This window comes from Zingiber officinale, chromosome 1B (genome assembly GCF_018446385.1).
Source record: "Zingiber officinale cultivar Zhangliang chromosome 1B, Zo_v1.1, whole genome shotgun sequence".
NCBI lineage: Eukaryota > Viridiplantae > Streptophyta > Magnoliopsida > Zingiberales > Zingiberaceae > Zingiber > Zingiber officinale.
Genome location: NC_055986.1, coordinates 14,808,863 through 14,880,951, shown reverse-complemented (window position 1 = coordinate 14,880,951; position 72,089 = coordinate 14,808,863). Strand labels below are relative to the sequence as shown.

The 72,089-nt window shown below is 38.5% G+C and overlaps 4 protein-coding genes, 2 non-coding genes and 1 pseudogene across 9 annotated transcripts in view; 3 read left to right on the top strand and 4 right to left on the bottom strand.

Moving 5' to 3' along the window:
- The window catches only part of LOC122051401, a 10,441-nt gene extending 1,347 nt beyond the window's left edge, over positions 1–9,094 (bottom strand). The window contains exons 1-8 of the mRNA XM_042612538.1: positions 8,509–9,094; positions 7,894–7,979; positions 7,706–7,805; positions 6,986–7,075; positions 6,485–6,598; positions 2,210–2,392; positions 1,093–1,586; positions 1–78 (exon numbers count right to left, since the gene is read on the bottom strand). The exon at positions 1–78 is cut by the window's left edge and continues 22 nt beyond it. Of these exons, the coding sequence (XP_042468472.1) occupies positions 1–78; positions 1,093–1,586; positions 2,210–2,392; positions 6,485–6,598; positions 6,986–7,075; positions 7,706–7,805; positions 7,894–7,931 (1,097 nt within the window). The 5' untranslated portion in view covers positions 7,932–7,979; positions 8,509–9,094. The remainder of the gene's footprint in view (positions 79–1,092; positions 1,587–2,209; positions 2,393–6,484; positions 6,599–6,985; positions 7,076–7,705; positions 7,806–7,893; positions 7,980–8,508) is intronic.
- On the top strand, positions 9,077–11,657 carry LOC122051393 (pentatricopeptide repeat-containing protein At5g52850, chloroplastic-like). The gene has a single exon (XM_042612524.1). It carries the CDS (start codon positions 9,090–9,092, stop codon positions 11,520–11,522), a length of 2,433 nt encoding a protein of 810 aa, XP_042468458.1. The 5' UTR covers positions 9,077–9,089; the 3' UTR covers positions 11,523–11,657.
- Positions 11,658–19,949: 8,292 nt separating this feature from the next.
- Positions 19,950–32,555, bottom strand: LOC122051381 (serine/threonine-protein kinase STY13-like). 3 transcript variants are annotated; one of them, XM_042612504.1, is made up of 4 exons: positions 32,360–32,555; positions 32,181–32,210; positions 31,171–32,111; positions 19,950–20,622 (listed from the first exon to the last, which is right to left on the bottom strand). In XM_042612504.1, exons 3-4 carry the CDS (start codon positions 32,082–32,084, stop codon positions 20,289–20,291), a joined length of 1,248 nt encoding a protein of 415 aa, XP_042468438.1. In that variant the 5' UTR covers positions 32,085–32,111; positions 32,181–32,210; positions 32,360–32,555; the 3' UTR covers positions 19,950–20,288. The 3 variants fall into 3 exon arrangements, 1 of the variants encoding a protein (XP_042468438.1); XR_006131434.1 differs by adding an exon at positions 25,048–25,447 and having other exon boundaries at positions 20,487–20,622; positions 31,171–32,210; XR_006131433.1 differs by adding an exon at positions 27,098–30,412 and having other exon boundaries at positions 20,506–20,622; positions 31,171–32,210.
- LOC121993982 lies at positions 24,391–24,500 on the bottom strand. Its single transcript, XR_006115519.1, has one exon. It is a non-coding gene; the product is annotated as a small nucleolar RNA R71 (small nucleolar RNA).
- On the top strand, positions 29,864–29,973 carry LOC121994007. Its single transcript, XR_006115534.1, has one exon. It is a non-coding gene; the product is annotated as a small nucleolar RNA R71 (small nucleolar RNA).
- A 21,107-nt stretch (positions 32,556–53,662) lies between the features above and the next one.
- On the bottom strand, positions 53,663–55,753 carry LOC122042381 (transcription factor bHLH35-like). 2 transcript variants are annotated; one of them, XM_042602593.1, is made up of 5 exons: positions 55,551–55,748; positions 55,109–55,310; positions 54,781–55,011; positions 54,484–54,654; positions 53,663–53,972 (listed from the first exon to the last, which is right to left on the bottom strand). In XM_042602593.1, exons 1-5 carry the CDS (start codon positions 55,745–55,747, stop codon positions 53,874–53,876), a joined length of 900 nt encoding a protein of 299 aa, XP_042458527.1. In that variant the 5' UTR covers position 55,748; the 3' UTR covers positions 53,663–53,873. The 2 variants fall into 2 exon arrangements, with proteins under 2 accessions (XP_042458527.1, XP_042458449.1); XM_042602515.1 differs by having other exon boundaries at positions 54,484–55,011; positions 55,551–55,753.
- A 5,360-nt stretch (positions 55,754–61,113) lies between these two features.
- LOC121994731 lies at positions 61,114–61,274 on the top strand (annotated as a pseudogene).
- Positions 61,275–72,089: the final 10,815 nt, after the last annotated feature.

Genomic DNA, 72,089 nt, shown 5'->3' with positions numbered 1-72,089 from the left:
AAGTTTATCCAAAACGCCATTTTTTCATCACCGTTAAGATGGACTGGGTTTACTTCTGCTAGTTGCTCGATCAGTGTTCTGTCTAATTCAAGGATATTAGCATAACAAAGAAAAATCAAACAATTAATGGGTTGATAAAATTTCAACCCAACTCGATTAAATTGTTTAACGGGGCAGGTCAACCCGACGTACCCAACCTAAATTGACGGCTCTAATTGGAACCTTGGCCACCGGATACATAATAGCAAGTTAGTGGCTTTACCATTATTTATCACTTGTCTTCTAAACCACAAGAGGGTTATGAATATTACATAGTAAAATTGACTGTGTTTGAGATCTAGGAACAAAAATGAACTCCCATATTTGGTGAAGATTTATAAAATAAAAAAAATGTATTTGCTCTACAAAAAAAAAGTGTCAGTTTGCTCAAGAATATACAGTTCCGTTGTTGTACACTGATTATTATTAAATGAGATCTTCCAATACTATGAATTTTTGCGCACTTATTAACAATTTTGATGTGCTTTACCAAGAACTGTTAGAAATAGTTTGACTAGTACAAGATAAGGCCACAATCATAGTATGATAGTAAATCAACATTGTAAGACTACAACAGAAGCAAAGCTTCATTGCTTTCACCTAGCTCGAGATATTATTATAGTTATAATCTAAATAAAAAAATGATCTAATAAATGAAAGATATTAATTTTTTATTTTTAATATATTAAATGTACAAAACTTATAAGATATGAATTTCTTTTTTTATCTTATTGAATATAATTTTTTTTTAAAAAATAACAATTGTGTTTATTCATTAATTGTTTATGAATTTTATTCATGATTATTAACAAATTGAACTCACTAGTATTTGAGTTGTGTTATTTTATTTATTTTTTACATATTGATTATAAACGTGATCTTATTGAGTGGAGTATTGAACTTGTCCATGATCACCTATTCATTTACAGCCCTATGTGACTGAAAGGTAACAATTCACAAATGCAAAATTAAGATAAACACAGATTGGAAAGATATGTATATAAAAAAATCTAGGTATTTAAATTAAAAGAGAAAATATTGAACAGAAAGTACCTGAACCGTCTAAGTGCACCAGCAGCATATTCAAGTTGCCTTTTCTCCACTGACATCCAGGAGACTTCAGTCACCAAACTATAATTACCAATATCAGCCCAACACAGTTTTCCATGAACTCTGTATGGATCAAATGAGGTTCCAGTGGCTAAAATTTCATTATTATATTGCAGACCAATTCGAGGACTATCGGCCCATGATGAAATTGATGGTTCAGACATCGAGCAATGTGATGAATTTGAAAAATTCTCCGCCGGTGATGAAGGAATGTAAATAATGTCAGAGGATGACATTCGTGATGATACCGTAGAAACATCAGCTAACGAGATGAATATATTTTTCATACAACGAACTATTTCTTCAGATAGCTGATTGGGATGCTTCCACAGGCCTTTGATGGGGATCTGTTTTCTGAAACTGTCAGTTGGTACTTGGTGACAAATGTCTTCCTCTAATAACTTCTGTTCTTGATTAAGCACGCTGCCTACTGTATCCTGACAAAATCACAGCCCATTACAAATTTAGACCAGCACATAGACCTATGAAACACAACATAGCTTATATTCATAAGCTGTTGATTGTCACCTCCAGATTTTGGAGATCAATAGAACTGGGTGCAGTGTTACTTCTACCTTATTTTTTTCCTTATTTCAAATACAATTCCTATTAACTTGCATGACAATTTCCAGCTTATAGTTGACAAAATTTACAAGTACAATAATTTGTTTGTGAAGTACTAGAGGCTTGTTCATACTTCTTATGACAAGGTTGGACCAGCAAATACTGGTTGTATGTACTACTCCAATAGCGTGCAGTACTCTACAAGGCTTCAAACTCATCATATAATGCAGATAACGTATGTGCAACCATTTGATGAGTTTAAAGAATATTTCTGTTACTCCATTTGATGTGAATGGCATCGAGAATATATTTTTTAAATCTATGAAAGTAACAGAAAAGAAAAGGGAACATGCCATTTCAAAGGTCAATTCTAAGATTAGGTTAGAGATGCAACAATAGAAACATTCCATTGAAAAGTTACATACTGTTCTTTGCTTAGGATAAAATTAACTCATTTATATTTTTTTTTAAAAAATGAAAACGGGAAAAGGTTTACATTTTCTGCTTTTTTAGCAGGGCAGATTTTTGATGGCTGGGTAGGCAATTGTTTTAATTGATACTCCGCAAGTCTTCTTTCATTTCTTTCTTGAATAAGCTTAAAATGCAAAGAGATCATCTCTTCCTCTAATCTGGAAACAGTCATCTCTACTGATGCTATATTGGACAGCAATTCCTGTACCTGCAAACAACACCCAGGCATTTCTTTGCATTATAAAATGCTTTGAAATATGAAACTGGGAATAACTAACAAAATGGAATGCATTCCATATAACTATCCATTTGTAGTAAAACGCCATGTTTTTTTAAAGTACAACTCATTGGAACATTGCAATATATAGATGATAATCCAGAGAAAGATTGATTATATCTAAGGATCAAGGAAAGCTGCATCCAGATATTGTGTTGATGGTTTCATTTTTTTTTTTTTTTTTTTTTTGCAGAATTTTCAAAAATAGAAAGGTATTCCCAACAGGCTTTTAAAACATGGAGAAAAAAAAAGAGAGCTTGTAAGAGTTTGTCTAGCAACTTTGGTCCGATATTTAATTTTTTAAGGGAGTTGAGGACATTAAAATATAGATGTAATTGTTGGAATGTATACTAAAAGCCTAGCTTTTTATATAAACATTTACTTAGAAATAAGAATCATATTGGTCAAATATCTACATTTATAAGTTAAGTGTAGTTGTTCGATTAATTTATATTGTAGATAACATGGTGTGTGGTATAACACACAGAAGATCATGTTATCAATTCCTTATAAATTATAAACAGTAGCTCACGACTGAGATGGAAGGAGCAAACCATTGGAATAGTCATAGTGTAATTAGATATTAATTTATCTTAACTGATAAAGTACACTAGTACACTCTGAGTGTATTGAGTAGGACCATTTAAGGTAAGTTCTTTTTATACTGACTTAATAAAAGAACAAGACCTTAGTTATTATGGAAGTGTGTGCTTTTAATCCTAATATAATAACAAGCACATATATTTAGTATTTATTTCTTTGACTTATCAAAGGATGAGATTTAGCTCGATAAATCAATAGGCCCGATAAGTTGGGAAATGATATTACTTATAGTGTGTGTTGTTGATTATAGAAGGAAACTGTGTCCTAATAATCTAGGTTGATAATGTCCCCAAGAGGAGCTCATAAGAATTGTCATGTTAAACCCTGCAGGTGGACTTAGTCCGACACGATAATAAGGTTGAGTGGTACTACTCTTGGACTAAGATATTAATTAAAGTGAGTTGTCAGTAACTCAATTAATTAATAGGCATCCGACATCTTAAACACAGGGAGATTAACACACTCATGATAAGAAGGAGCCCAAAATGTAATTTGGAATTGGTGTGGTAGTTCAATAATAATTCTTTAGTGGAATGAATTATTATTGATGAAATTAAGTTGGGTGTTCGGGGAGAACACGGAAAGCTTAATTTCATCGGGAGACCAAAACCAATTCCTCCTCTCGATCTCTATCGTAGTCTCTTATTAATAAAGTATTATACCCACCTTTATACTCATCCTAAGATGGCTGGCCAAGCAAGTTTGGAACCCAAGCTTGGATCGACCAAGCAAATAGGATGAGCCAAGTTGTGTGGCCGGCCCTAGCTTGAATCCAAGTTTGGTGTGACCAACTACATTAAATTAAAAAGGATTTTATTTTTTAAATCTTTCTTATGTGGATACCATGGTTTTAAAAGAGAGTTTAAAATTTAAATCTTTCCTTTTATAGCTTTCTACAAAAGATTAAGTGAAAGGTTTGATATCTTTCCTTATTTGTAGTTAAAAGGAAGATTTTAATTTTTGATAAAACTTTCCTTTTATGAAATCATCCTCATGATTTTAAAAGAGAGTTTTAAAATTAAATCTTTCCTTTTATAGTTTCTACAAAAGATTAAAAAAGATTTGATATCTTTCCTTATCTGTAGATTGAAAGGAAGATTTTAATTTTTGATAAAATTTTCCTTTTATGAAACCATGTTCATGATTTTAAAAGAGTTTTAAAATTAAATTTTTCCTATTATAGTTTCTACAAAAGATTAAGCAAAGATTTGATATCTTTCCTTATTTGTAGATTGAGAGGAAGATTTTAATTTTAAAGATAACTTTCCTTTTTGGAAATCATCCACATGTTTTAATAGAGAGATTTTAATTTATAAAATTTCCTTTTATAACCAACCATGAAGGGAAAAATTAATAGAGAAATTTTTATTTTAAAAATTTCCGGGAACAAATTAGGAAGTTTTAATTCTTGTGATTAAAACTTTCCTTGCTTGGAGAATTAGAGGTGGCCGGCCACTTTAATAAAAGAAAAGGAAATTATTTTTTACAAATTAAATTTTCCTTTTCATGGCAAAGAAAAAAGGAAATTTTTATTAAAACTTTCCTTAGTTGCCAAGACCAAGGATTATAAAAAAGAGGGAGGGAGTGCCTTCACAATAAGAACTCTCTTCTATTCCTCTCCTCTCTTCCTTGGTGTGGTTGGCCCTCTTATTCTCCTTTTTCCTTTTTCTTTCTTCTCCTTGGCCGAACCTCATCATCTCTTGGAGCTTGGAAGGTGGCCGGATCTTGCTAGGAGAAGAAGGAGGAAAAGGAGGCATTGTTTCTAGCATCCCTTGGAGCTTGGTGGTCGAGACTTGCTATCTCTTGGAGAAATTTGCTTGACCGAAACTTGGAAGAAGGAAGAAGAAGGGCTTGGCTGGTTCTCGTCTTGGAAGATCGTCGCTCACACGACGTTCGAGATAAGAAGAGGAATACGGTAGAAGATCAAGAGGTTGTTGCATACAAACAAAGGTATAACTAGTAATTATTTTCCACATCATACTAGTTTTTTCTTTGTATGAATTCCAAACACAAGACGCTAGAGATTCAAGATGTTCGGATTTGTTTCGAATTTGTGTTTCTTTTATTTTTTCGATCTTGTGATTCGATTGTTCCTTTTGGTTAAACCTAGAGTTATATAAGGAAATTAAATATTGAATTTCGTTAAGAGGCTTTGTCGAGGCAGTGGTAGATGTTCCCATACCCAAGAAGGCCAAGTGTCTCGCCATGTTTGACCTGGGAGCCGATTTCTGAAATAAATATTTAATTGAATTTGTAACATAGGTGGATTTGGATCTATAATGTTAAGTATCGTTTGCGATCCAAGTCTAAACCTCTAAGAACAGATAAGTTAAATTTGGAATCAATAATGTTAAGTTTCGTTTGCGATTCCGAATTTAATTTCTAAAGAACACAATAGGTTGTTAGGAAAGGTTCAGGACTTGTACAAAATTTTTGTACAATATTCCTAGGACCAACCAACAGTAATAAAATTATGTCTTGGAAAAAATATGCAGTGGAGGCACCATATATGCTGCAGTTGCAGAAGCATGCTAAAAAACATGTGCAATGCACATGAGTAATGCAAATGCACTGCATTGCATGACTACACAAATGAGTGCGATAAATGAAATTTACGAGGAACACATGAAGTGTGCATGTGAGACACTTCAAAATGCCTGGACCAGACACTTCAAAATGCCCATTGTGCCCATGTCATGACTGGACTTGGCACAACCTGTTAACATATCTCAGCAAACTTCACTTGAATACATAGGAAACAGGAAGTTACTCTCAAGTTTCTGTAGCAACATTCCTCCCTATAGACAAAACTCTAGTTATTAGATTTGCGCACTATAATTGGCCAATTGCAGCAACTTTGTTTCCAGGTTAAGTGAATCTCAAACTCTTCCGCACTAATGTTGCATAAAGTTAGTCCATCTTGTTATATATCCTAGAGAAAATTTGAACTCGATTTGATAATACCATTGTTGAGGATGAATTGATCCATAAGAAAAGCACTTACAAACTTTGAGGTTGACAATTGTTACTAGTGGACAAACTATCATTCTAACTTTCTGGCAACAATCTCCCAACATCTCCTATCCTCATCTCACAAACTGAAAAGTATCAAATAGATGCACAAAGAATTTGATATGAAATTTGTGGTGTTGATGCACACGATGTGAGAATAAAAAGGGAACTCAGTTGATATAGTTTTGTGTTGATTGCAAATATATACCTATTTTATTCAATTCACTACTCTCAAGTGTATGTCATGGGCATAAAACAATGCAGAAGTGGATCTGAACAGTAGTCTGGCGATAGAAATGATAACTATCCAGAACTTATCTATCTTACAAGACATTAAGAAACATAATGTTTGGTTTGGCAGCGTTAGTTTATATGTTAAATGGATCTCTATGGGATCGAAGAGGATACCTCATTTGGAAGGCATGTCAAATCAGATAGGGTCACAGCAGCATGCTCTAAAGCATTTTCAAGAACGACATGCAATTCCATTTCATCCTGCAACACTTGTTGGAGCCTATGAACCTGAAACATAATATCAGGTAACACTAATCTAGTAATAGAGAGAGAGAGAGCTAATATTTCATGAAGCTGAAAAAAAAGACACTTCATATCAATAGTCAATGTAGATTTTAACCAAAACATTTCTCTATCAAGTACTTATTGAAATCTGAATATCCTAATATTTTTGGTGACAAACAAATTGAATCACCAGATTCACCCAATCGAGAACATTATATCACAAGTTGGCAATCATTCTACAAAATCACAATGCAAACTAGGGCAATAGCGATTGACGATGAGCTCCAAGAGGCAGGTAGCAGAAACATGATACCACATATTACCTATGACATACTATAACCATTATCAAAAAATTAATTACAATAGAAGAGAAGAATAAAGTACACTTACATCCTGCTCCAGTTGAAACCTAGAAGAACGTTTGGAGAAGTTTCTTTTATACAACATCATGCTTCCAGCTTCTCCAACTTGATTATTTTCCTAAAATATTACTACAAGCTTAGAAATTTGGTAAGAATACAACGCTTTTGCACGCTTTTTCAAACTAAAAGTTGGATTACTTAGTAAAGCTTTAAGGCCTACCAGTAACAACTATGTATAATCAAGGAATCCTTGTTTTGTGTTTTTTGTTTGCAGGAAAAAAAATACAATAAGGAAGTAGGAGTTCTGAAAACATGGAATATATATTCATTGAGAAGGATTAATAGGAAAAGATATACAAAATACACCAATTTTACTATAATACATAAAACATTATCTGCCTCTGGTCAGACAGTAGCCAGTTGAGAGCCAAACATCATGAGGAAAACTAATGATACCATCTGAAAAGGGATTGAGAGCATAGAAGTCACCAGAGTGATTGCTGTTGTTGATGCTAAAGAACTAAGAAATAGAAATTGCATTTTTCTTTTTAAAATTTCTAAGTTTGTTCAAAAGGTAATCTGACTGCAAAATCAAATATAGATCATCATATACTGATTATCAGGAATAAAATAAAAAATGGTACTGGAAGTGGAAATTAGCAATTTAGCTGGTGAGTAGAGTTTGGCGGTGTGATTCTCTTTATTTGGAAGCAATGCGGAGTGGCATGCCTTGAAAGTTGAAACCAACCTGTGAGCGCCTATCTACCCGGAAATCATCTTGGTTACCCATCTTAACTCTCGCGTCATGATTTTGTTTTGGTTTCGGACAGTTAGGAATCGAATCTTTTCTGATTAAGAAGAGAGAAAAACAAAAGGGCTTAGTATAAGCACTGCTTCAAAAAAAACACAGAAAAAGCAGCGCCATCATGTGATTACATGTTCGTTTTGCATTTCAGAGCAGGCCGGTCACACATTCTACAAATTCGGAGCTTTATTAAATCACTAATGTATGCTGCTTTTGCCTGCCCAACAGTGGTAACAAGGAAACATATTAGTGAAGCGTATATTCCCAGTACGACAGTTCATAGAAAATGAAAAAAAAATGTTCGACATAATGTACTCAAGCATTGTTTCCTATTTCTTCGGTTCGTAGAAATTAAAACAGAACAGAGCCTTCGTAAGTCCTAATGTTCTTCCCTCTCATGTTCTTCCCTCTAGTTTCAAATGGCAAAGACCAAGAAAAGGCCTCCTTTTGCTCCGGTTTTAACCTCGCCCTTTGTGATCACGCAAGCAACGGATAAAGGGATAAATTTTGATTCACCAACCGGTCCAAAAACGTAGTTGTTATTCGAATCATCTCATACAGAAAATAAATCAAAACCCCCACAAACCAAACCATTATCGATGCAAAAGATTGGACAAGAAAGCGTGAGAAATAGACAGAATCATTCGATCTCCTTGCTTGCGGCTCAATCAATGAGGCTAAGCGAGCAGAGGACAGGGGTGAATGGAGGAGCGTTCTTGCAAGGAGAAAGAAGATCAAAATGTTACCTGGAGAAGAGTCGATTTGAGTCTCTGAGTGCAGAGAGATTCCAGCAAGATAGCAACTGGACATCGACTGGTATATATCTGTGTACCGACAAAGAGATCAAGAGTTCATCACAGATTTCAAATTTCAAACACGGACTTGGTTACTCCTAATATATTATTGAGCTGTTCTTATCATCCGTCTGTCGGAATGCTCCCGGTCCCAAATTCTCTCGTACCCACAAAATCTCCTCTCACACAGTCTGACGTGGCGTCCGATAGAGGAGATAATGAACTTTGGGAATCTCCGTTGCCCCTAGGGATGCTTTTCAGATTGGATGTCTTTGGCAAGGCAGGATACTCCATATTCACAGCAAAGGACTTCCAGGATCAACGTTCAGCGTGGTAGAAGAATACGAAACATGTTTCTTTGAAGACATTTGATCCTGATTCCTCGTTACAGTTGGGTCCCACGGCCATCATCTTTATTTTCCAGTCATAAATTAGAATTTGAGCGGATCGATCTTGGGCCACCCTGCTGGGCCTGGTTGACAACCTATTTGACTGTAACCCAGACGGCTCTTTTATGAGAGGAGAATAATCGCATGAGGTTGAGACGGTGTTGGAGCAAAGGCTTCTTCCCCGCCACCTCGCTTCCTCCCTCTAGAACCGATTCTGTCACCTCTCCTCGGCAGAGGTTGTCCCAAATATTTCGCAACCTGCCTTCCAAATCTTACCCTCCGCATCCACTCCAACGCGTCTGTCAGCCGCCTTCCCGTATCACCGAGGATTTCTGCTGCAGTCTTCTCGCTTCCTGCTCCATTTCTAGATCCTCGAGGCATGGATTATGCGTCCACAGCTTCATCATCAAGCTTGGTTTCCGTGACCAGCTCCCGCTGAGCAACCACCTCCTCGGTTTCTATTCCAAATGTTGTGGACTCGACATTGCACGCAAGTTGTTCGACGAATTGACCAACAGAGACGTTGTGACCTGGACGAGCATCATCGCGGCCTGCACGCAAACCCAGAAGCACCAGGAGGCGCTGGAGTTGTTCAAATGTATGCTAGTTAGTGATCCCTCTGTTGTTCCTAACGAGTTCACGTTCTCAAGCGCCGCCCGCTGCGCCGCCTCGCTCAGGTCACTTGACCTCGGAGTGCAGATCCATGCGCAGGTTCAACTGCACGGCCTTGCGGCCGATTCAGTGGTTGGAAGTGCTCTCTTGGACTGCTATGCAAAATGTGGGAGGCTGGAGGAAGCATTGACGATTTTCTCGTCCACGGAGAACAAGGATGTCGTCTCCTTGACCGCCATGATCTCAGCTCTCGTCGAAGCTGAGGATTGGACCAAGGCAATCCAGTTGTACTCGTTCATGATCGAGAGTGGCATTACGCCAACAGCATTCACCATCGCCAAGCTTCTCACGTCCTGCGGGCGCTTCTTTGGCCTCCGCGGCGGAAGGATGCTCCATGCTCACGTGATCCGTTTGGGGGTCGAGCTCAATCTGGTGCTGAAGACGGCGCTGGTTGACATGTATTGGAAATGTCAGTGGCCGCGCTATGCCATAAAAGTTTTCCGGCAGACACCGGACTCTGATGTCATGCTCTGGACGGCGATGATCACCGGATACTCCCAAGCAGGATACTACCAAGAGGCCATCACGATGTTCCAAAAGATGAAGAAGGGAGGGGCGGAGCCGAATGCCTTCACCTATGCCGCAGTCATCAGCACCTGTTCCTCTGTCCCTTCGCCAGATTTAGGGAAGCAGATACACTGCCAGGCGGTGAAGGCTGGATTGGTACCCGATGTATCGGTCGGCAATTCACTGGTTGACTTGTACGCCAAACACTCCACGGATCGGGATGAACCTATGCGTGCCTTCAGAGCAATCGCCACTCCTAACGTCGTCTCTTGGACTGCTCTTATAGCGGGGCTTGCTCGACTCGGAGCTGAACACCTGGCTTGCGCAGCTTTATTGGAGATGCAACTCGCGGGAATCGAACCCAATTCTTATACTTTGTCTACTATGCTCCGCAGTTTCAATTCTCCAGAAGCTCTGTCTCACGCACGGAAGCTCCACGCTTACATCATCAAAACCATGGTGAACTCATCGGATTTGGTCACCGGGAATGCTCTAGTCGACTTCTACGCGAGATGTGGGAGGGTGAACGAGGCATGGACCGTAGCGCACAGGATGATGCCTCGCAGAGACGTGCTAACGTATACCAGCTTGGCAAAGGGGATCAACCAGACGGGCCACTACCGGAGGGCGCTCTACCTGATCGCGCCCATGCACGAGCAGGACGTGAAGATCGATGGTTTCATCCTTGCTTGCTTCCTATCATCTGTTGCAGGGTTGTCAGCGAGGCAATTCGGCGAGCAGCTTCACGGCTTCTCACTTAAGTCCGGACTGCTGAGCGTAGTTTCGGTCTCCAATGGCCTTATCGACGTGTATGGTAAATGCGGGGCCGTAGACGAAGCGCGCAGGGTCTTCACAACGATGAAGGAGCCAAATGTAGTATCGTGGAACGGATTAATTTCCGGCCTAGCGTCGAACGGCCAGTTCGCCGCAGCTCTGTCAGCGTTTGAGGACATGCGGTTGGTGAGTGCGCGTCCTGACGAGGTCACCTTCTTGCTGGTCTTGCAAGCATGCAGCCACAGTGGGCTGGTCGACTCAGGCGTCGACTTTTTCAACTCCATGCACGAGCACGACGTAGTGCCGCGGCGAGAGCACTACGTTTGCTTGGTGGACATGCTGGGGCGAGCGGGGAGGCTTGAGGCTGCGGCATGTACCATAGAAACGATGCCATTGAAACCGGATGTCTCAATCTACAAGACTTTGTTGGCTTCCTGCAGGCGTCATCGGAACCTGGTTCTTGGAGAGTGCACGGCGAGGAAGGCGATGGAGATCGATCAGTCAGATCCGACTATCTACGCGCTGCTCGCGGGATTGTATGACGACGCAGGGAAAGTGGAATGGGGTGAGCAGATTCGGAGGATGATGAGGGAGATCATACCAAAGAGGGAGGCTCGAATCTGATCGAACTGGTAGCCCACAATTGATGCTGCATATGAGAGCACCATGCAGGAACAGCTAGGAAGTTTTGTTTTAATGAGTCAATCGACATGTATTATGTCGAAAAATAAAAATCTCTTGTTTTCCCCCTCTGCAATAGTTAGATCGCAAAAATTGTCAACCTACTTGCATCTGCAGAGTATTGAATCAACGTCCATATGTATTATCTTGGAGGCCGGATCCTCTGCCCCTATAATTGTCTGACCTAGTGTCCCATTTATTAAACGTCAAAAACTTAAACAGTGTTAAAAACGTGACTCTACTTTACCTCTCCCAAAATCCAACCCGTGTTTTTATTATTTTGTGCCCTAAAAAACCTGCGGCGTCGGCGACTTCCAGCAACCATCTCCAATGTGCACTGGCGGAGACAGAGGGGCATGAGGGGGCACCCCTTGCTTCTGACAAAAAACATAAAAATTAAATATATAATCATGATTAAAAATAAAAGGAATAATTATAATTTCTTAAATTTATTGGATTTTTTCAAAAAATGTCAAAAAAAACATCAATTCCTTTTCTTTCTCATTGCCAAATCGTTTCCAAGCAATTTCATTTTGTTTCTTTCTCGTTCCCCGATCTTTTTTTCTCTCTAATAAGTTAACCCTTTCTTCTTCAAACTAAAAACCCTAATCGCACTAAGAGATCTTATTATTTCCCCCTCTCTAGTCTCCTCAAATCATTGTACTCATCTTTGTCGCCTCTTCACTTCGTCGACGTCTCACGCCAGTGACGCCGCCTTTGAGCACCCCTCTAAATATTTGTCTGGATTCGCCACTGCCAATGTGGTCCTCCATCATCTCCATCCACTCCGCCATCTTCGACGTGGTCCATCGCCGACTGAATCATCGTAGCTCCGTCCCCTCCCTTCGTCGACTCCAGCACCTCTGTCTTCCCTTCCCTTCGTCGACTCCAGCAGGTCCGTATCTCCATCGTGGTCCTCCACCGTTGTCGCAGCTCCACCGTGTTTCAAACAAGACATTTGGTGCTGATTGTTCTTCTATTTTCCTTTTTACCTTCAGTTCAGATTTTATAGTTTATATCTTTCTTTCAAGTGAAATTGTATTTTACCTGAATGAATATGCATGAAATGTTGACCCAGCATTTCAGTGGAGATAGGATTTAATTTATTACAATAGGCACTTAAAATACTTGTCTAGGTTGTGATTGTGCCCTAATTTCTTTCTTCAACAACCAGTAGGTATGAGATTATTTTAGGATAGATTTTTAGGCTACGTTTTGTAGGGTGTAATCTGTCTTGTAATGTAATCAGGATTACATTATAAGGTTGATTATTTTGTTTGTTTTAACTTTAAACCTGTAATGTAATGTAATCTCGATTACAAAAGGTAGTGAAGTTTTGAATATGGATTACAAAGTAAATATTATGTAATCCGATTACATTACGAGGTCACTGTTTAATCAAAATTTGAATGCCGAATATACTCCTAGTCAGTCGTCGCCCGCCGACCGCCCGCCGCGGCCGCCCGTCACTGGTCGGCCGCTGCCGGTCGTCGGTCGTCGCCGGTCGTCGGCAGCCGTGGCCGCCGCCCTCACCAGTCGCCGATCGTCAGTCGCCGGTCGCCGCCAACCGTCACCATTGGTCGTCAGCCACCACCGTCGCCGATCACCGACGGCTGCAAGCTCCGACAAAGGTGCAGCGGTCGTCGGTAGAAGTCGTAGGATATTTTTATCATTTTATAATAATATAAATTACATTTCTTATAAAAAATAATGAATACCAAACAAAAGAATGTAATCACCCTTGTAATCACCCTTGTAATCAAATATTACATATATTATATTACCAAAGATAGTAATGTAATCAAGATTATATTACATTACAAATTTGATTACATTACAAGCTCGATTACATTACACCCAACCAAACGTAGCTTTAGAGCTTATTTTGAGATCTACATTTAATGAACTCCTCAATGATCTAAAGCATGTTTTCTTTGAGTCGAACATCTATAGTTAATGAGAGAAATTCTAGTCTATTATATATATGGTCTTACTTTGAGAACTCCTTGCTTTAGTGGTTCCAATTTATTTTCTTAATAAAGCATAAGTTCTTTTTGCACCTAATATTATGAATATATATTTCTTTGTTATTTTTTTCAGACCTAATTATAATTATAATTGAGTTATCGTTGGTTGAATCTACCAGTTGTCGTAGGTTGACTTTTGATGCAAACAAAGACTATCGGGATGATGAGTTTGATGTTATTGATGAGAGTATGGACTCTACCATGTTATTGATGAGTTCTAACCCATCTATCACAGAAGAATTGATACCAAAAATGGGTATGAAATTTAAGACAAAAGAGGAAGCTTATGAATTTTATTTGAAATATGCTAGACAAGTTGGATTTGGCATAAGAAGGAGCAAAAACCACAATGATAAATCGGGTAAATTAGTTGACAGAATTTTTTTTGTAGTGCGCAAGGTAAAAGCGGAAAAGACAAACGAGATGTTTATGTGAAATCAAGTTGTCCTGAAACAAGGTTTGGTTGTAAGGCTAAAATGAAGATTAGTTGTTGAAAAATGACAACTTGATTGTGGAGCAATTTGTTAAAGAGCATAATCATTATCTTCCAAGTCCAAATAAAACTCACCTCTACAGATGTCATAGAAATATATATCTTCTTCTACGGCGATACAGATTGAGATGACAAGTGATGTGGGAATCCTCCCAAAAATATCTCATGATCTTATGGTGAGACAAGTAGGTGGGAGAGAGAATTTAGGTTTTATTCCTGAAGATTACAAAAACAACTTGCGATCCAAAAGAACAAGAAATATGAGAGTTGGTGATACAGGAGGTGTATTGGAATTTTTACAGAAAATGTAGTTTGATGATTCCAACTTTTGTTATGCTATTCAAGTTGATGAAGATGATTTGATAACTAATATTTTTTGGTGTGATGCTAAGATGAGAGCTGATTATGGAAATTTGGGAGATGTTGTTTGATTTGACACAACCTACAGGAAGAATAATGAAGGTCGTCTAATTGTATTGTTTGTAGGTGTTAATCATCATAAGCAATCTATAATTTTTGGTGCAGCTTTATTATATGATGAAACATCTTTGATGTTTGAGTGGTTGTTTGATACATTTACCAAATCTGTGTGAGAAAAAAATCAATAACTATTCTTACAGATCAAGATGCAGCAATGGCAAAGGCTTTAGCTTCCAGATGACCTAAAACACATCATCGTACATCATCATTTGTGTATTTGGTACATTTATCAAAATATCGCAATACATTTGAGTGCAGTTTTTTCTGATTTCAAAGAGTTTACTAAAGATTTTTCTTCATGTATATATGAATTTGATGAAGAGGAAGATTTTATTTCAACTTGGAAAATGATGTTGACCGAGTATGCACTTGAAGACATTGATTGGTTGATACGTCTATTTCGTATAAAGGAAAAATGAGTTTTAGTATATGGACGACAAATGTTTTGTGCGGATATGACTACAACCCAAAGAAGTGAGAGCATGAGTAGTATTTTGTAAAGGTATGTCACTTATCAACACAAATTTTTAGACTTTTTCAATCACTTTCAAAGACTGCTTGATGATCGTCGATATGAGGAGTTAAAAACATATTTTAGATCAAATACAAGTGTTCCATGTTTAGTGTATCCAATTGAAATTTTAAAGTATGCAAGTTGTATTTATACTCCTGAGGCATACAAGTGTTTTGAACAAGAGTGGTACAAATCTCATGATTCTAGTGTAGAAATTTGTGAGGATGTTGAATCACATACAAAATACAAGATTACTTCTCACAAAAAGAGTTACCATCATATAATTACACTTGATTCATCGGGTCAAAAAATTGAGTGTAGCTATAGAAAATTTGATTTTGCTGGGATTTTGTGTTTTCATATTTTGAAAATATTTACAATGAAAAATATCATGAAGATCCCAAGTGAATATATATTGAAAAGGTGGACACAAAAAGCGAAAGATGGATACTTTGGAGTTATTGATTTAATTGCGAACAAAGCTAGTTTGGATCCAAAAGCTTGCACCAATTTGCGATATAAAGAATTAAGTGGGTTGTATGTTCAATTGGTTACCAAGGCAGTAGAGAGGGAAGACACTTACAAAGTTGTTAAAGATGGTTTGTTGAGTATGTTTAAGATGGTGGACGAGAAATTACAAGTTAATGAACCAATTGTCCAACACTCAATTGAAACAGAGTTCGAAATTGGTGAAGGAAATTCTCTTGGAGTCAAAGGAATTAAAACAAAGAAAAAATGGTTTCAAGTAAGAGGTTGAAAGGTAGCTTAGATAAGATTTCAAAGAAAAGAAAAGCAGCAAGAAAAATCAACCAAACTTCAACAATTGTTAAGGTTTCTCCCCATTCTTACTAAAGTGTTGTTTATTTCTTATCGTTACATTTGAGAAATTATATAGAATTAAATCATTCTATTTTTTTGTATAGCAGGATGTAGAAGGGCGTTATGAAAGTATATCCAGCATGCCCAATGTAGAATGCCAACGGATAATCAATCAAGTTAAGGATTGTTTTAGTATGTTAAACTAAAATAATTATGTTATCACTATCTAATACTATATTTTATTGTTTTAGCCTAGTTTGAGTACTGCCGAAACTTAATTTCCACCACTTTTGTCAACACAATTGTCTCAATTTCACTCTGATAATGGTTATTTTCAAACAAGTAATCAAGAAGGATGGTAAGAAATTAACCAGGTTTACACCTTTGTTGTCTTTTTAACCATTTCTTATAAGATCAGATTTGTTGTATCAATATACTTGTTAACACCTTGAAAGTATTTTTATATGCACAAACTTCATGATGATCCTATATTTCTTCTAATTAATGACTCAGTTACTCATACTTTCTATTACCATAGAACTAACAAAGTCAAGAATATTTTGGCAAACAGAATTAATGATCAGATGATCAATAAAGAAAACTTTATTTTAGTAGGCTTAAACAAAGTTCTAGGCATGCAATCTGAGAGCACAGTTTGTTTTTAAGATCAATGAACTACTTGTTCAAATGGAGACAAATATGTCTAGGCAAGCATGACTTGTGTCTCCTTCATGTAAAAGGTGATCATAAACTTGGCAGACATGTATTTCAACTATTGTTCAGGATTTGCTAGTCTTTAATTAGTTCATTGAAAACTCTTTTTTGATCTTAAGGTAGCTTAGGAAAGAGGTCCAAAGTCTAATGTGGCAACACAAACACAATGATGTTTTTTCCTCGTGTAGTATAGCAATTGGAATGATGTAGTTTGCTTTGGACGGAATAAAGTACACATTCTCTCATTGACCATGATTTTTATGCATAAGCAAAATATGTTAAAGATTACAAATTTTATTGAGAAAAGTTATGTTATGGTCATGTTCAAATTTCATGTGTGTGTATGGGCTAAATTAAGACAAATAAGTGATGTTCTGGCTTTTATTTTGTGATGTTCTTGATAGCTAAGTTTTGGCAGGAGAAACGATCATAGATATATTGGAGCATTGATATATATCGGATAAACAATATTTTTAATTTGTAGTTAATCTGTTGTTATGCTCTGACTGCATAGATATATTGGAGCATCTGTCATTTTTAGTAGCATCTGCCATTTATAGTAGACTTACATGGGTTTCCTTGTTTTATTTTTTCTCCAGGTACATCAATTAGGTGGATGTTGCTACAATGAAGTGCACATCAACTAAAGGACACCACTAAGAGTGATTAATGTCAGTCAATATAGGTGTCGTTGGCATCAAGTTACAATGAAATGCAGACAAATATGTAACGAAACAAGCTCCTCAAAACTCAAATAAGCATGCTTCATTTACGGCTAAGCCAAGAACTGTGATGCTTACTTTGAGAACTTTTGTGGTTACCATATTTTGTGCTGCTTATTTTTTATGCAGCTTTTGTTTCGTCTAATTATTTTTATGTGAACTTTTGTGGTTATCATATTTTGTGTTGCATATTTTGTGTTGCTTATTTTTTTTATGCAACTTCTATGAAACTTGTACAAGCTCCATATTTTGTATGGTAGTTATTCCTATCATATATTTCTGATCATGTAATGGCAATCGGATATTACAGTAACAGATAGCTTGGTAGAAATTGTAGTTTTGAATTCTATTGGTTTACTTTTTAACCTTTCTACTTTGTGTTGTAAATAAATAGCTTGGTCGTGAACTACATATAATTTAGATAGAATTTATTTATATTTATTTGATAATTAAATTTATATTAAATAAACAAGCTCAAATGATAAAGACTATAGTTTGCTAATGTTGATGAATTAGGTGTGAATAATTCATGTAAAAATAATATTAAAGGAACAACACGTGTTAAAATTAATCTCAATTATTCTTGATTTGTTTAAGATCCAGCATTTCCTAAAACAAGTAATAGAGACCGTTACAAATACATATACAAAACAAATCTCATCATTAAAAAATGTTGACATCATTTACTGATACACAAAGCTAACTGAAATAATAATACAGAATTAATATTCATCCATAAACAAAATAAAACAAATGTCGACATCATTCATAATTATATTTCTTTATCATATTACAATACTAGCACTACTTAACCAGACCAACTAACAAACAAAACAAATATACAGCCAAAAGAATTAAGTTTACTATCACTAATATCCAGACCATATGCGGTGCATTCCAATTTTCCATATTATATCCAGGATAAGCAATGTATTCACTTCCTACCCTTGACTCCACTCTTGGCAACATCCTACAATGTATATCACTGGTATCTTCATTTAGTCCAGTATCGGACTTCACCTACTTTAACCATCCATGCTGCTTACATCTATAATATAGTTTTCCTGGATTCTTGATTGATCTAGAGACTAGCACCAATGCTCTTAGTCCACAGTCCCTGCATCGTACAATTTCAAATTTGGTATGGTCGATGCTGCTGTTACTTGATGATGTTATTCAATAGCAACCTAATATTAAAAAAAAAGTAAGATTCAATAAAATTAAGCTAAATAATGACAGTTTGTAAAAGTAATGAAAAATCACACATGTTTATGAAAAATTTGACAAACTTCACTCAAAGCAGCAACAATTTACATGAAATACCTAAATTCTATAAAACTATATAATTGATCCATATAATGGTGCATATGCACTTAATACTTTTCAAACAAAAAAAAAGCTAAATAATGTATAGTATTGTGTGTCAAAAATTTGATTTACCATCTATTTAATAAATCAAATTGATCAACCTTTGAAAGTGATATTGACATAATTTTCACCTATCACCAAATGATTAAATCAAGCATTCATAACATATAAATTTTACTTATGAATCTAAGCAATACATATAATAAAAACTACATTACATATAAGAAACCATGATAACCAACCAACAACAATCACTAGAAAAATCAACAGCAAACCGTAGAAAAATCTATAACATGAGCTGACCTATATATACAAAGAGCATGCTACTTGTTTTGGTTAAATCATATCAATATTATCTCGAACATGACTAAACAAACTGGAGATTGGTTTAGCCTGCATAATCCTTAAGTTACCATTTTTAGATGCAATACAATCTCTTCATAATCCTATGCTACATCAGTGGCATCTGAGGTATATATTTATAAATAACACAAGTCTCGTTGAAGAAGGAAATTAGGGCAAGGAGACTTGAACTGAAGGTAAAGAGGAAAATAGAAGGACAATCAACACCAAATGTCTTGTTTGAAATACGGTGGAGCTGCGACAACAGTGGAGGACCACGATGGAGATACAGACCTGTTGGAGTCGACGAAGGGAGGGGAAGCCAGAGCTGCTGGAGTCGATGAAGGGAGGGGATAGAGCTGCGGTGATTCAGTCAACGGCGGACCACGTCGAAGATGGCGGAGTGGACGGAGATGATGGAGGACCACATTAGAGATGGTGGAGATGGCTGCTGGGAGTCGCCGACACCAATGCAAAGATGGTTGTTGGTAGTCGCCGACGCTGCAGGTATTTTAAGGCATGAGACAGTAAAAGCACTAGTTGGATTTTGGGAGGATAAAGTAGAGTCACGTTTTTGACACTGTTTAACTTTTTGGCATTTAGTAAGTGGGACACTGGACAGACAATTCTCGAGACAGAGGATCCACCCTCATTATCTTGGGATCTTCAGAATTTTATATTGGTCTAGGACGGATTGACAGGTCGTTGGGACGAGTGCAGTAACTTTTTGTCAAATCTTCATTGAGCCACCTGAGAATCAATGATTATATGCGTCATGTCTTACAACTACACTTTTGAGACATCAACAGCTATACAAACCTGTAAGAAATATGACAAACGTTGTAAATGTTAAACCATATGCATTCTATCAGGAAATCAATCATCCCATACGGATTCAACCATTGTGGTAGCATTCTAATAGCTCACAAAGAAGTCACTGTTCATAAGAATAGATAATACACAATCATAAGAATAATCTGTCATACCAGAGCTAACACCATTTGTGAAGTCATAACACGTAATCAAGTCGGCATCCATTAGTTTGTAGCTATACAACAGAGACCGAACCACTATTCAGACAAGATAACAAACTATTAACCATGGGGTTATTTGGAACAATAGACTCCGTAAAAGGCATTTTAACCAAAATCCTCATTTCAATAAGTTTTCTCTAATTTTATATGCAGTCCAAAAATCTTCATTGCACGAAACACTTGTTATCTTCACTCACTAAATCATCATTGGTTGTATGCAACAACGGAAGCGGGCTCTACGAACACTATTCACAATCTCTTCTTGTGTGCTTTCTAGCATCCCAACAATGTCAGAGAAAGAAGGCCGCACATCAGGATCAGGATCCCAGCAGCGGGTCATGATCTGGCTAAGTGCTGGGAGGCAATCTTGCGGTATAATTGGACGCACACCCCTATTCACAACAGCAAATGCAGCCTGGACAGCTGTCATATTCTGGAAAGGGAGCATTCCAGTTATGAGCTCCCAGAGAACAATGCCAAAGCTGTACACATCAACTTTCTGATTGTATGGCCTATGTTGTATCATTTCTCTGGGAACAAAGTTGCAGTCAACCAACAAATTTAGCAGCAATCCATAATGTATGAACACAAAGAAATAACATGCAGTTAAAAGCAAAGAACAATAAGTCAACATAAAAGGTGTTTTGAACTTTTCCGCGTTTTCAGTTGGAATTTTCCTTATCACATAGCTATGCATAAAACATATCTCTCATCTCTAGCTGAATAATAGTTTGAATATCAGTAAATATCTAATATCTGGCTATAAAAGTGGAACATTATGTCCATCACGTTTGATTCCAAAGAAAAAAAAAAGAGAGAATAAAATTTATGCCCATGATAGCAAATTGTCAGTACTATCATCTAATACAATTGCCACAGGTCTAATACAAATTGTAACAATGCTATTTTAATCAACTTAAAATTCACCATTCCCAACCTAACAAGAAAATCCAATTTTACATCTAGTCAAAGTAGAAAGCCTGTCCGATCATTATTTTTTAAGGTGAATTGGTTGATCTTTGAATGTATAGAGAATTACCTCCAAAGGCTTTTATTTGTTACTATTACACATTTAAGGCATATGTGAACCACTAAGATATTTTGTTTCTCTATGAATAGCTGAGCTCCAGGAAGTAACCTTGCAGCAAATGTAATTTGCTAAGGCGTTGGCTTCCAATCCAATTGAGGTCATTCTCAATTGAAAAAAAAAAAAAATCTTAGTACACACATAGAAGGTCTCTTACTAAGGAGCAGTAAAGAAAGATGAGCTACATTATATTAATGATAATGGTACATAAACCACATAGTCAGTATGAAGCACAGATAAAACTTCATAAAAATTAAATAACCTAGAAAGCACATGTATTTGCTGTTGCAAATTTTCTTCTCTGCAATCCTTTTGTTCAATTGAATTAGCCTTCTCCTATGAGGTTAGAATTGAAACCAATCTCTGCAACTTGCAATCTCTCAAATATTTATCTAGTTAATTGATTGCTGCTATTTCCCCTTGGTTATCTTTTTGAGATTGAACTGGCTTCCTGTCCTACTTGTGGTCCATGACAATCTTGTAAGCTTTGTGATGAAGGCATAATGTAATTTCTTCAACAAAAGAAGTTAGAAGGCAAAAAAACCTCCCTCACATTACAAAAGCAAAGTTCCAATCCACTAAGGGCGCATATTGTAGTATCCATTGAACGGTTATTATCTAACAATGCCTGAAATCATTATTATGCCTTACTGCTTGAAATCAACTTAGGACGACAATTATCATAGGCAGCCAACAGGGGTTTGTTTACATACAGGGATGAAGAAAATGGAGGAATGAGTTATCTTGGGTAAATGGATAAATAAGTGGATGACTAAATAAATTTTTCCTTCCGTTTCCACTTGTTTATTCTAGTTGAGGAAAAAGAGGATCAAAAAAAAAAAAAAAATGAAGATAGCACTTGTAACTTGGCCTCCTTAACTAATCCTAGATCCTCAGTCCATCCAACCTGCTTGGGTCTTTCAACTCTCTTAGCCCATCTAGCCTAACCAATATGTTTAAACCACCTGGCATGCATGGCTCATGCTTACTAGCTAACTGATGCGCGTAGATTATATATGCTTTTAGACATTGATTAACGTACATTCACTTGCATTTCTTGATTATAATTTACGTCATCGCACTCTATTTTATCAGCATGATTACTCATTTTGTTCGAAAATATGCTTTTGCCTTATTTTCATTGACAAGATATGATATGGAATGAAAATGGATAAAGAATGCATGATGCAGCCTCCTTCAGAAAGCAGCATTGGCAGGTTGTACCCTTAGGCACGGTCATGCCTCTCCCCACAGTGTTGCACACAGACAGGTCGTGCCTCTCCCCACAGTGTTGCACATGGGCAGGTCGTGCCTCTCCCAGCTCCACATGGACTTGTCATGCCCAAAGGCATGGCCATGTCCCTTTAAGGCAGAGCCACACGAATCGGTCGTGCCTCAAGGAATGGCCGTGCGCAAGGCATATCCATGCCGCATTTTTGACCCGCTGCATGCCACGGCCGTGTGCGCGGATAGGCAGGGGGTCGTGCCCCTACTTATAAAAGGGGTCCTCCTCCCCTTTTCTTGGGGAGGAAGTTTTCATTTTGGAGAAGACGAACTTGGGTCATTCCACTCCATCTTCGGGCATCTTCTCGATGATCCATCACGATCTCCATCATCTGCCCACCTCTAAAGTGAAGGATTGATTCTCAAAGACATCGTTTTCATCTCGACTAAGTTTTCTTCTCTTTTCATTATGTTTTTAGTTGTTGCTTGCCTCTATTCATGTCTTTGAGCCCAATTTCTTTGCGCATGGAGTAGATTCTTCTTGTTCTAGAACATAGGGAGTAATTATAATGTGAATTTGATGTAAATTCTATGGATATGTCTATTTCTTATTTCTATGACATGTTTATGCATTGTTCTTGTTCGATTGAATGTGTGTGTGTGAACTTTATGTGCTTATATGTGTTGTTTGCTTGAACAGATATATAGTCAGTCACCACATAGAGGGAACACTCAATATTATATGACCAGGGGGCCCTTAGTGACAGAGGGTATCCCTTTAATTGAACGACTCGAGCATTCTCTTGAAATGGAGGTCAAATCTCTACAAAGAATGTCCTAATTAACACTGATGGGTTTTCCCCAATTCTGTATTAGGTAGTCACTTGTATAATTTAGATTTTATGACCGGGGGACCCTTGGTAACAGAGGGTATCTCTTTAACCGGACTTTCTATATTACCTTATTTACTTAATAGCACTGAGTGCCAAAGGGGTAAACACTCTGATATGATCATCGTAGGATAACTCAATACTTAATTAGACTTCCTACGAAGCATGAACATAGAAGATAGGAGATTGGCTATTCATATTACATCAATGAGTATTACAATGAAATAGAAATCGTAGAACAACCTTCCCAAGTTATACTTCCTCACAAAACTTTCCTCTCTCTCGCTCCTAATTCATGACACCAACCAACCCTTCGACCGTCTAGATAATTCACTTTGCGAAGTCTCTAGTGGTTGCTTACCAGTCCTTGTGGATCGATATCTTTTTATTACTTGATGACTTTTCCACGCACTTGAGGAATCGACAATAAATTTTTGACGTCGTTGTCGGGGACTGATTGTAGAGCAACATTAGTTGATTAACATTTGGGTTTAATCTAGACACCTCTGCTTTTTGTGAATATTTCATATCTTGCAACTTCTCTCTTTTAATTCTGTACTTTAAATTTCAGCATTTTGTTCTTGAAAACGAAAACTGATTTCACTTTTGCTCTTTTATGCGAAAATTGATAATTGTAGGGAATTTATTGCCTATTGATCCTAAGATTGATAGGACAATAAGAAGAAGAAGAAAGACAAGTAGAAGAAGAGCAAGCAGAAGCTCAGAGGACCATGGCAAACAAGCCCTTAAAAAACTATGCCGCACCTTATGCAAGAGGTCTCAGGTCTAGCATCACCAGACTAATCTGTTAAGGCCAATAATTTTAAAATCAAGACGACATTCATTTCTATGGTTCAACAGTACCAATATGGGGGTGGACCCAAAAAAGACCCAAACCAACACTTGGAGACGTTTGAAATCTATAGCACCATGAAGATGAACGGTGTCCCATATGAAGTTGTCAGACTACTCTTATATGGATTTTCTTTGAGAGACAAGGTAAAGGCCTGGCTTAATTCTTTGCCCATAAATAGAATTTCCTCTTGGGAGAGTGCGAACAAATCTTCTTGGAGAAATTCTTACCTCTAAGCAAGACGACCCACATAAGGAATCTAATAAAAAGCTTCAGATAGAACGATAGTGAATCCCTATACGAAGTTTGGGATAGATTCAAGGGAATGCTCAGATTATGCCCGCATCACGGATTAGAGAAATAGCTAGTGATCCACATATTCTACAATGGAATCAACTATCAAAACAAAATCTCCTTAGACTCCAGTGGAGAATTGTTGAACAACGTGTGGCAATACATCATCACTAATGGGCATCTGAACTAAGTGGCAACCCCGTTAAAGCCCTTGGGAAGTATGATGTTGATGCCTTAAGCTTAATTTCTACAAAGATCTATGCCTTAACAAAGAAATTCGAGTCAATGAACACAAGTCCGACAAATGTTATTGTCTCAACATGTGAAGAGTGTGGAGGAGTGGAACATGCAAAAGAAGCTTGCCCGAGCCATTACAGCAAAGTTGGCTCAGCTTGAACATGTGGATGCTATAGGCAACTTCAACATAAGACAGGATAATTCGTACTCCAACACATATAATCCTGGATGGAAGAATCATTCGAACTTCTCATATCGAAACAACCAAAACCAAGGGCAGTCATCCGGATATCAACAGAATCATCAACCCTCAAGAACGGATAAACTTCTTGAAGGAATTAAAGCCAACCAAGTTGAGATGAAGAATGACCTCAATCAATTTAATGCAAGGATGGACAGCACGATGAGAAGCACCAATGCTTGGCAGTCAAGTAGCACAAATGGTTAGCTCTTCTTCAAGAACACAAGGGTCCTTTCCAAGGAAAGTCGAAGCCCAATCATGTAGAGCATTGCAATCTTATTGAGTTAGAAGAACTTGGAAAAACCCCAAGAGACTTCTCAAAAAGGAATTGAAGAAATTGAAGTCTTCTCCACCCTCCTCTAACATTGATTTTGCTCAAGAGGAGGTGGAGATTGAATAGCCTGCACCACGAAGAAATGTTTTACCATTCTCTTTCCCTCAACGAATTGCAAAAGCTAAGGATGAAGAATTCGAAAAAATTCTTGAGTAGGTCAAGGAACTCTGCATTGAAATTCCTCTCATCGATGCACTGCAACAAATGCCTAAGTTAACAACATAAGTAAAGAACAAGTGTGCTAGAATTTCTACTTGGGAACACGTCAGCAAATGTGATCAATAATGAGCTCAACATGCCACAAAATGAAACTAAACTACACTGGAAAACAAGATGGATCAAAATCTAACTAATTGAAACAAAATGCAAACAAGTTGAAATAAACTAAGACTGAATTGAAACAAGAAACAAGTATGTACATATGTACAACTCCCCCAGACTTGAATATTTCATTGTCATAATGAAATCAATAAAGTGGAGGGGATGGCTTAGGTGGTGAAACGGTGGAGGGTATGGCACAAGGGCCAATCAGCAGGATTTGGAGAGCGTGACCTAGGAGGAAATCTAGGTACTCCTGGTATGTTGCCAATTTATTCGTGATACTGAAAAAGTGTAGCAACTTGCCGCCTAGTAACGTTCATGGAATCCTTAAAATCCTGCATTCTATACTGCTTATCATAACAATCATTAACAAATTTAGAAATATGTCCCCGAAAATTTCTCATCTCTTGAAAATGATCGCAAACTTTTTAGAATTGTTCATGAGTCAATGTACATGCCCCTCCAACAAGAGTTGGGTGGTCATGTGCCCCTCATGAAGAATGTCCAAAGAAGTACAAAAGTCAGAAAAATTGAATCTAGAGTATCCCATATCACCATAGGCAAATGAATGTCTTGCCGGCTAGGAGTGCCCGACCAGCTCTGGGTATCTAGCGGACGAAGGCTGATGGTGCTCCTCGAGGGTTGGGGCATGCTCGGGCGCTAAGTCCCTAATGACCCAATTGGTCGGATTTCGAATTAAGATTCGGTCAGGGTAAGCTAGGAGTAGAGGAAATGAATTCCTCCTCAAGAAACCATACTCATTTTCGTCATGACATATCATTTTCATTGTCATACAAGTTTCTAGGTCTATCTTATTGTTACCATGTACGACATCTAGACCATATAGATCATATCCTAAGTGTAAGGCAATATTGGTTATCAACCCGCCAAAAATAATCACCCCCGAGGAGGCTTTTTCCGCTCTCACAAAAGTTTGGAGAAAATAGAACCCCGAATCGAAATTGACTTTATTTAACATCGCCCAAAGACAATAAAGCTCTATCTTCCTAACCACCCCGTCACTCTCACCAAAATGATTTTACTCATGACTCATGGAGGTAACAAAAAATAGGATTTTAAAGTGAGAAGCCTTTGGAGCGAGATGGGTCATGGGGGCCATCAAGATCAGTCCAAAATGAGTTGTTATTAAATGGGAAATCAAATTTATGGGAACCCCCGAAGACAAACTAAAACAATTATTAAAGTCGTAAAGAGACCATTGATAATCATAATTCATTATTCAAAAGATAATATTACCATCTTGATCATCTTTCGAAGCAAAATTAGTTTCTAACGAACTTAAAAATTCCAAGACAAGATGGGGAAAAGTATGATCGTGTGTATACATCAAATCGTTCCAATCAAGGTTGCAAATCAACCAATCGACATCATCCTTAATCCCTAAAATTTCCATCATATAAGGATCAAGATATCTAGTGCAAACTAGTTTTCGGGTAACAAGAACATCAAATCTAGATTTTTGCTCTTTATTTCTAAAAAAAATGCCCAAAGAATTCTCGTTACCTTCATTGCATGCTTGTCTTTTTCCATTGTCGGATGCCTTGGCCTTCCCTTTGTCAAAGGCCTTTCCTTTTCCCTTATCCTTATCGAGGTCCTCGCCTCCTCCGCTTGATCCGTCACTCCTTTGGAGCCTCTTTAAGATATTAGACATGATATGTCGAATCTAGAGGGGAAAGTTGCTCTTGGAGGAAGAGAGATCTTTGAAAAGGAAAAAGAAGAAGGAAGATTGCTTCTTGTGGCGAATTGAGGTGGGAAGAAGAGAGGGGATATGTGGATCTTAGGATAGGGAAGGAAGAAAACTTAGATTTAACCTTGGAAGGAGTAAATATTGGTTTTAGAAGGTGGATCTTGCTCAATCAGGAAGAAGGGAGGGCTTTGGGAGGAGAATTAGAGAGGAAGATGAAGGAGACGGGGGGAGGTGGAGCTCACATAGCTATGTCCTAAGGTGGCATGACCGTGTTCGCGGCTAAATACCCCTGAGTCTTTGAATCGGCACGACCATGCTTGGACACACAGCCGTGTCGAAAGACACGGCCATGTCGAAAGACACGGCCATGTCGTGCATCTCTCTAAGTACACGGCCATTTTTTTTTCAAATGTCGGCATGGCACGGTCATGTCGTGTCGCACGACCTTACCATGTGTCCTCCTGTGCATAGGGGCATGGTGGTGCCGCATGGCACGACCTCGGCATGTGTCTCGCTGAGTTGAGGGGCACAACCGAGCCGTGGATTTCATTTGCTTCTGTCGATGCTCCCACATCGCCATGCCCTTAGGCACGGCTGAGTCATGCAGGCTACTGCCCTGCTCCTATCCGACACTGGTTTTCTTCATTTTGCTTCTCCTGAGTGCCTCCATACTCATGGATGAGTTCATGGCCAGCTCATGGAGGTCGACAATCTTGAAAAATGAAAATTGAACACAAATTACATTCCAAAAATAAACATAATAAAGAAGGCAAATTAAGGGAACCCTTGGGTTGCCTCCCAATAAGCGCTCGTTTAAGGTCACGAGTTCGATCCTTGGCTCAACTTGGAGCATTTTCCTTGAAGGGGAGATGCTCCCCTCCAACGTGGTAAGTTATTTGTGGCCCCTCCATCAGGGCATGTGCCGAGATGATATATCTATTGTTATGGGTTCGGGGTTGTCTTTCCTTATCCGCCGGACTCAGTGCTTTATCTAGCGGTCTTTCTTAGGGGTGGTGGTGTTCTTCTTTTTGTTGGATCTCATCCAACCTGTAGCAACAACTCTTAACAACAGACAATGGATTAGATGACTTGGATAAATCAAATTCAAGCTTTTTCTCTCTAACTACCAAAGATAATCTATGGTTTTTCACGTCGATCACAGCTCCTGCTATGGCAAGGAAAGGTCTTCCAAGAATAATAGGGATTTTTGGATCTTCATCTATGTTCAAGACCACAAAATCCGTAGGGACTATGAAGCTCCCTATCTCCACCAGTACGTCCTCTATGATACTCATATGGTATCTTCAAGAATGGTCTACTAGTTACAGTACCATGGTGGTCGGCTTCAAATCATTAAAACTAAGCTTTTTACAAATTGAATAAGGTATACGACTTACACTTACACCCAAATCACAGAAGGCCTTATCAAATTCAGTGGGACCAATCTTGCATGGTATGGAAAAGCTCCCTAGATCTTTGAGCTTAAGAGAGAGGCAGCATGTTCAGAAGCAACGTGCTACACTCCTCGATTAATGTGATAGTCTCATAATTGTCCTTCTTGCACTTGTTGAAGATGATGCCCTTTATGAACTTGGAAAACTTAGGCATTTGTTACAGTGCATTGATGAGAGGAATTTCAATGCAGAGTTCCTTGAGCTTCTCAAGAAATTTCTCGAATTCTTCATCCTTCTTGGCTTTTGCAATTCGTTGAGGGAAAGGGATTGGTAAAACATTTCTTTATGGTGGAGGCTCTTCAATCTCCACCTCTTCTTGAGCAGAATCAATGCTAGAGGAGGGTGGCTCTCTAGTTCCTTTCTGAGCAGTCTCTTGGGGTTTCCCAAGGTCCGTCTGTTTCTTAACTCAACAAGATTGCAATGCTCTACACGATTGGGCTCCAACTTTCCTTAGAAAAGAGCTAACTATTTGTGTCACTTAACTATCAAACATCTTCATATGCTTCTTAGCATTGTTCATCCTTGCATTAAATTGCTTCAGGTCATTCTTCATCTCAACTTGGCTGGCTAGAATTTCTTCAAGAAGTTTATCCATTCTTGAGGGTCGATGATTCTGCTGATATTCGGATGACTGCCCTTGGTCTTGGTTATTTCGATATGAGAAGTTCAAATGATTCTTCCATTTGGGATTGTATGTGTTGAAGTACGGATTATTCTGTCTTGTGTTGTAGTTGCCTATAGCATCCACTTGTTCAAGCTGAGCCAATTGTGTTGTAATGGCTCCAAGAGGGCAAGCTTCTTTTGCATGTTCCACTCCTTCACAAACTTCACAAGTTGAGACAACAGCATTTACCTGACTCGTGGTTATTGACTCGAACTTCTTTGAAAGCGTCCATCTTTGCATAAATTAAGCTTAAAGCATCAACATCATACTTCCCAGGGGTTTTAATGGAGATGTCACTCCATTCGGATGCCCACTAGTGATGATTCATTGTCACATTTTCAATGATTTCTTCAGCTTCATCCAGTCACTTGTTTATCAATGCTCCACCAGCCGTGGAGTCTAAGAAGACTTTGGTTTGATAGTTGATTTCATTATAGAATATGTGGATAACTAGTCATTTCTCTAATCCATGATGCGGGCATAATCTGAGCATTCCCTTGAATCTGTCACAGGCATTGTATAGGGATTCACTATCGTTCTATCTGAAGCTTGCTATTAGATTCCTCATGTGGGTTGCCTTGCTTGGAGAAAAGAATTTCTCCAAGAAGATTTGTTCGCACTGCTCCTTAGAGGAAATGCCATTTGCGGGAATCAAATAAGAGTAGTTTGATAGCTTTAGATGGGACACCATTTATCTTCATGATGCTACAGATTTCATAAAACGTCTTCAAGTATTGGTTTGAGTCTTTTGTGGGACCACCCTAAATTGGTGTTGCTGAACCATAGAAATGAATGCCAGCTTGATTTCAAAATTATTAGCCTCAACAAATGGTCTAGCGATGCTAGACCTGAGACCTCTTACATAAGGTGCGACATTGGTTTTTAAGGGTTTGTTTGCCATGTCCCTTAATGCTAGTGCTTGCTCTTCTTCTACGTGTCTCTGTAAGTTTCTTTTCCTTCTGAATGCCCTATCGATCTTAGGATCAATTGGTAATAAATTCCCAATTATCAATCTTCGCATAAAAGAGAAAAATTGAAATTAGTTTTCATTTTCCAGAACAAAATGCAGAATTAAAATGTAGAAATTTAAAGTGCATAATTAAAAGAGAGAAGTTGCAAGATATGAAATATTCACAAAAAGTAGAGGTGTCTAGATTAACCCAAATGTTAATTAACTAATATTGCTCTACAATCAGTCCCCAACGACAGCGCCAAAAACTTGTTGATTCCGCAAGTTTACGGAAAAGTCATCAAGTAATAAAAAGATATCAATCCACAGGGACCGGTGAGCAACCACTAGAGGCTTCGCAAAGCGAATTATCTAGACGGTCAAAGTGTTGGTTGGTGTCATGAGCTAGGAGTGAGAGAGAGCTAGAGAGAGAAGAGCTAGAGAGTGAGAAAAGTTGGGTGAAGAAGTCTAACTTGGGAATGTTATTTTAGGATTTCGATTTCATTATAATACTCATTGATATAATATGAATAGTTAATCTCCTATCCTCTATGTTCATGCTTCATAGGAAGGCTAACTAAGTACCAGAGTTATCCTACGACGATCACACCGGAGTGTTTACCCCTTTGGCACTCAGTGCTATTTAGCAGTGCAAAACTCTAGAATACACCTAAACTGAAAATATCTGATCAAGTGGGAAAAAACGCATAGAATAAAATAAATTCAAGGAATGATGAGTATAAACTTGTGTCCTGTTGTCCTGTAATAAGAACTTCAATAATGTTAAAATTGTTAAACTTATGAAAGGCCAAGTTCACATACGGAGCCATCCATCGATAAGTTCCAGTTTCAGGTGTCATTCCTTCAGTCTTAACCTCAATACGAGCAACCCCAAAGTCAGCAATCTTAATTGATTTGTCTGAAAATATAAGTAGATTGTCGGACTTAAGATCCCTGTGTATGAGTCCCAAGCCATGAACATATTCCATCCCTTTAGCAATGTCTATTGCTTGCTTAATGGCCAGTTTTAGCGGCACTGATCTGTTCTGCCTCTTCATGAGAAATTGCCTCACTGAACCACCCTTTGCATACTCTGTCACAATGCACCAGACCATCGGCTTCCTGCAAGCCCCAATAAACCTGACAATATTTGGATGCTTAAGATTTGCAAGCATCATAACCTCCTGTCTGAACTGCTGCTCCATCACCAATGCCCTTTCAGGATCATTCTCAGGCTTCTCCAACAGCTTAATAGCAACATCTTCCCCATCATAAATACCCCTGTAGAGCTTCCCAAAAGCACCCTGAGCAAAGGCCACCCCCATATTCAGTTTCCTTAGGTCCAGAGTCCATTCATCATAGTTCTCAAGAGACTCTGTAGGATATCGTGGGTCCATCAGGGTCTGAGCTAAAGCATCTTCGTTCATAGCATGAGAGACCCTTCCAGGTCTCAGCACGCTATGCCCCAGAGAGAAATTGGAGCCCGGGAATAGACGGAGTCCAGTATGGTGCAGTATTCCAGTCCTCGAGTTGTTCGATCCGACACTGCTATTTTCCACGGACATGGCAGCCGAGCCACCATCAATGCTCGTCTGAAGACTTCCAACGCTATCTATCGACATATTAGAGCCCTCATCTAGCTTTTGGTAAAATCCCACATCATAAAGCCCGTTTCCGACGACATTTCCTCCAGCCACGCCAACAAGAAAACCAGCTATTTTTGATCCTTCCGCCATTTGTCAATAAACCAAAATCGCTACCTTCTGCAAATGCTTCTATAAGCCACACAATTTTTCATACATTTCAAGAATCAAAGAGCTACCTAAACCTACCAGCATCGATCCCCCGCACGCCGGCGAAACCTGTTATACCAAATTGAATAAAGATATCGGTCAAATATTCCATGGAAACACCCAAAGATAACACCTTTAAAGACTTCGAGTAATAATCAACAAGAACAAAACAGCAAAACCCGATCGAAGCGTATGAAGCACCGATTAAGTGTGCTTACCTCGACCTCGAGGAGACCGGTCGGGACGAGGGACTTTCTTGCGGCCAAGGAATAGGGCACAGGAAGAGGGTCGACTGGGGAAGGTAAGGGAGTGATGGTGGGTGGAGGAAGACGAGTAGACGACGATCAGTGTGGATAGGAGAGCAATCCTTGATTGCTTTTGCGTATGCTTTCCCTTTTCTCTACTCTCCTTATTTCTACTAAATCATTTGCTGATTTCATCCTTTTCTTTTTGTCCATTCCCCAGTTGTCGTGTTACAAAATGACCGTTACCGAAGCCGAAGGGCCGTTATGTGCAGATAAAACGCTCCATCAAAGTACCATTTCCATTCCATTATCTCACCAACCAATTGATTAAAGCATCGTGGACAAACTAATTAATTATTAAAATTAAAAATTATTGTTAATTTAGAATGTTTAACATTCTACCCAGGCTGCTTTTAACATTAAAAATATGTCCCCGGACTATAGTATTGTAGTAAGTTATTCAAATTATCATTTAAATATACGTGATTTAATTTTCAATTATATTGTATTTATAGAATTGTTTTATTTAAATAGAACGCATAATTAAAGGATGTTGATTTCTAGATTACTCACTGTGTGCACTTCTCGATTTATCTGATAACGAGCTACCGAGCCCTCTCCGACTTCCCATGTGCCAAGCTTCCATACTTGGACTTCTCCGTGCCAAGTCTCCATACTTGGACTTTTCCCGTGCCAAGCTCCCTGCTTGGACTTTTCACCATGCCAAACTCCCTGCTTGGACTTTTCCCATGCCAAGCTCCCTGCTTGGACTTTTCCCGTGCCAAGCTCCCTGCTTGGACTTTTCCGTGCCAAGCTCCCTGCTTGGACTTTTCCGAGTCAGGTCAACTCACCTCGGGTCAACCAGGTCAACCTTGACCACGGGTTGCACCCACAATCTCCCAAGCTTGTATCCTTGTAAAACATCAAGATACAACTTTTCTGTTCACGTCAAACATTGTCAAACATAACTCGTCAAACATCAAAACACAACTCGAGTCAAATCAACTCGAGTCTGGTCAACCAGGTCAACCTTGACCTAAGGTTGCACCAACAATCTCCCCCTTTTTGATGTTTGACAAAACCCATAATCAAACCCATAATCAAGTTAGGTTAACCCGATAACCTAACTTAGGTTTTCCAATGTTCTTCCCTGAACATTCTCTATTCTCCTCAAACCTACACTCTCCCCCTTTTTGACACACATCAAAAAGAGTGAATCAAGGTTAAGAGTTTTTTCTAATGAAGGTCTCATACCTTTCATTGAAACTCTTAATTTCCCCCTTGATACTAAGGTCAACAATTAACTTAGTGATAATCCCATATCACTCAAGTCTTTAGGAGTAAAAACTCCCCCTAAAAGTCAACTCCCCCTTGACTAATAGGTAAAACTCCCCCTTGACCATTGCACCAACAATGTCTTGGGGAGTTTCAAACCTTTAGAACTCTAAAACATCACTTCCATAGCTGCAATTTCAGACAAACAGTCGAAATTCAGCAGGTTGGCACGCCCTGATCGGTCACCAGACCAGACCGATCCAGGCTCCCCTGGACCGATCAGAAACCCTTCTGATCGGTCCACAAACCTGATAAAGGTCTGATAAGTTCTGATTTCTCTCCACGAAATTCAGAAACCTCTAGAAAATTACAGAAAATTCGAAAAATTGTGAAATTTTGAGGATACATTCCTCATAACATATACTATAATGGAAAATAGTTTTCTATGAAAATAAGTTCCATTTTCTAATCTTGATACAAAGTTCAAAAGTCTTTGAAATAGCTCAAAGTTAACTCATCTTTGTATCACTTTGCTCAATGATGAATGTTATCACTAGAAAAGCTTCATCAAGGTTTTTCAAATCAATTTTGAAATGATTTTAAACCATTTAATTTAGGACCACAATCTTTGGGCTAAATGTACATGACTTGTACATAAGCTTTCCCTATGATCCCCAATTTTGAATTAGGCTCGTTTAGGTACAAGAACTATGCACCTTGTTCCTAACTCATCATCCTAATATCTCACACACATCTAAGGTGTATCAAACACATCCAAGTCAATTTTGATGTGAGATATGAGTTTAGGTTATCTTAGGCTAAGGTTTCATGCATTTTCTAAACATCAATTTGATCTCCATATCAAATTGTGTTTTTAACCTTAAATCAATTTCATTGATTATAAATGCAAGAAATGATGACATGGCATAAAGTGATATCATACATAATAACATGTGCCAATGTCGTGATGTCATGGCATAAAGTATGAAACTTAAATAAAGCATGCATATAAATAACCTAAGCATTATCATGATATTTCAAATGATCATAGATTAAATATGATGTCATGACATGACATATGGCAAACAATATATGGCAAATAACATGTAAAGGTATAGAAAATACCTAATTCTAGCCTTAGTTACCATTTTTGATAATTTCGATCATTTTGCCATAAATTCTATATTCCTAAGTGTAATAGACCTAGCATCTTATACCAAAGATTTTTAGATCACTATGTGCCAATTAGATTGACTCTAGACAACTCCTCAAATTTGATTGGCACATTCTAATCACCTTAGGAATAATTCTTAATTTCATTTTCAAGGCTTGATTATACCTTGAAAAATCCTAAAGTGCCACCTTTTGCCATGATTAGGTTAACTACCTATTCAAGTAAGGTTGACACACCCTAACTAATCTAGCGTGATGAAATCACGCTCCTAAGAACCCAATACCTATTGGAGCTCATTGGGTTCACTAAATATTCACTAGGGATGACTTCCCTAGCAACCCTTCTAATGACCATCCTAGGCTTTGAAGCCTTGGTCATTTGGGACTCATCCAGATCAACTCTAGGGGTAACTCCCCTTGTGACTTTGGTGTTGTTCTTCCTAGCCCTAGGTTTTGTTCCATAATCGAATGGAACATTGTGATAATTGGGCTTGACTACTTGAAACTTAGGTTTGTGACACAAACCTTTCTTGTCCTTGGACTTGGGTTTTTGACCCCTAGACCCTAGAGTCAAATCCTTAAGAGCCTTTTCTAGAGAGTCAAGTCTTGACCTCAAGACTTGATTTTCCTTCTTTAATACCTCAAGACTTGATTTGTCATTTTTCTTTGAGGCATTCCTAGGCATGTGTCTAGTTGATTTGGGATTTCTACCTATGTTGTCCTTAACCTTAGATGAGTTGATCCTAGGATTGACTTTCCTAGTGTTATCCTTATCTAGGCTCACATGTTTGGCACCTAAGCATGTGTATCGATTTCTATAATTATCATGCTTATCATTATTGTCAATTGCAATCAAACTACTAGCATGCATCTTACTAGTATTGTAATAATGTGCCTTAGAGATTACCTTAGGGTTTGCCTTAGCTCCCTCTATCGATGTGCTCGGTCTCTTGTCCTTGTGAGATTGCCTCCCCCTCGGACATTGGCTCCGATAATGTCCCCTTCGCTTGCATTGGAAGCACACCACGTGCTCCTTACCCTTGCGTGTTGGGACTCCGGCTTCCTTGACCTTTGGCGCCGGTGGAGTCTTTCCAACCCTCTTTGGACATTTACTCTTGTAATGTCCAAATTCCCTACACTCAAAGCACATTATGTGTAATTTATTTGAAATTGAAATGCTTGAGTTACCTAGGGTTGAGGATGGATGAAGCCTTTCTTCTTCATCCCTTCCGGAGGTAGAAGCTTCTTCCTCTTGCTCCATTCTTGAAGAAGAACTCTCCTCCTCTTCTTCCTTAGATGTTGAGTAGCCCTCAACTTCTAATTCCTCTCCTCCATGATGTGAGCTACTTAGCTCACTTGACTCCTCTTCATGGCTTGAAGTGGAGTTCCCCTCATGGAACTTAGCCAAGTTGTTCCACAACTCCTTGGCATTGTTGTATCCACCTATCTTACATAGAATGTCATTAGGTAATGAGAATTCAAATACTTTCATTACCTCATCGTTGATTGTGGAATGGTGGATTTGTTCCCTTGTCCACTTCTTCTTCTCGAGTGGTTTTCCTTCCTTATCCATTGGAGGCTTGAAACCTAATTGAACACAACTCCAATTTTCAAGGTTAGTCATAAGAAAATACCTCATTCTTACCTTCCAATACGCGAAGTCGTCGCGGTCATAGAAAGGTGGAATGGTGATGTCTTCTCCGAGTTGATCCATCTCTAGCTTGTGCTCCCTCGGGTGTTAATCCGGCGAAGAGCGACCTCGCTCTGATACCACTTGTTAGGATCGATGATCGCGGCTAGAGAGGGGGGGGTGTGAATAGCCGCCCCAAATTGCTCGTTTCTTTCTACAAATCAAGTTAGCGCAGCGGAAATAAAACGAATAGAAACGAAAGCGGAGAATAGCAAACCTCAAACTCGATGGATGTAACGAGGTTCGGAGATGAAACTCCTACTCCTCGGCGTGTCCGTAAGGTGGACGAATCCGATCAATCCGTCGGTGGATGAGACCCCGGAGAACCGGCTAATGTAACACTCCTTCTGGGTGGAGAAACCTCGCCACAATGTTTTACAAAAGCAATACAGGAGTAGAAAGCAGCAAGAAGCAAAATACAATACAAATGTATGAAACACCTTCGCTTACTTGCCTTCTCTTCGACTGGATGAAGCAGCAGCTTCTCGGATCCAACCATAACAGCAACAGCAACTGATCAGTTGGTCCCAGCCGAGTGGAAGCTCACAAAAAGCTTCAGGAACAAAGAGCTCAGCAAAGCTCGCAGAAGAACTTTAGCAGTCAGTAGGAAGAAGAGGAAGTTAGAGTATCCACTGTAGAAGCCCTTAGCCCTTTTATACCTGCATCCACCTGCAAAGAAGAAGCCAGAAGACAGCAGAAGACAGAAGACCGTTGTGAGCCAACGGATAGTTTTGGACCGATCAGGCTGAAGCCTGATCGATCCAGGGCACCTCTGATCGGTCCAGGGACCGATCAACATGCATGTCCCTTCCTTTTCTCCCGAACTTCTTGCCTTCTGATCGTTGTTTCCTGATCGGTCTGCAGACCGATCAGATAACACTCAGTAGGATACTGTTTGGTTACTGATCGGTCACCAGACCGATCCAGATACCCAGTGTATCACTGGATCGATCCACTGATCGATCCAGAGCTTGGTTTTTGCCCAAACCAAGTCTCAAACCTTCCAAACCAACATCCGGTCAACCTTGACCTGTTGGTACATCATGCTTAGCATCCGGTCACTCCCTTGACCTGCTAAGACTCCCCACCAAGTGTCCGGTCAATCCCTTTGACCCACTTGGACTTTTCTCTTCGTGTCAAGTATCCGGTCACTCCCTTGACCTACTTGACCTTCTCAACACCAGATGTCCGATCACCCTTGATCCATCTGGATTTTCCCTTGCCCGGCTTCACTCACTAGGACTTTCACCTAGCTTCACTCACTAGGGTTTTCACCTGGCTTCACTCACCAGGATTTCCAATCTGCCCGGTTTCACTCACCAGGACTTTCCAACTGCCTGGCTTCACTCACCAGGACTTTCACCTAGCTTCACTCACTAGGGTTTTCACAACTGCCTGGCTTCACTCACCAGGACTTTCCCACTACCTGGCTTCACTCACCAGGACTTTCCCACTGCCTGGCTTCACTCACCAGGACTTATCCGTCTGCCTGGCTTCACTCACCAGGACTTTCCACATCCGGTCCAGAGAACGAGCTACCGAGCCCTCTCTGACCACAGTTCGGAGAACGAGCTACCGAGCCCTCTCCGACTTCCCATGTGCCAAGCTTCCATACTTGGACTTCTCCGTGCCAAGTCTCCATACTTGAACTTTTCCCGTGCCAAGCTCCCTGCTTGGACTTTTCACCATGCCAAACTCCCTGCTTGGACTTTTCCCATGCCAAGCTCCCTGCTTGGACTTTTCCCGTGCCAAGCTCCCTGCTTGGACTTTTCCGTGCCAAGCTCCCTGCTTGGACTTTTCCGAGTCAGGTATCCTTGTAAAACATCAAGATACAACTTTTCTGTTCACGTCAAACATTGTCAAACATAACTCGTCAAACATCAAAACACAACTCGAGTCTGGTCAACCAGGTCAACCTTGACCTAAGGTTGCACCAACAATCTTTTCATTACTCTTAATGATAAGTATGTCATCTATATATATATACAAGATAATATAGTCATTTCTATGGCTTTCATGTAGACATATATATCAAATTCATTAATTTTAAATTTATATTCCTTCATGGCATTATCAAACTTATCATGTTATTCTTTTGGAGCTTGTTTCAAACCGTATAATGACTTCACCAATCTACAACCTTTGTTTTTTTGCTCTGGCACACAAAACCCTTTAGGTTGCTCCATATATATTTCTTCTTTTAAATCTCATTTACAAAAGTTGTCTTTACATCCATTTAAGGTATTTTCAAATTTTATAGAGTAGCAATAGCCAACAACACTCTAATAAAAGTTATTCTCGACACTGGAGAATACGTATCAAAGTAATCAAGACCTTCACATTGTCAGTAATATTTAATTATCAATCTTATCTTGTACTTATCAATTGTGTCATCTGATTTTTTTTTTATTTTTGAAAATTCACTTGCAACATGAGTGGTTTTACTTCCTAGAAGAAGATTCACAAGTTCCAAAGTATGGTTTTTCAAAATAGAGTTAATCTCATATATAATTCTCTCTTTTAGTGAGGTCCATCAAAAGAGCTTATAGCTTTTGAGTAATTTTGCGGATCATTTTCCAACATGAAAATGATAAAGTCCATTATGAAGGATTTTTCCATCAGATCTCTTATACTTCGTCTGAGCTCAACTTCAATTAGTTCATCCTCTTCTTCTTCTTCTTCTTCTTCTTCCTATGTTAAATATGTCTATTTTGAGGAACTTGTTTCCTCTTAAGTCTTATAAAAAATACATGCTCAAAGAATGAGACATTTCCAATTCAATTATCAAGTTCTTATATATCTCAGGTATTTGAGACTCATACATAAGATGTTGGATTGTAACACACGTGAGAGGAGGGTGAATCATATGATTTTAGAAAACTTATCTTTTTTTGATTTTATAAAATGAGTATGAAACGGAAAAGATAGAAACAGAAACAAAAAATAAGAACTCGATCGGTTACTTGGTTCAGAGCCTTCGGTGACTCCTACTCTAAGATCCATAATCTCATGGACCGTATGATGGGAAATTCACTATAATTCTCTTCCAGAATTGCTATAAGAGGGAAACAAGTAGATGATTTGACTTTATGTTTATTGTTAGGATGATCATACCATAGTATAGGATATCGAGCATTTTGCTAAACCTTTGTTTTTTATGTCATACTATAGTGTAGGATATTGAGTATCCTAATAGACCCTTATTGTTATTTAGGTCAATAACTTCTGTTCATGAAGTTATGTTATAGTATGGTTATATACTTAGGCTCGTGCCTGTAGGTCACTAATATTATAGGTAGTATAGTTGTATACTAGTGCGAGGGCATATATGTTAGTGAGATTATAGTGACATATACTTGATGGAAATCACTCCCTAGCAGAAGGGTACTATATTCCACTAGGCTTTCCCCTTTGAATCAACCCCTAAGATTACTTGATATTGATCCCGTTGTTTATTGTATCTGCTATGATTCCATGGAATTAGTCGAGATATTAATGTTAGGTGGCTAGTAACTTGGGGACATGATTAACTATTTTCTGCCCATATATTAGTAGAATTATATCGTAATATAAGGTATCGAGTATCTTAGTAGACCCTTACTTGTTATATAAGCTCATGCCTATACATTAGTAGAATTATACCATAGTGTAGGATTTCGAGGATCCTACTAGACCCTTGGTTGCTATACCTTGTCAACCATTGTCTCCCATTCGTGGTTGAGAGAGTTGTTGGCAACCGTTGGTATATCCTATCGACCATTGTCTCTCATTCATGGTTGAGAGAGTTATCAACAACCGTTGGTATATCCTGTCGACCATTGTCTCCTATTCATGGTTAAGAGAGTCGTCAATGACCGTTAGTGTATCCTATCTCCCATGAGTGGGTGAGAAAGTCATTAGTGACCATTAGTATATATCTTGTCTACCCACGAGACCATCCGTGGTAGAGCGTTCTCCTACAGACAGTGACTAGTTATTTACCATATCCACCCACGGGACCATCTGTAGTAGAGTGTTCTCCCGCGGACAGTGACTAGCCATTTACCCTGACTGCCCATGAGACTATCTGTGGTAGAGCGTTCTCCTGCAGTTAGTATTGGTTATATACTTACTATATGTCGGTCATGTATTTATTTGTACAACTTTGGATGTATTGTATGTACTCCCAATTTGTTGATTATTCTTGGTTGAACAGGTTAGTGAAGTGCTATATTATTGATTATACTTTTGGTTAGCTAGTGATTATGTCGGGACACCTACGTTGGTTAGTAAGCATTTTACCTGAGACTGCATCTTTTGATCTCCTGTCAGTATATTATTCATGTACTATCTTCTTCTACCCACTGAGTGGTTGTATTCACTACCCTTTACTTTTCCCTTAACTTTCAGGTTAGCAGATAGAGGAGGTGTTGTGTTGCTCAGAGGTCCTGGCTACCAGTCCCGCTCGAGGTCCTTGACACGAGGAATTACTTCGTTCGGAGCCTGTGACAACTCCTACTCGAAGGCCCGCAATCTTTGATCGCTTTCCGTTGGCAACAACTATAAGCTCGATGAAATGTACAGAATATGAATTACAAATGAGTACGATAATTAAAATTATACCGAACGACAGAATCTAGAGTAATGGCGCTCCGGGTCGTCGGGATCTTGAAACCTCACGTCGAGGTCGTTACGTAAGCAGCTTGTAGCAGAAGGATCACTTAGAGTCAGTTGTTAAGAGCTGTTGGTCGAGACCCTCTTATAAAGGGTGTTCAAGGCGCCTCCATCAGGCTCCAAGGCGCCTTGAATCCCTAAGTTTTATCCCGGAAATGACTCTGCGATGAAGCTTTGACCGCTGCCTTTTATCCATCTTAAGGCGCCTTCATCACTGTCTAAGGCGCCTTAAACCACTTGTTCAAGGCGCCTTTAGCTTCCTTCAAGGCGCCTCCAACCCTTCTAGACAGCTGGCTTCGGCTCGCACCCGAGGCGCTTCCAAGCTCCATGGAGGCGCCTCGGTACTGTTCATCCGAGGCTATTCTTTGCACTTTAGTCCCTACAAGATACATTAATCCCAAATATACCCTGCAGCACAAAGTTAGCACATAAAACATAATAATATAAGTGAACGACAATCATCGGACTGTCCGAGTCTGACTTCGGGTTTCCGACCGAAAACCCTAGGTCGACCCGACGCTTATTGTTCCCTCTACGGGGAACGCGTCCTCACCTACTCCACTCAGGATATTTACCTGATGCTAGTGCGATCCTCCAGACCGACTGGACTTTTGCTCGGTGCTCGATACTTCTGAACTTTCTGCTGGACGTCCGCTTCCCGGCTGGTCCAGTCTTTCACCTAGTTCGCGACACCAGGACTTTCCACCTAGGGTTACCCCCCTAGGACTTTTTCCTGAAGCACTCGACCCACCAAGACTTTCCGCATAGGGTTATCACCCCCTATGACCTAGGGTTACCACCCCCTAGGGTTTTCACCTTGCCTAACCACAGTTAGAGCTTTTGCCTAAGTACACTTAGGACTTTCCTGCAATCTCATTCAGACTGTTAGATCACTACACACCTTAACTTTGAATCCTTTGCCATCATCAAAACTCAGGTTCGATCGTCGGATGCTTCCCGCACCAACACAAACGAATCAAGGAGGGCTAAGAGAGATCTTTTGTTTGGGCAACTTCAAACCTTCACCATGAAGACCAATGAGACTGTAAGTCAAATGCACGGTAGATTCAAGGAGATAGTCAATGGGCTTCATGTAATAGGTGAGAAAATTGATAATCGGGATCTAGTAAGGTATGTTCTTCAATTCTTTCTTAGAACCACCTTATGAGCATCAATGGTTGATGCATATAAGGTTTCTAGAGATCTCTCTTTAGTTAAGCTTGATGAATTATTTTGCGAATTTGAACTTCATGAACAAGTTAATGTGTCTTCAAAAGAGAAGGGTATAGCTCTCATTGTAGAAAGGAAGGAGAAGAAAAAGAAGAAAGAAAAGAAAGTGGAATCCTCATCATCCAAATCCGAGCAAGAGTCATCGGATAGTGATGATGAAATGTCGGCAAGTGAAGTAGCTCATTGTGTTAAGAAGATGATGGGAAGAACAAGAAGATTCACAAGGAAGGATGTGAAGAAGATATTTCAACCCTCAAAAGGTAAAAGTAGTCAAAGTTCAAGTTTTAACATTAATGTCATTTGTTATGGATGTAACAAGAAATGACACATCAAGACAAATTGTCCGGAATTGAAGAAGAAAAGGAAAAGAAGAAGAAGGAGAAAAAGAAAAAGGAAGCCATGGTGGCCCAAGCTACATGGGATACACCAAGCATTAACTCATCAAATGAAGATGAGTTATGCCACGTTACCCGACATATGACATTTATGGCATTTGAAGATGACAAAGAAGGATCAAGTCAAGAGGAAGTGTCAAGTGAAGAGGATTCGCCAAATGAAGAGGAGTCAAGTGATGAATCATCAAGTGATAATGAGGTAAAAGAATCTCCAAAAGTAGAATTTCTTTATAAAACTATTGCTCATCTCAAGAATGCCTTCATTAAATCACAATCTAAGGTGAAGACCTTGAAGGGAAAACTTAAGTCTATTAGAAATGATACATGTATATCTAGTGAGTCAAGTATGCTCAAGGAAGAAAATGAAAGATTGAAAAATGACGTGGTTAAACTAAGAGCGTGTCTAGAGAAATTCACAAATGGATCCAAATATCTAGATATGATCATTAGAGACCAAAGAGACATTTACAACAAAGTCAGAATAGGATATAAACCTAAGAAAAAAAAAGTTGCATACATGTCTCTAATCAATAGTACTAGAAATGATGCACTTAGAAACAAAGTCAAGAAGAATCTTAAAGGCAAGGTAAAACAAGCTTGGGTACCTAAGAAATATTTGAATGATATTTCCGAATCAAGTGCATGGATACCAAAGAGTTGTGTGTTTTATGTTGCCTAGGTAGAGGAGAAGAAGGATGCAAGTATGTGGATTGTGGATAGCGGTTGCTCAAGACACATGACCGGTGATGTGAGCAAGTTCTCCATAATAAATTATATAAAGAAAGGAACGGTATCATTTGGAAATAGTGGAAAGTTCAAAATTATAGGTAAAGGTACAATTGAGGTATCATCTACAATTATCATTCATAAAGTCATATTGGTTAAAAATATGTAGTTCAATTTACTTAATGTTAGTCAATTATGTGATACCGGATACAATGTGGAGTTTCACCTTGATAAGTGTTTAGTTAAGCACAAGGGTCTTGAAGATGTTGTGTTAAAAGGATATAGAAAAATAAATCTCTATTATATTGATCTTTCATATGCTTCTAACTCTTCTATTAAGTGTTTGATATCAAAACAAGAGAAAGGATGGCTATGACATAGAAGACTTGGGCATATCAACGTGAAGAACATAGTCAAGGTAGCCAAGTTGGAGCTAGTAAAGGGACTACCAAAAATCAAATATATCAAGGACAAATTATGTGATGCATGCCAATAGGGTAAGCAATCAAAGTCATCACATAAAGGTAAAACTTTAATTAGTACTTCATTACCATTAGAATTATTGCACTTGGATCTTTTTGATTGTCATAGAACACTTTCATTGATAGGTAACAAATATTATTTGGTGATAGTTGATGATTACTCTAGATATACTTGGGTTTATTTCTTGAAACATAAGGGAGAAACTTTAGAAATAATCATAGGATTTACCAAGAGGGTAAAAAATGAAAAGAACATAAAAATTGATAGAATCCAGAGTGATGATGGTGGAGAGTTTGAGAATGTGAACTTCTCTATGTTGTGTTTAGAAAATGGCTATAAGCATGAATTTTCTTGTCCAAGAACACCTAAACAAAATGGTATAGTAGAAAGGAAAAATAGGGCTCTACAAGAGACGGCTAGGACCATGCTTAATGCATACTCATTACCTAGCTACTTGTGAGCCGAAGCGGGTAATACCACTTGTACATCCAAAATTGTGTCTTCATTCATAAATTTTTAGGAAAAACACCCTTTGAACTATGGAATGGAATGATTCCTTCAATTCATTATTTCAAAGTCTTTGGGTGCAAGGTCTATATTCTTAATGCCAAAGATGACTTGGGAAAATTTGATGCCAAGTCAAATGAGGGAATCCTAGTTGGATACTCATCTACTAGTAGAGGATATAGAGTATGCAATAAAAGAACTCAAACGGTTGAAGAATCATCCAATGTTGAATTTGATGAGTCTACTAGCACTTATCCTAGGAAATCATCTATTAATAAGGATATAATTGAACACCATCAAAATATTACTCAAGGAATACAAGACCTACATCTAGGGGGTATTGATCAAGGGGGAGGAAGAAATATTTCGGATGATGAAAAAAGTAATGGAAACAACAAACACCATGAAGGTGATGATCCCATTATTTCTAGGACCTTAAGGCATCATCAAGATCACCCTATTGATCAAGTAGTTGGAGATGTTGCACAAGGGGTAAGGACTAGATTCTATTTTAAAGATCATACTAGTCAAATTTTCCTAATATCATAATTTGAACCAAAAACAATTGATGAAGCCTTGGTTGATACGGATTGGATTCTAGCAATGCAAGAAGAGTTAAACCAATTTGAATGAAGTAATGTATGGGAGTTAGTCTCAAGACCTAATGGTAGTACACTTGTTATAACAAAATGGATTTTTAGAAATAAATTGGATGATCAAGGGAGAGTCACTAGAAATAAGGCTAGGTTGGTAGCTAGGGGGTTCAATCAAGTAGAGCAACTTGATTATGATAAAACCTATGCTCCGGTAGCTCGATTAGAATCCATCCGAATCTTATTAGGATATGCCGCTTACATGGATTTTAAACTTCACCAAATGGATATAAAGTCGGCTTTCCTAAATGGATCTATTAAGGAAGAAGTTTATGTAGAGCAACCATCCAGATTTGAAAATATAGATTATCCGAATCATATTTATAAACTTAAGAAAGCATTATATGGGTTAAAACAAGCTCTTCAGGCTTGGTATGAGAGACTTTCATCTTTTTTAATCTCTAAGGGTTTTAGAAGAGGGTCAATTGATCTAATATTATTTCTAAAGTCTAAGGATGGAGACATTTTTGTTGCCCAAGCCTATGTTGATGATATCATTTTTGTCTAAACAAATAATGAACTTCTTCAAGACTTTATCAAACACATGGAGAGTGAGTTTGAAATGAGTCTAGTTGGAGAATTGAGTTTCTTTTAGGGATTACAAGTCAAACAAACTAGTGAAGGAACTCATGTCTATCAAACCAAATTCGCTAAAAAACTTATCAATAAATTTGGGTTGGAAAATGCTAAAGGAGCATCTACTCCTATGGGGACTAATACCAAGATAGATAGTGATCAAGAAGGAAAATTAGTAAATCCAAAATAATATAGGAGCATGATTGGTAGTTTGTTATACCTAACCGCTAGTAGACCAGACATATTATTGGTGGTAGGAGTGTGTGCAAGATACCAATCATATGCCAAAGAGTTGCACTTAGTAGCGGTAAAGAGAATTTTGAGATACATCAAGAGCACTCTTAATGTGGGTCTTTGGTATCCTAGGACTCGGAATTTTGACTTAATTGGATATATCGATTCAGATTATGCGAATTGCAAATTAGATAAAAAGAGTACTAGCAGTGGATGTCAATTTCTTGGACCTTCCCTTGTAAGTTGGAGTAGTAGAAAATAACCTTGTGTGGCCTTGTCCACAACTGAAGCCAAGTATGTGGCCATGGGTGGTTGTGTAGCTCAATTCCTTTGGATGATGCATACCTTAGAGGATTATGAGCTCCACTATTCCAAAGTCAAGGTACTGTGTGACAATGTGAGCACTATCAATTTGACCAAAAATCTGGTGCATCACTCTCGAACAAAGCACATTGAGGTCAAACATCACTTCATTAGAGATCATGTGGCAAGAGGTGACATTGAACTAATTTATGTTGCCTCTAAATCTAACCTTGCCGATATCTTTACCAAGCCTTTACCCGAAGCGGAGTTCACCTCCCTTAGGAGAGAACTTGGTATGTGCCTTGTAGAATAATGGATTTAGCTTTGCATGATCCCTTGCTTGTACTTAGATATCATGTGAGATACTAGGAAGATGCATTTGGTTCATCATGTTAGTTATGATGCATTACTTTGAACCAAAATGACATCTAGAGACATTAATCCTTCATTAGATCAATCATTGGGAAGGTTTGTGCAAAATTAATGTGTACATCGCTCCTTGAACATGATTGGAAATTTACCTCAGTGGCACGAGTTTCATGCATACGAATTCGGATGAGATGTACAAATACCATACCAGCAAATGCAAAGACTGCATTATACTCCAGTGTACATGGAGCCTTCATAAATTTTGGCTCATGAATATACTACCTCCCTTAGCTAACTCTTAAACCTTGTGCCAATATTGGGATCCAGGACATTTATATATTTATATATATATTTTTCCCCAGACGACATTGCTAAGATATACCTCTCCACAAATTTTCATGATTTTTGAAGGTGTGTAGACTTCTTGGTGAGTTTATGAAATTGGCTCCAAAATAATGCTGACAGGAGTACCAGTTGACTGGTACAGATACCAGTCGACAAGTAATAGTAAATTTTACGAATAGAGAGGTTCTGTGAGTTTTTTGTTTCAGGCACCAGTTGCCTGATATACACATCAGTCGACTGGTAATCACATTTTTATAACTTTCTGCGTGACAGGCGACACGACGAAAACCCTAGTTCCATTAGTCGCCTGTCGTTGCTCGTGTTCCAGAGGATCTCCATACCGTCTCCATTCACCTTCGGCCTCCTAAAACCCCTCTCCTTCCTCGATCTACTCTCTCCTTCCCTCGTTGCCGACTTTGGCTTCCTTGGTTGCCTCTCGACGCCATCGACAATCCCTCAACTGCAACTGTGCTTTCTTCGTTCCTCCTTCGATTTCAGTAGCTATGGAATGAAGGTAACTCTTCTTCCACATATTTCTCAAGTTTAGTTGTGATTTAACCCTAATATTTCTTTATTGTGTGTCTCTTCTGTTGCACGTCTCTGCTTGGCTGCCTATTGCCCACATTTGCATTGCATTTCCATGATTAGGGTTAGGCAAAAATACAAAGCTAGCGAGGGAACGTCCCGGCAGTCCGCCCCGGTTCCTTCGACGGATCGGTTTCGTTCCGAATCCGAACGACAACGATTCGCCAATACTAACTTTTCTATGATGAATTGTCGGTATCTTAACCAAACCTATTTTAATGAAATCGTTCATGATATCATGGAGACCATTCTGTACTTTGGTTTAGATAGGTTGGTTTATTGCATGCATACCATAAATTTGGATCTGTGCAGGAAATTCTACAATAACCTACATCCCAGTGCCAACACAGGTTATGCATGGGTGTCTCGGGTTGGTGGGGGTGGACATTGAGTTCACTCCTAGCATCCTTCAGTCGTTTTTAGGGTGTAGGGGGTTCCAATAGCACATTTACATGTTTTCTTATTGTTGTTGAGCCTTTTACTGATTCATTTTCTCATCTATATCTCGAGGAGATCCATCAGTATTACTTTAATGCTCCTAGGGATCCTCTGAGGCGCATCTTTGATGCCACACGTATGTCTGCCCACAGTAACATCCTATACAAAATTGTTATTACATGTATCCTCCCTATTGTCACTAGAGGGCAAGACAAGATTCGACTACCCCATCTAGTCATGATGTATGCTTTAGAGCACCGGGTCGATATTGACATTGCTCTCCAGATCTTTGAGTCCATCTTACATTTCTCTAGCCCTGCCCAGGGTAAGTTATACATGTCATTCTGTCACATCTTGACTTCATTCTTTGCATCTAGAGGTATAGATGTCACTAGAGGCCAGTAACATCAGTTGTCTAAGGATTATGATCAGATTGGGTCCTGACAGCTATCTTTAGCAGGGATTGAGAGATGTCAGGGAGTGATGGTCTGGCGCGGTCAGGCTGCAGAGGACTCTGATGATGAGGAGGAGGCGGACGCTCCTGCTCTAGCTCTGGCACCAGCTCCTACTCCTATGACTGTTGAGGATCGGTTGACGCGGTTGGAGGAGATAGTATGTCAGGGTATTCAGGAGTTTCATGGTTTCCAACAGGATTGGGTCGTCTCTCAACAGCGTCAGACAGAGATGTATGAGATGATGCAACGCTAGGATTTGGCTTACCAGGCTCCTCCACCTCCTCCTTCTAGTGATGATCTTTAGGCACACTACCTCGGTCCAGTTAGTGTCAAGATTTGTTTTAGCTTTAGCTCTCTCCTGGTTATCTCGAACACTATTGCTACTATTCTAGTCTACTATTTTTCATGACTCTGCTAGTTGTATGATTGTTGTATGCTTCATATGACATTGATGACTACTATGCACTACTGTGATGCTTATCATTTGTCTATGGTTATCTTTGTCTTTTCTTCTTGATTGTTTTTGTTCGGTTCCTCCATTTCAGGATATGCCTTATCTGTGTGTTTTGAAATTTTTTGCTTTCTATACTTTTTGCTCTTGGAGGATATTTTGGTTTAAGGGGGAGGCTAGATTCTTGTTGTCATATACTTTCTCTATCTTTTTGTTGTGTGTCAAAGGGGGAGCATTATGTGGATGGTTTAAGTTAGATATATCATTATGCCTACGATTCATGTTATGCCTATACTTCATGGATATTATCATCTTACTATACTTTATGGTTGTTGCATGACCTAACTTAAACAAACTTGCCAAACATAAAAAAGGGAGAGATTGTTGGAGCAATTATGCTCTAGACATTGCTCATTATTGATGTTTGGTTAAGTAAGTTTAAGTTAGGCATTACTTGTGATCTAACATAAATATTGAGTAAGCAGACACGAAGAAAAGACCAAGTATGAAGACTTGGCAAGGAAAATCCCGGAGGTGCGACCTCTTGGCAAAAGGAAACTTAGCATGACAAAGCCAAAGGTAACACTTGAAGGCAAGCGCAAGGATGAGGAGTCATGGAGACAAAAGCATCCTAAGGGCGCAAGGCTGATGAAAGATGCTTGGAGGCATAAAGTCTAAGCTAAGGAAATAATTTAAGTGTGTAAAGTGATGTAAAATCTCAAACTATAAGCTGTTGTAATTCTCAAAGCTGTAAGGTACCAGTCGATTGGTGCCCACACTAGTCGACAAGTACCAGATAAACAAAACATACAAGAGGCAGACGACAGGACTGCAATCGAGTACCAGTCGACTGGTACCAGTTCCAGTCGACTGGTACCAGTTCCAGTCGACTGGTAAGTGATCGTTGTAGTGTGACGGCAGAAAATCTTACCAAATCTTAAGTGCCATTGAAGCGCATCAGTCGACTGATATGCATATCAGTCGACTGATGTCGGGAAAAACTATAAAGGTAATTCTTGGAGCTTAGAGAAAAAGAAGAACTACTGCGCTAACAAAAGTGCTCAAAAAGTGACTCCTAAGTTGCCAGAATTTCAATCTCCTCCTTCAAAACTTAGCTCTCATCTTGTAAAAGGAAGAGACAATTGTGTAAAGATTTCTCCACCTTCGCTCTTGTTTCGGAAAGGAGAAAGTCTTAGTGAAGCTTGATCGTGTGGGTGTGTGTCTTGGATTAGTCACCTCAAGGAGGTGGAGACCAAGTAAATCAAGGAGTTATCATTATTTTCTTAGTATTTCATTATTTCTATTCTACTCTATTTGCTTCCACTAACAAGTTGTAGGTGAAAATCAAAGAAAAGCTATTCACCACCCCTCTAGCCAAACGTAAAGGTCCTATCAAAAATCTCCATCGATCAAGTCTTGAGAGAAAGCACTAACTTACGCTTCTAGAGTAATCAAGGGAGAGTCCATGACCACTCGATTAAACTATTGTAAATATTCTTTTAAGGGTTCTTTGAATTTCTACCTGAGGGCAAACAAATCATGTGATATTTTTTGGTATCTTCGGCTAGTTGCAAAGTGTTGCATGAAGACAACCTTAAACTTTTCAAATGTTTGAATAGAAGAGATATGGAGTCTACTAAACCATCTATGCCCCAATCCCGAGAGCATGTCAAGAAAACTCGATACTTGATGCAATCTGTACAGTAATGTAACAAAGAAGCATTCTCAAATTTGCAAATGTGATCTTTGGAATATGTAGTATCATTATATTCTTCAATCTGCAACACCTGAAAGTGTCTTGGTAACTCATCTTGGAGTATGTCCCTCAAAAATGGAGGGTCTCGAAGAGCTTTCGTTCTACCATATCAAGAACCCTTTTCTCTTGGAGAATCCCGATGAGAGATTTCACTAGAAGATTCTATAAAATGTTCTCTCGCGAGAGACTTATCAATGAGTATGGGAGAAGCAATCTACAACATTCCCGTAAGACAAGGTACTTTTTGGTGTGTCGGTGTCACTTCAATTTATCGAAATCCTCTGTTGCCATGACGATGACATTAGATCTTCCAACATCATCCATCTTAATGCCCCAGTTCAAGTCTTTAACTCAGCTTTTCCTACAGACAACATCAATTTGATCTTGTTCATGAATACCAATGGGTGAATCACCAATGAGTTAGTTTTGTTGCCAACTTAATCACCTATCGCTGAATGGAAACGAGAATAATGGTGTGGTTCCATGAGCTTAGACGAAGGTAACCAAGAAGAAAAAGGTTAAAATGACAGCCAGAGGGTTCCCTAGTGCGCCCACTCCGATGCTCAAGTTAGAGAATGAAAAAGAAGAGCAATATTAGTGTTTAGATGTATGTGTGTGTATACCTTGAATGCCAAAAAGGACTACCTGTGAGTGCAATCGACCTAGGTTTGATCGGGTACAATCATGTTTTTGATACGTGTGTCAAAGAGTTTAAGTTAGGTTTCACATTAGTTTGATATGTATGTTTGAGTCATATAGGACTTAGTGAACCACACATGAGAAACTTGGTGCGGCCAAGTTTGGCTCGGGTCCTTGAGATCAGCGAAGGATGGTGCATCTGAGGGACCGTCAAATGAGGAGAAAAGGAGTAAGCCGAGGGAAACTAACTTTGAGGCAACGTGAAAGATGGCACAAAGAGGAGATGCAGGCTCGTGTGTATTTGAGGGATGAAGATCGAGGAAGAAGGCTTCAAGAGTGACTCCGGAGAGGATAAATATGAGTGAATGTAGGGGTCAGTTGACTGATACTGAGGCCAATCGACTGGTCCAAATTCACGAGGGCACAGAAATAGTTGTGAAAATCAATGGACTAGTATTGTAGCCAATCAACTAGTATACTCTAGTCAGTCGATTGGTATTGTAGCCAGTTGACTGGTATACTGTAACAATCAACTAGTAAAGAGTCATTGAACAGAATCATAGATTCTGTGGAGACCCATTGGCTATGTCCAACGGCTATACCTGTCGACTGATGTATGGACTAGTCAACTGGTGTAGGAAATGAGTTGACATGAGATCAACTCTTTTCCTCTCTATTTAAAGGAACTTTGGGGCATGAAGGAGGTAACTGATTCTTGTTGAATACTCCTAAGTCATTGCCCTCAAACCTCCAAGCCAATTCTCTTCCTCCTAAAACTAAATCTCCATCTTGTAAAGAGGAAAAGAGCTTTTTGAAAGGTTCTACTCCACCGAGAAGGAGTAAGTGTTAGCTAGAGTTTGTCAGGAAATCATCCATTGACGGATAGAGATCGTCCACCTTATGGACATGCCATAGAGTAGGAGCTTTATCTCTGAACCACGTAAATGAACGTGTAGTGTGGTTTAATTTCTTGTCTTTGTAGTCTTTAGATTAACTTCCTTTAATTTATATTATTTGTATTTTCATTACGTAACTAACCTTGTAGGAAGTTAACAATTTGGGATAAACGGTATTCAACCCCCCTTCTAGCCGGTCTAAGATCCCCAACACTATCTTTTATAGAGAGATGACAGACTTTTTCCTTTCGTTCCGATCTTCACATTATCATTATTTAATTTCTTAAATAATCCAAGACTTATTCACGCCACTGTCATTTTTTCTAAAATAATCTAAGATTTATGTGATAGTTATCTTTTTCATAAAATGGTCTTGCATTTCAAATCAAGTCGCCAAGGAGACGGGAGATCAAGGAGTTGGGATGTCGAGGAGTCGAGATGTGCCCAAGATGCCGAGGTACAACCAAGAAGTCGAGGTGCAACTAAGAAAAGAAGTTGGGGTGCACCCTAAAAGTTGGGGTGCACCCAAGAAATCGAGGGTGGACTCAGTTTTCCCTTTGTTGGAACCACCATCTCAATAAAATCGCCAACTTCTCTTATCCATGTGATGCCCACTAATTACCCTTCGGATCACTCACATAACACACATACTACAATTGAACTATATGTGAAGTTGGGGTACTACGTCAAAAGTCACCACACTTCTTGGATTTGCTTGGTAGATAGAATATGAGATCGAACTGTCTATCCTAGAATTAGTTAGGATGTAAGATCTAGATACTTGGTAAAAAAATTGTAAAACAGGATATACCCTCGGGGCTATGAAGTGATGGTAAAAAGTGAGATGAACTCTTTAGATAATAAGATTTAAATCTCATCTATGACATATTATATTTGGGAAGTTTAAAAAACATATAACACTATATCGATTCATCTCTGCTTCCTAATTACTTTAGTAATTAATAGAAAACTTCGATAATATTGGACCGGTCATCTCCAATAGCATAGTAAGAGCAAAAAAGTTAAACAGGATATCTGTTCTACATATTGATTGTCGTAATCTGTGGAACCTAATATCAATGCAAGGTTAAACAGGATGGGTTTGCCATGAGGACACTAACTTTTATTCTGTTTTTTTTTTAAGTAAAGCTAAATGAACTTTCTCACATCCACTTACAAAATATGATCTACCTAAGAGGTCTTACAGAAAACGTCTACGTATATATTCGAAATAGAGTGATGATAGAATAGTAATTATTTTTCAGATGGATGAGATAACGGAATTGAGGAGAATCTAAAAAAAAAAAGACAAAGAAATCTCATGATTTTCTGAAAAATAAAACTCTATTACTAGTAGAGGGCTAAATCCTCGTACGATTAAAAAGTCTCCATGCATAACCATGGACAAAGCTCGATTCCGAATTTTGAATTAAAAATTATGACCTTTAAAATTCAAAAAGTCAGGTTGTATTGATCTCCATCACATAGTACACTATTATAATTGCTAAACAACGGCCTAGTCCCAGAATTGAAAGCTTAGGCTGTACAAAAGACGGTTTTATTGATCAATTTTCCTTTTTATGATCAATTTTCCTTTTAAACTTTTAACAAACACATATATGGCCAAAATAGCCTTGCTGAATCCATGCATGTTGTTAATAACTCGAGGAACTTGTTGTACTCCATGAGCCATCAATTCTTGTAATTGCAGTCTCAATCTTGTCCTTCAGTTGAGCACTCCCCATTTCATCACTCTGCACACAAATATCTTCGTTGAATTATATACACATATACAGATTTTTAAGTCGATCTAGAATGCTATGATAATTTCCAGTTTAGCTTCAGAATTTTGATGTGAATGATGGCGGTACAGTATGGATAACCAAGTCTTTTTGTCCAGTGGATGCATGTTACGCGTGCTAATGAGAAAAAGATATACACATAGATCAGTTTTGTCCTATGTGTAATAACACCATTTGAATCAAAGTTGTATTCCTCATAAATGAAATATAAAATATAGTTTTTTTAATTGACGAGAAGAGTCATGTGTTAAATGAGATTAACATGGAAATAGGAGAATTGGCTTTGGCCGGGAGTTATTGGCCAACCCCCTGGAATCATGGTGTTGCTTTTCATTGTTGAAGAGAGAACTCCTAGAGCTTTCTAGCACTCGCATCACAGTTGGTTGAAGGCCAGTTTTAATAAAAAAAAAAATTATCGACTTTTAACATGTTAAAATTGTCCAAGGAAGGAAGTTTACAGTACCTGAATGAACAGAGTATGCAAGAGGCTGCCGGCAACGCAGGTGATGTTGGCTGTGATGACCTTGATGTTGAAAGACTCGAATAGATCGCACAGCTTGATCATGGTGTCTCTCTTCTTGTTGCAGGTGATGCTTATAACCATGGTTTTCTCCCCAACTTCAGTCACTTTAAGCTGCACGCGATGCCACCAAAACAAATCATTTGCTGAATTAGAGAAAGTCTCTGTTTTTTGTTCACGATCAGAAACTAAAAAGTGTAATGAAAAAGAAAAGCGGAAGGGGAGAGCATGTTTAGTTACATCCACAACTTGGATCGGTGGCGAGTTGGGTGAAACTAGAGCAGACGCAGTTCTTTTCTTCTTTCTATGCACGAGGCGCAGATTATCATATTGCGCAACGTCGTCAACCGAAGTTAACTCTTGTTTGAGTTTTGATTCAAGCTCCGATATCTCTGCTTCCATCTGCCTTTCTTCTTCTTGAAGCTGCACAATGTAATCTATCGCGTCTTTTATGATGGACGCCTTGTTCATCTGAGTCGTTCACATTGATAAATAACTAACTATCAGATATTAGAAAAGAGAGAAAACAAATAAAAAAAAAACAACCAGGCGAGTGGTGAGGTTTTACCTTGGTGATTTTGGGGACGATGCTTCGCAGCGCGTAAAGTTTATCGTCTAGCTTCTTCCGGCGATTCCTCTCCATGGCAATGGTCTTGGCCGGCGGTGGCGCCGTGGCCGGCGGCGGCTCCCTGGCCGGCGTCGGCGAAGAGACACCATCAGGGGAACTAGAACCATAGTAGCCAGCGGACACGGCCTCCTCAAGTCCCCAGCTGTATAAGAACAAAAGAGACGTTAACCCGGAAACAGAGTCACTGCACAGATGTCGTAGTTCATAAATAACAATACTCTCAGGTCGATTCCAATTAAAGAAGAAATCAAGAAAAAGAACAATCAAGAAAAGCAAAAAGATCCTGATTTTGTTCACAAAACCATTTCTCCAATTCAGGAACCTCGATCGACAGATGAAAGAATGAAGGAGAAGAGATGGTGGCCTGGATGAGAGTGTGTACCTCTCCAGCTCTTCGAAGTCCACGAAGCGCTTAGTTTCCCAGTAGAAGTCGTACTCGGCATTCATGTCGTCCATCGCTACGTTCCAGTCGATAGTTGTTGGACTAATGGGGGTGGACGGAGGAAGAGAGATGGCTTTTATAGGGAAGGAAGACAGAGATGGTCCTATATCTGTTAGCATACGATGAGTCTGAGTCATTTATAGCGAGTAATAACCGGGATGGTCCTAAATTTATTTCTAGCGAAGGAATCAAATAGTTTATATTGATAAATCCTCTGAAGTTAGAGAATCCCCTCAAGTCTTCACTTTTGAAAAATACTTCAGGCTAATCCACCGCCTATGAGAATTAATAATAAACATAGCCTCTGTTAATAATAAAATAGCTAAATTAGCTCCGGCATAATTTATGTCATTTTCAATGATGACCTGTGAAATTAAACATAAGAAAAAACTAATAAATAAATAAATAAATTCTTTCTTATTATTATGTATAGTATTTTAGGCAAAATCAAAACACGTTCTAAATTGAAGATTCCTTTTTCAAATTAAAAAAAATAAATAAATAGATATCTCTCAATAATTTCATTTCAAAAATATCATTTTGATTCTAGGTTATCATTACTATAATATGTAGAAATTATCGGATAACTGTTACCATATATTTAAGATGAGTTTAAAATTTAAAATTTAAGATTTATACCTTGTAAAATTTATCGAGTAATTGTTACAGTGTGTAGATTCAGTAGTTACTATGATGTATTTAAGATGAATTTAAAATTTAAGATTGTAGCAATTATATAATAGTTTGTACAACTGTTTTAAATTGATTTTGATTAAGTTTAAATTATGTTGGCTATGCTCACAAAAAGTATTTCGATATAAGTGTTTAGAGACTTTAAACCTTAAATTTTAAATTCTAAACTGATTATAAACACATTATAACAATTACTGAGTAGCTTCTACATATTATAATAATTACTGAGTAGATTCTATATAATATAAATCTTAAATTATAAATTTTGAACTCATTTTAAATAAATTATAATAGTTAATCAGTAATTTCAAAAGGTATTTTCACGATAACTATATTGAAGGGACAAATTATATATATACATATATAATTTGGACCGCCCTATTTTTTTATTATTTTTTTTGCTTTAAAATTCCCCTATTGGTGTATTGTGGCATAGCACTTCAATGAGTTCCTCTGTTCCTCAATAGAAATTAGTGCACTTGAAAAAACACCAAAAGACGAAAAATTAATTGAATAGAAACATAGACTCGTGAAAATAATATTTTCCATTATTAAAGTAATTTAAAATTAATCCATTTAAATTCAAAGACGAACATGCATGATTTAGGAAAGCAAATATATAAACGTGTGCGTGTGCGTTAAACAAAAACACACAGGTACAGAATTAAAATAAAATATAATATTTTATTTATCACAATTAAACTTAAACAAACTATTAATACATATTTTAAGATTATTCTCGTCCTAGACAGAAAAATCAGATGAAATCAACCGATATTCAAAATTTCTAGCTACACCCTACACTTAATATTAGTTGTAAACTATTTGACGATGGCACTTAGTTGTTACAAATACGAATTCCAATTTCTATAATTATTTAGTGGCGTCTTGATAAATTTTCAGTACAATTTAGAATTATAAAAATAAAATAAATAACTAATTTGAGATTCACATGTGAATTTAATGTAAGATCCATACAAATAAAATAGCAGAGTTGCCTTCAATCTGAATAACAGAATAAGCGTACGTTCCAATAATTTCGCTGATGTAGGTAGTTTGACAAGGTGCCAATTTGTTAACTGATTCTCCACGCATTTAATTAAATCGATACGAAACTAAATAATGATGCAGTTGAATACTACCGACCCTAACCTGGCCTTATTATACTATAAGTTAATGTCAAAAATAATAATAAACAATCTTTGTATATATAGTTAATACTATATTCTTGTGGTGCCTATTGAAACCGCTTATAGCGATGTTGCTGCGCCCATGGTTGTGGTAAAATGGAAGTTATCGACGCCGTTGCTGAAGTAGAAGTGAGCCTTAGCAGCATACAGTTTTCAGACTTGGATTTAACCTATTCGGCTATTTGGAATGGATTGTCAACTTTAATTTTCAGTGGTACTGGCAATGGTACGATTCTTTGAAATTCAATCTTGTGGATGGTGCATATTCAATAATCTAGTACAATTAGGCATTAGTTTAAGCACTTGACACAGTATCAAACACATATTAAGTGAATTAAACAATTCCGTGCGCGTGTTAATGTCGGCCGAGTTTGAATTGTCTTAGGTTGAGGGATGGATCAGAGCCCTACTTATCGAAAAGGGTCTGAAATCGTTTCAAAATTATATTGCAAGAATAGTAGTTTGTACCTTTGTTTTTTGTTTTTTGTTTTTAGAGGGGAGAGGGTTTGTGTTTTATGTGGAGATTTTAAAGACTAGATCATGTCCTCTTCATCAATCTTTGAAAAAAAAAAAGGAAATGGAAAACATAACCATTAGCTCATGCTTATCTCATATTTCATCAATTCAAATTCAAGTAGGCTAGATTGATGTATAACGAGCTAGGCGAGGTAACAAGTCAAATAGATTAGTCATTTGGGTGAGTAGATCGGTTGGATTGATTGAATTAGCCAGTAATAACACTTCTGATGTGATACAAGTCAATTAATTAAGCATATCAATCGATCAATCTAATTGAGTTTGATGATCAAGTTAGATGGGATGGTTGATCTTACAGGTACGAGAGGTTGGCTAGTCAAACTAAATGAAATAATTAACACGTGCATCAATTAACATTTAGTTAGCTAGTCGAATAGAGTTGAATCAACTGAGTCAATAAGTTTGACCGATCAAATCAAATTAGTTGGACTGATCAAATTAAGTACGTCAGTTGAACGACCCCAAACATTAATAGAAAGAATAATATCTATTTTTTTTTTAAAAAAAAAGAAGAAACTTTCATTAATTAAAATATAATTTTCTCAGTAAACAAACTGATCTACATGGCGGTGAGTCATATTGCATTGCATCCTTATAACTTGTTTCTCAATGACAGTGACGACACATGTATATACAAATTCTACTGATGAATTATTTCTTAGCAAACAAATTCCATAGTCGTCATTTTTACATTGCATCACGTTTCTCTGTGATGGTGACAAGAAAACGAAATTTGCTCAATTACGATACATTCGATGGATATTGTTGATATACATTCGATGGATATTGCGGATATGGATTCTCATTATATTTGCATAGTTTAGACTATATATATAGAGAGAGAGGGGCCTAATCCATTACGCGGTAATGGTAAGTAGTAAATTATTAAGGAATTAATCAGCCATTTTGACTTTAATCCCATAAACGTTGGGATATAAAAGAAAACTTCTGTATTTGAGAAAATTGACACACTAGAACGCTTACCGCTCCTGATTTATAATCAACAAGCTTGTCGCGGTCCGGATCCTCAACCAAGTTTTCAATAGATTTAATTTACTGCATATACATGCAATTGTCTACATGCATCTTATAGTCAATTTCAGAAATATGAACAGGAGAATGGCAACAAATTGGTGTCAATCGAGCAGACATCGAGTATTATCAGCCTCATAATAAAATAAAAACATAAATTATAAAGAATATTTAGTTGGGAATAAAAAAATTTATATATATTTATAATAGTATGATATCGTATACTTTACATTTAAATCTTTATAGTTAGATTTATTTTTCAATTATCTCAAAAGGTCTTATTACTTATAGTAATAGAGATATATTCTATTTGTTTAAATGTATGATCTTTTGTATATTATTTTAATATAAGATTGTGACTATATTACTAATAACAGACATCCAATAATATATTTTACATTTTCCAAGAATTGACTTTAAAATTTATTAAAGTAAATATCCATATAGATATCAATTATGTAAACCCATAAGGTAACAAATTGATGTCCATTAGAGCAAAATGTGAAGTTGCCACCTTAGTCCTTAATAGTCCTTCCAAAACGATTCCACAATTTCTGGAAAGGGATAAATCATAAAGGATATTTGTTATAGTACAGTGATCTTTATATGGGAGAGTCAGACACTTAGTGAGATATTTTACACTTGTTGAGAATTGACCGCAAGAACTATTGAAATAATCACCCATAGAGACACCAACTATGTCAACCGTGGGATAACAAATTGGTTTCCATGATGATAAAAGGTCATGCATGCGCTGACTCCGAGTGCCCAACACGATCGATCTCCTAGTCATCTATAAAAAGATAAATTACGAGTGATTTTTTTACCTTTTAAATAATTACCATTACATGGGAGGACATAAACCTGATAAACATTTTATCGTTAGGAATTTACCTCTATCTCTTGATGGTAACACCTTGTATAATAACCATCCTAGCTACAAAGTCTGTCCCGCATGAACTACAAATTGGCTTCCATGAATTATATCAGGAATGTTGATTCTCAGTTGAATGAATCGAAGCATATGAGCCAGTCAGTCTGATCTGTCTGTCGCTCCTGTGAATGAAGTCAGTTTGACGTTCATATTTTGATGACCTTGGCCGCAGTTCACGAAGCAGCGAACAGACGGCCACACTAGAAAGTCCGGGCTACCCATCATGTGTTCCTCAAGTGTATGGTCTAAACTTCTGGTCTTCGCACCGGCCATTTATTAAATAATTAAACAACACTGATGCTGATGCCTGATGCTGGTCAAGCTCCATTGCAGCTGGAGCACATTAAAATTAAAATGATGTGTGAAACAGAGAACTTGGCCTGCGAGCATCATTGTCTGCCACCCAATTGGTCGAGCCTCGGATTGATGAGTTCCATCATCTATTAGTTTTGAGATGCTTGATTGGTCGATCGATATATCGAGGGGTGACATGCTTCTTCTGCTCCCCCAATCAAGAACCTTTCTCTTCCCTGCTACTTACGTCGATCGATCGATGGGTGACATGTTTCTTCTGTTCCCCCAATTAAGAGCTCTTCTCTTCCCTGCTACTCGCATCATGTCTCTCAGTTCATAATCATTTCTGTCTCACCTAAAAATTGCACCGATGTTCCTTTCTTATCAGATTGAATTAGTCAAGCACCGCGTATGCTGTTTTATCAAATTTATTCCTATAAATCTAATTAAAATCATTGCACTCTCTCATTCATCCATATAATTTTTTTTTTTTTTTACTGAAAACTCAACTGACAGAATTTTTTTTGGTGTGTTATATAGGAAATCAGGGTGGTTCTAGTATATAACATCTTACTATTTAATTACCAATATGGACCTTTAGTAACTAATTTGGATGAATCTATAAAATAAAATAAAATTATGTTAATATTATTTTTTCTTTTTATATTAAAAATAATTTTAAGACTTATTAATAATTTTTTTGATTATTTTTTATATAAAAAATATGTATTGTCATGGTTTTATTTAGTCGCACATCTTAGGATTGACAACACTGCGAATGGAGAAATTTTTATAAATATCTTGGATGGTGACATTGGAAATCATATCTTTTTTGACTTTTTGGCTAAGATCAAGTATAGTATATGTTCTTATCGATTTAATATCTGATATAAAAAATTAAATTAATTTTTTATAAGGAAGAGATTGTTACAGTAGCTTGTTGATGGGGTTCTCCCTTGTATTGCACTACTGTATGAAACTGATGCAACCTTACCAAGTCCAATTTATTGATCTGGGATATTAATTTACGCGTGTTCATATATTATATTACACATGTAATACGTGTCTACGATAACTAATTATATATGAGGAAACAAAAATATCTTTAGAATTTAGTTAAAACTCCAAATTTGAAAATTTATAATCTTGATTGATAAAATATTCAAGGAGAACAAATATAGCTTTGTGCTATAAAAAATAAATAAAAATTTATTCACTTTATTTACAAACTATTTATAGTTGATATTTTTTTATTTAGTCATAGATATATAAGATAGGATATACATCTGTTCCATTGATATTGATTGATATTGAAATATATACTATATTATTGTCTATCATCTAACTCAAAACTCAAGATTTTATCATGACTATAATTTCAGAGAGATGCGGAAGTAGAAATCTATAAGGTCGCTTTTACAATTGGATAACCAATACTGAAATTGGTTGGATTTAGGTGAAATTCTAATTGATCTGGTACACAAAAATAAAAACAAAATCTTTGACAAATAGAATATGTTCATCTAACATATAAATTAAAATTGTAACTTAATTTGTAATAGGAATGACATAATTTTTAATGAAAATTAGAATCTTGAAACTTAGAAGGGCACTAGAGCCGATTGTTTTCTTTGTATTCATGCAACTTTGCAATACATGATACTAAAACTAAAAATCATCTTTCTAACTAGAATTAAAATTTTATCCATATAAATCTTGTAAATAATATATATTATATGGTTAGATATTGTATATATGTAGAATTTTTAAATATACATACAAGTTGTATTTTTGTCATAATATAAAATAAGGTGATTGTTTTGTGAAAATTAACTGATTTTAATTCATATAAAATTTTGTTCAGAATTATTATATTGACTTGAAATATTTAAAATTAGAAGGGAAAAAAACATACTGAGACATTCTATACTTTTATTTTGAGTTTTGAATAAATTTATGTCATATAGAAGATCTTGCGAATGTCTTCATCAGTCAAGTGGATGTTATTGATGTTCCCTAAGAGAATAACACGGAAAATTTTCACAGATTTTTTTTTTATAAAATACTAATGAAGATCTTTAAACTCTTAAGGATGCGAGCTAGGTAGAACCTGAGATCTTTGTAATAATTTGTACGATCTTTGCTATGGCAAGCTGCACTGAAGTTTTCCAGTCTTTGACTTTGTTATTATTTAGTTTTGTCTAAATTAAGTCATCCCATATTAGTTGTTCGTCTTAAACAAAATGTAATACGTAGAAATTAAGAAGAGAGAAAAAGTTTTTAAAAAATGTTAAAAAATATAGAGTATAAAATTATATATATATATATATATAGTTAAGTTAAGAAATCCTAAATCCTAAATAGAAAAAAAATGATTAAATCATCTTAAAAATATAAATAAATAAATCTATATAATCTAATATCCCCTCAAACTCACAATATTATAACTAGAAGCATTGAAAGTTTATCAGACAAGAAACGAAATCTTGAAGTGGAATGTGTCTTGGTAAACATATTAGCAATATATATATTTGAAGGAATGAAAGGTAATGTGATGGTGTCAATATGAATGATCTTGTCTGAAAACTGTAGAGATGACGTGTTGGGCATGGTGGGTCGATGGTTGACTGGTAGGAGACTTCTTACTCCACTGAAAAGCTTTCATTCAATCCTGCGCACACGGAGATGAGCTAATAAAACGTTAGTGCCTAGAAACCAGGGGGAGTCCCTAGCGAAGACCCTACGATTCTCAAGTCAATCCCAGTCCAGATGGGTGAATAAAGAACAGTAGAGGACGTGCGTGCGAGAATAAGTTGGAGATGTTTAGATAACGTACCTTTCCCATGGAGAGGACTCCTCTTTTATATATCGTCTCATATAACCTCTGGAATCATGAGATGGCGAAGTGTGTCAGAGTTTGTTAAGTAAAGGAAAATGTACAACCTAAGCAATGTGTAATAATTATCTGAGGAATCTTTCCCTTACCGACATGTATATCTTTTTTGTCGTTTATAGTTGAGGTTGTTGAAGGAATATGTTGTTATAAATGGTCTGCTGATAGGAGACACGATGGTCCCCGAAGAAGGTTCCAGAAAAATATTCTCTGAGACATAGTTGTTATTCTGACAGATTGTTGGGATTCTCTACTCATGCTATCAGCTGAGTATATCTTGGTCGGCTTATAAGGTCGACCGTCTTCATGCTTGTTCTCACATTAAGCCGCTTTGTTATGTATCGAAGGCTATTTAGAAATTCACAGGAGAAATAATATAATACCTTGGACATGTTGGGAATCTATTTAAGAAACAGTATGACAACCTGTGCGTGCTAGAAATTCATCTGATGACATGTGCGTGTTATAGATCCATCCAGGCAGCAATATGAAGATAAACGTCTTAGACCCGATTGACTTTTGTCCGGTTGTACATATAATGGGCTTCTGGATAAATGAAACTACATTTTGAGCAGTTCAGTTAGTATTTGAGCCAAAGTGCCTTATGCTCGGTCGCCCCCTTGTCTGGCTAGGCGTATAATAACTTGTGGGTAAAGTGCACATGACATTCTGACCGAATTTATAAAGCTATCTTACACTTAGGCCTAGAAGAGATGGGTATAGAGAAGAGATGGGTATGGAGTCTTATAAACCCGTTCGGTTCTATTATTGAATGAATACCCATAGGGCTGACAGGTGATCAGGACGACCAGGCGTAAGTAGAGAGGCTTATACAGTAAGGCGTTCGACCCTCTATTCGACCAGGTCTATAGCTGGTCAAATGTAGGGTGAGTCAATCATTCCGATTGGCCTGTAAGGGTGATCGTCCTTAAATTCGATTAGATTTTGAGTGACCAGACATGCCATCTCTCTAGTTCAAGAGTAAACTTTATCCGACCAGGCACGTATGGTCTGTCCGACCTTTTATCTTACCGGGCATGTATGGAGAGATTTGTGAGATTCTGGCTGCATATATGGCTAGTCTGATATGAGGTAGGTCAAACCCTCCGGTTGGACTATAGGGCAGGACACCTTTAAACCTGATTGACTATTGAATGCCTAGACCTGTTATCTTTCTAGTCCAAGAGTAAAGTTCGCTCAGCTTTGTAACGCCCGCCCCTCTGGTAGGGCGGGATTACGGGGAACATACATGCATATTAATCTATTTCTAAGCAGCGGAAGTATTTATTTCTATATTCTTTTATGTTTTTTTAATTACTTTTCTTTTTAAACACCAATAATTAATTATCTAAACATTTATAATCATATGAGCATGTTAAGCATAATTTAAAATTTAAAAAGTCATGATATCAATTTCCAACATAAGCATGAATAAGTATTAAGTAATCATGCAAGTCCTTAACATAAGATAGGCATAGTTCATAACAAGCATAAATTAACATAAGCAGGTCTTTTTCCTTAGCCGAGCCACCACCACACACATCTCTTGCCCCTCCTGCTGCTCCCTTAGTTTATCCATCCTTTACCTTTATCTGCGGTACAAGGAAAGTAAACTATAAGCACACAGGCTTAGTAAGATCCTTTCTTACTCACAAAAACCATGTATCATAGCATAATCACATAAACATATAGCATGGAGACATAATCATCTAAAACATCATATTATGTAAAAGAGTATCACAACATATCATAGCATATCATTCTATATAAAAGCATCATGTCATATCATATCATATCATAAAAACATATGAACCCTAAACCAATTTCATAACACTTATCATAAAGAACATCATGAGCAAGTTTAGTTTAGGTTCTAAGCTTCCTAGGTCTTTAAATCCTATTATGGCCGAAACTTGCCAAACATAAATCTAGGTTACAAGTAACATAAAAGTATATGAACCCTAAACCAATTTCATAACACTTATCATAAAGAACATCATGAGCAAGTTTAGTTTAGGTTCTAAGCTTCCTAGGTCTTTAAATCCTATTATGGCCGAAACTTGCCAAACATAAATATAGGTTACAAGTAACATAAAAGCATATGAACCCTAAACCAATTTCATAACACTTATCATAAAGAACATCATGAGCATGTTTAGTTTAGGTTCTAAGCTTCCTAGGTCTTTAAATCCTATTATGGCCGAAACTTGCCAAGCCTAACCCTAGGTTACAAGTAACATAAAAGCATATGAACCCTAAACCCATTTCATAACACTTATCATAAAGAACATCATGAGCATGTTTAATTTAGGTTCTAAGCTTCCTAGGTACTTTAATCTTGTTATGGCCGAATGTCTAAGGAGCATAAAACTAAGTCTAAGCAACATACAAGCATAAGAATATCAAGCTAACTTCATATCATATCATAAGGAAAACCATGAGCATATTAGATTTGATTTTAAGCTTTCTTAGACCTTTAATCTCATCATGGACGAAACCCTAAGTGGAATGCATCTAGGTTCTAAGCAACATGCAAGCATGAAAATACTAAGAACTCTTCACCATATCATAAGGAAAGTCATGAGCATGATAGATTAAATTTTAAACTCTCCTAGGCCTTCATTTCTATCATGACCGAAACCTTCTAGGCATAGGTCTAGGCTACAAGCAACATAAATAAAAACATGAGAGTTTTAAACAAAACTTATATCCTAAGTTACATATCATAAGGAACATCGTGAGCATGTTTAGTTAGGTCTTAAGCTTTCCTAGGTTTTTTAATCTTATCATGGCCGAATGGTTAAGGAACATGAATCTAAGTTCTAAACAACGTACAAGCATAAGAACACTAAACTAATCTTCTATCATAGGGTACATATCATAAGAAACATAGTGAGCATGTTTAGTTTAGGTCTTAAGCTTCCTTAAGTTTTTATACTTTGGTGGTCGAAAGTTTCAAGAAGCAACCCTAGATTTTTAAGCAAACTAAACTCATGGAAATACACATGAACTACTTGTACCACAGGTGAGGGGATACTTACATCCTCTTGCTTGGGTTTTCTTAAAAGAAGGTACCCTTGTGAAGAGGAAGAAGAAAGCTTCTCCTTCTAGTTCTCCCTTTTGCTTCTCTTGCTTGTAAGGAGTAGATCTTGAGGACTTCTTCTTGTGAATTAGTTTTCTTAGGGAGAAAACGTTAGCTTGGATTCGGAAATGGGAGAGGAAAGAGCTCTAGGTCTCGGTGGAGGAGGAAGAAGGAGAAAGAAGGAGGAGGAAGAAGAAGGAGGAAGAAGTAGCCAAACTTTCTTTCTCTTCTCTTCTCTCATTCCTATTTATTCTCAATGAGGAAAAAGGAAAGAATGTCCCAATTCATCCTCTTGACTCCTCTATTCTCTCACCCTCTTCATTCCCACGAAAATAGAAAGAAGAAGAAGAAAAAGGCAACTTGCCTTTTGTCTTTTGCTTGCTTCTTCTCTTAACCAAGAGGAAGAGGAGGAAAGCTACTTGACATTCTCTTGCTCCCTTACTTAATCATACTCTTACCTTTAACTATAATTTCCATTCTTTGCTAAACATATATCATTCATGACTCTAGTAGTTATCATACCCATTTAGCTTTATCTATTGTGAGGGGTTCATGGTTCAAGCCTTAACTTCTCTTTCTTTTTATTTCTTTTTGGTTCTATTTCCATTTCCCTTTTTTTTTTTTCTAAAAGAGAATACCCATATGTATAGCTTAAATATTTCGTGGGTGTTACAAGCTTAAAGGTTAGTTGGCTCCCTTTCGCTCGACCTATAACTCAACTGGGCTAGGTCCGAGAGCCTTAGTGTTGAGCGATGAAGCTAAGTGGGGAACACTTTCTTTCCTTGACTTTGACTATTACGTTATTTTGACTTTTACCAATACGTCATGTTGACCTTGACCATCACGTCATCTCCTATGTCTGCTCGTTATAACCCGTATCACTAGCCTTCCGTTCAAGTCTAGTTGAATGAGGTGTAGCCGATTGACTGGACCCATGCCTAGTTCTTGTTTGCTCATCCCTTCCACTAGGGTCATCCAAGAACTCTTGTTCTCCTTCATGCCCTACACACTTAGCAACCTTTTTCAAAAACTATCTGTCAGAAGATGGTTATTCAGAAGAGAATACCGAGGGCGTACTAGGAGACGCTTTGGCAGCAGCGGAATGAGTTGGCTCCCGCTTCCATCATAAATGTCTATTTATGGGTGTCATGTGGCACCCCTCCTCATTCTCTGAAATGACCTTTGACGCATGTCTCTTCGTACGACACAACGACACATTTCCCCTTGCAAATCAATGATTCTCCAGGAGGTTGCCATTTTGATCCAATGGCTGTAATTAAGTTATACTTTATAAAAACCCTAAACGACCCATCTTCTCAGTACCTTGCCCTTCATCTTCTCTGATCTCCTTTCTAGCGACCCTAGTTCACAATTTTCTTCTTCCCTTTGCCTTAAGCGATTAGTAAGTCATTCGTTCTTTGCTCTCATTGCATTTTCTCATGGCTCAAGAATCTTTTGCCCCTGGTACACTCTAACCTACTCAGATTTTCATGTTGCTGATAAAGCTTACATTTGTTCTCGATATGAAATCCCTGTTGGTACAGGAAGAATTTGATGATCGAACCTGAGTTTTGATTATGTCAAAGGATCCAAAGTTAAGTTGTCTTGTTATCTAACAAGGTTAATTGAGCTTGTAGAAAAAGTCCTAAGTGTTCTTAGGCAAAAGTCCTAATGGATTCAAGGCAGGTGGAAAACCTTAGGGGATGATAACCCTATGCCCTAGGGGGCGGTAACCCTAGGTGATGAAAATTCCTAATTGAGGTTAGACAGGTGAAAAATCCTAAGGGATGGTAACCCTAGGTCCTAGGGGGTGGTAACCCTAGGTGATGGAAAGTCCTAACTGAGGTTAGGCAAGTGGAAAACCCTAGGAGGTGGTAACCCTAGGTTCCAGGGGGTGATAACCCTAGGTGATGGAATGTCCTAGCTGCGGTTAGGCAGGTGGAAAGCCTTAGGGGGTGGTAACCCTAGGCAGAAAGTTCAGTCGGTCTAGAGGACTGATCTAGCAACAAGTAAACTCTCTTGAAAGGAGTAGGTGAGGACGCGTTCCTCGGCGAGGGAATAGTAGGCATCGGTTCAACGTAGGGTTTCCGGAGGCAAAATCCGAAGTCAGAACCGGGCAGTCCTGAGATTGTCAAAAGCTTTATTTTGCATGTCTATATTGTGCTAATTTTGTTGGCTCGGTACTGATGTAGTCTGTATTGCAGGTCCACACAGAGCCCACAGGAGGTCAGCATGAGCGCCACATCCTCAGCTTTTCGTCTCTTCAACTTTTGGATAGGATCATATTTGACGCTCACGCTGTCCAAAAGTCGAAGAAACGGAAAGATGGGGATGTAGCGCTCACACTGACCTCCTATGGACTCCGCGCGGACCTGCAACATAGAGTACATCAGTGCCGAGCCAGGGAAGGGGTCCCCAGTATTGGCCCTCCGACGCTCAAGTCAGTCACCAACGATGAAGAATGAAGCGGGGCACAAACAGTGAATATCGCATGTATTGCGTACCTCCGCCGATACTTGGACCCCCCTTTATATAAAGCTCCGATAGCGTGCGTGCATGCTTCCTAAGGCAAGCACGCTTCTCAAAGCTTTCTCTGAAAAGACTTGTCAGTAAAGTGTCCCTAACATAGTACCTTAACGAGCCGAACATATATCTGAAGTGACAGTGGAAGCTTCCGCCATACGATCTTCTAGCAATCCACGCCTGATGTCGGTGACATCAACTCCCAAAAGGATGTTGATGGATATCAATGTACTGTACCGCTAGGCCGAGTGAGTTAGCCACTCAACCGATGATTCTCCTCTCTGGTGCCTTGGACGGTCGTTCAGAACCTCTATACTCATGTGCGTGTCTGTTCGACCGAAGTTTCACTCCGCCATTGTCGAGACCTGCTACCAGGCCGAGCGGGGTAGCTGCTCGGCCGAAGTTGAACTCTGTCGGTGTCAGGCTCTGCTGTCTGGCCGAGTGGGGTAGCCGCTCGGCTCGGCTTTTGCACGTCTTCTCCCTTGAGCGTCGGTTGTTTGACTTCTCTTCGTAGCGAAGGCGACGGCGGGTCAGAGCCTTCTCCTCGGTCGGGGCATGCTTCGCCCGACCGGACGATGCCATCTACACGTAGACCACCTTGACTTTGATCTCCACCATGGTAGCGGGGTGGGGCCCTTATTATCACCGCATCACATGCCTCCCCCTCAAGTCTAGTCGAAGGAGGCTACAAGTTCGACTGACTGGACAGTTTGTCTAAGCAGTCTTCCACCCGACCGGCCTTCGACACTATGTGATTTCTAATCGGGATGTGGCCGCTTCTTGCCGATCAGCCTATTGAAGCTTGTCGTTCGACCGTAGATATGCTCCGTTAATCCGATCGGCACAACGAAGGTTTGTACTTGGTGAAATCTTTTCTTGGATTGTCTTGGGAAAGCACGAGAGGGGCTTACGTCACCTAGATTTTTGGGAAATCTTACAAATCTTTGCGCATTAAGGCTGGGCGTGCTCTCATGTCGTCATTAAATGCCGACCCGTGGTGATGCACCACGTGTCCTTCCCACTACCGCCGCATGCCTGACGTGACAGGTGGATATCCACTGTGATGTGACATCTGGCGATTTAAATTCAATGGTCAAATCTCGGCCTGGGTTTCCGCGACCTAGATCGGACGGCTTCGGTCGGCCGACCCCGAGGCTTATAACCCCGTGCATGTCGCCACTTCATCCTTCGCATCCTCGTCTTCGTGCTCTTCGACGCTAGCTTCTTTGTGCTTCGATGACCTTTCTCCTCTGCTACTCCACCGGCGATCTCTGTCCAGTAAGCTTTCTTCCCATCTCCCCTTGTTTTCACATCTTCCCGCGTATGTTCTTCCTCGTTCTCAAGTTTTTTGATGTCTCAGTGTTCCGACGACCATTCCGCCACTTTATGTTGGACCCCGTGGGTGTTTTGATGTGATCAATCAAGTTAGTTAGGTCCTGTTTGTTGTTGATCCCTGTGTCTAAGTGTTCAGGAGTTTAGGAGCGTAGGAAGTCGAGCGGAAGACACAACTAGCGAGAAGGACGACACGAGAGGGAGCCGAAGGGCTCGGTGCGTCCGAAGGGCGAGAGAGTTACGGAAGAGTACACCGGTGGGCAAGAAGAACGTGTGTGACATTCGAGGAACGTAAAGCCAGGATGGAAGACTGCTCGAGGAGAAGGCCAGAAATTGAGTTCGGGTGAGCCCTATTTCGGTTGGCCGAAATCACCCAAGCAAACGGAGCTTCGGAAGTCAAAGAAAAGGAGGAAGCGAGTTGGAAATGCAGCTCAAGGCGCCTTCATCAAGATTGGAGGCGGCTCCACCTTTAAGGCGCCTTAATCAAGCATTAGAGGCAGCTCAAACCTTTGAGGCGCCTTCAGGCTTGTTTGAGGCGCCTCAGGCCGGGTCAACTTGACCGTTTGTGCGCGGATAGAACTTTATCCGCTTGACTTGGTTGGAGGCGCCTTGAACCTTGTTGGAGGCACCTTGGACCCTCGGGATAGACTTTCGAAGAGCTATATAAAGGCCCCTAGAGCTAGGAAATAAACATTCATTCAAGCATTCAACACCGTGTTTATTCCTAGCAACCTCTGAGCATTCTAAGTGTGTAAAAAGGCTTCTCCACCTACAGTGAAGGAGATACTCTAGTGGAGCTGTTCAACCGCGTTGGATTAACAACCGTCTTGGTTATAAACAAGTTAAATCCTTGTCTCATCTTCTTTTTCTGTTATTTAGTTTTTATAGTGTTGCACCTTTGAGTTGAAAGCCTTGAGGAGGGTATAATCTTATTTTTACAGGCAATTCACCCCCCTCTTGCCGGCCCCGCTACACCAACAAGTGGTATCAGAGTCTGACCGCATCAGAAGGACTAACCGTCAACTGAAGCACAAAGATCAAGACGATGGCCGGAGCTAACATTCATCCCTCGAAGTTCGACGGAGACTTCACTACGTGGAAACGCAAAATGGAGGTATTTTTTAAGACCGAATTCGATATTCTTTTAATAATGAAATATGGATATACAGCGCCAAAAGACAAAGTAGAATGCAACTAGACGAAGAAGGAGCAGGCCGATTGCGTGGCCAACGGAAAGGCAGAATTTCACCTGCTCAGTGTTCTGCTGCCCAGGAGGTAAGTCGGATCGGAAGCTATGACTCCGCCAAAGACCTCTGGGATAAATTCCTGGAGCTCCACGAGGGCACCTCAGAAGCGAAGCTAGTAAGGCACGACATCCTCCGGACACAACTAACAAATCTCCGGATGAACAATGACGAGAAGGTTGCGCAACTTCAAGCGAGGATCAAGGAGCTGATAACGCAACTGACAAATCTCGGTGAAACGGTAACAAACCGAGATTCCATCCGGTATGCACTAAACGCCTTCCCCAGAACTCCGGAATGAGCTTCCTTAGTAGATGCTTACTACATTTCTAAGGACTTTGAGGTAAGCAGTTTAGAAAGTTTATTCTCTACCTTCGAACTTCATGAGTCTCGAATTGCAGAGCCTAAAGAAATAGTGAGGTCAAACCTCGACATCGCTTTACAATCCAAGTTAGACGATCCCGAGTCCGAAGCTTCAATCGATGAAACCGAAGCAGCGCTACTGGTAAGACGTTTCAATAAATTTCTTAAAACTAATAAATTTCGGTCACAGTCGAGAAAGCATCAGTGCAACAGAAGGACGACCCGGCGCTACAATTGCAACGAAGATGGGCACATCAAGGATGACTGCTCAAAAATAAAGGAAAAGACAAAAGACAAGGAGAAGGTAAAACACAAGTCAACCACCTCCAAGCACAAAATCCTGAAGGCCACGTGGGATGATT

What these genes read in the sequence shown, in the direction of transcription:
- LOC122051393 (XM_042612524.1), top strand. Translation starts at nt 9,090, where the DNA reads ATGAGGTTGAGACGGTGTTGGAGCAAAGGCTTCTTCCCCGCCACCTCG.
- LOC122051381 (XM_042612504.1), bottom strand. Translation starts at nt 32,084, where the DNA reads ATGGCGGAAGGATCAAAAATAGCTGGTTTTCTTGTTGGCGTGGCTGGA. An exon ending in ACTTATCGATGGATGGCTCC is followed by an intron (nt 20,623 to 31,170) that starts GTATGTGAACTT and finishes CTTTGTTCCCAG; the next exon opens with AGAAATGATACAACATAGGC.
- LOC122042381 (XM_042602515.1), bottom strand. Translation starts at nt 55,747, where the DNA reads ATGACTCAGACTCATCGTATGCTAACAGATATAGGACCATCTCTGTCT. An exon ending in GACTTCGAAGAGCTGGAGAG is followed by an intron (nt 55,311 to 55,550) that starts GTACACACTCTC and finishes GTTCTTATACAG; the next exon opens with CTGGGGACTTGAGGAGGCCG. An exon ending in TGCATACTCTGTTCATTCAG is followed by an intron (nt 53,973 to 54,483) that starts GTACTGTAAACT and finishes ATTTGTGTGCAG; the next exon opens with AGTGATGAAATGGGGAGTGC.